Source organism: Spinacia oleracea, chromosome 2 (genome assembly GCF_020520425.1).
Source record: "Spinacia oleracea cultivar Varoflay chromosome 2, BTI_SOV_V1, whole genome shotgun sequence".
Taxonomy (NCBI): domain Eukaryota; kingdom Viridiplantae; phylum Streptophyta; class Magnoliopsida; order Caryophyllales; family Amaranthaceae; genus Spinacia; species Spinacia oleracea.
Window position 1 is genome coordinate 2,538,233 of NC_079488.1, and position 72,089 is coordinate 2,610,321.

At 38.1% G+C, this 72,089-nt stretch overlaps 2 protein-coding genes across 4 annotated transcripts; both read left to right on the forward strand.

Annotated features, from left to right (window-relative positions):
- The first annotated feature begins 24,965 nt into the window (after nt 1–24,965).
- LOC110778828 (uncharacterized) lies at nt 24,966–32,788 on the forward strand. Of its 2 annotated transcripts, none has more exons than XM_056836381.1 (6): nt 24,966–25,285; nt 25,363–25,433; nt 26,000–26,678; nt 29,038–29,130; nt 29,263–29,324; nt 32,527–32,788. In XM_056836381.1, the coding sequence occupies exons 1-6, from the start codon at nt 25,031–25,033 to the stop codon at nt 32,630–32,632; spliced, it is 1,266 nt and encodes a 421-aa protein (XP_056692359.1). In that variant the 5' UTR covers nt 24,966–25,030; the 3' UTR covers nt 32,633–32,788. The 2 variants fall into 2 exon arrangements, with proteins under 2 accessions (XP_056692359.1, XP_021839066.2); XM_021983374.2 differs by having other exon boundaries at nt 24,968–25,285; nt 25,369–25,433.
- Nucleotides 32,789–33,651: 863 nt separating this feature from the next.
- Nucleotides 33,652–40,043, forward strand: LOC110778829 (uncharacterized). 2 transcript variants are annotated; one of them, XR_008927428.1, is made up of 5 exons: nt 33,661–34,026; nt 36,057–37,162; nt 37,246–37,600; nt 38,847–38,908; nt 39,732–40,043. XR_008927428.1 is itself a non-coding variant. In XM_021983375.2 (4 exons), exon 2 carries the CDS (start codon nt 36,155–36,157, stop codon nt 36,989–36,991), a length of 837 nt encoding a protein of 278 aa, XP_021839067.2. In that variant the 5' UTR covers nt 33,652–34,026; nt 36,057–36,154; the 3' UTR covers nt 36,992–37,600; nt 38,847–38,908; nt 39,732–40,043. The 2 variants fall into 2 exon arrangements, 1 of the variants encoding a protein (XP_021839067.2); XM_021983375.2 differs by having other exon boundaries at nt 33,652–34,026; nt 36,057–37,600.
- Nucleotides 40,044–72,089: the final 32,046 nt, after the last annotated feature.

A 72,089-nucleotide genomic window follows, 5' to 3' on the forward strand; every position in this document is an offset into this window, starting at 1 on the left:
GGACGTGGGCCTGGCTTCGCGCTGAGCCTTAGTCTAGCAAGCTCGTCCGATGCTAATTCGTACGACGCGCTTCCGATTAATTTCTTGATTCCGGAATTCATTTCCGATACGAACAATATTTAACATTTCCGATTCCGGAATTAATTTCCGTTTCGAACAAATATTTAATAATCTCATTTCCGGATTTTCCGATTCCGATAATATTTCCATTTCCGATAATATTTTCCGATACGTACCATGTTTCCGTTTCCGGCAACATCTACGACTTGTATATATTTCCGTTTCCGGCAATATCATCGTTTCCGGAGTATTCATTATTTGCCTTTCACGATCTCAGCTCCCACTGGAACCAAGATCTGTCGATTCCGAATATCCATTGATGGAGTATTTAATGCCATTAAATACTTGATCAGTTTACGTACTATTTGTGTGACCCTACGGGTTCAGTCAAGAGTAAGCTGTGGATTAATATCATTAATCCACTTGAACTGAAGCGGCCTCTAGCTAGGCATACAGTTCACTTGATCTTACTGAATTATTAACTTGTATAATTAATATTGAACCGGCATTTATTAGACTTACCATTAAATGCATACTTGGACCAAGGGCATTATTTCCTTCATTTTTCACATGTTTATGTTATTTTCTAATTTTTACAACATACTAATTGCAAGAAAATGTAATTTTGTTACCACTATTAAAAATGCTTTCGAATAATTACTACATCTTTAATTTGTCCAATTTCTACATATAATAGAACATGTTTTTTCATTCATTAGTCAACATATTTACGTACAAGACATCAATTAGCTATTAGGTATGATTTACAAATACTAACAACCCATAAAGATAAAGAACACAATTCTGAAAACATGATACTACGTACAACACACCACATCCAAATAAAATAAACTATTTCTAGATAGTTAATAAAAAAAATGAGCCAAACTCGCATACCAAAAACGTGTAAACACTGCGTAAAAGAATATTTCATATATTATTTTATGTTTTAACTGGGGTATCGTCCGGGATAAACACTAGCTTATTAATAAAAATGTCATATGACTTGAACAAAAGAAATTCAAATCTAATAAATGCGGAGTACATTTAAATCGAATCAAATAAATGTTTACTTTATCAAAACTACGGTCGTTGATTTACGTAGGACAAATAATAAAGAAAAAAAAAATGAATTTTGTTAGAAACCACCTTTTAAAATAGATATTTTGCGAGAAACCACCTTTTAAAACAAATCTTGCGAGAAGAAACCCGATTTACAAAATATTTTGCGAGAGACCACCTTTAGCCAGATTTCTTTGATTTCCTCTTTTGTAAGGTAATTTGTTGGTTTGGAATTGCATCATATCGTTGTTTTTGGAAATCAGATGAAATAGAAGAAAATAATGGTTCATCTTTTTTTTTCTTTTTTTTATGAAATTTTGGTAATGAATGGTTAACGAATTTTGTGTCTCGGTGTTGGTAATACCTCGTATTTTTATAATATTTATAAATATATTTTATTATATTTATAAAGCATTTTACGATTTATTAGCATTTAAATAATATTTAAATGTATTTAATGTATTTTAATTAATTAGAATATTTATTATTTTAATTAATTACGAAACGAATTTAATTCTTGAGTCAGGAAATTAAATGAGTTGCAAATGATTTTTTAAAAGCTTAGGGTTTTAAATAAAAGTCCAATTCGTTTTATTAGACGAGCCCAATCAAAAGTATTTAATTCAAGTCCTAAGCTAGCCCAATTCATTTAATTCCTAAGCCCAACTTAAATATCCTAAGCCTAGCCCATCAAGGGATTAGGGAGCCTATAAATAGGACTCCCCATCATTAAATAAACCCCTAAAATTTCATAAAGTCCCTTTTTGATTTCTTACCCAACACTCCTCTCCTCTCTTTGCTCGGCACACCGCACGCACGCACACAGCCCCGTGCTCGTGTTGCTGTGCTCTCGTGCTGCTCGGCCTCACGCCCAGCGCTGCACTCTCTCGCTCATGCCCTCGCGCGCAGCGCCCACACCTCCCTCACTCTCTCGCTCGTGCCTCGCGCGCAGCGCCCTCACTTCCCTCGCTCTCTCGCTCGTGCCCGCGCGCACAGCGCCCAGCCACACTCTCGCCTTCTCTCGCTCTCTCCTCGCGCACAGCGCACGCCCCTGCTGCCCTCGTCCTCGCGCACAGCGCTCCCCTGCTGCCCTCGTCCTCGCGCACAGCGTGCCCCGTGCCTCGTCCCTTCGCTGCTGCGCGCACACACACGATTGCGTGTGTGTGTGTGTGTGTGTGTTGTTGTTCGTGTTCGTTTTCCAATCTCTTTTCGCCCAATCACCCTAATTCGTGATTGTTCCGTGCTATAGGCGGATTGGTATAATTCTCTTCTTCCTTACCTATTCTATTTAAATTCCGTATTTTAAATTATTATATTAATATTGTTTTGAGTAATTAAAATGTTGGGAACCGGTTATGAATACCGTGGTTTGAGGATTTGTGTGTTGTGATTCATTAGGTTTGTTTTAATTATTAAAGAATGAATTTTCAGATTTGTTTATTTAATAAAGCATGGATTTTTATGATATTAAACTAGTGTTATTGGGATTTTCAAGTTAGGGTTTTAACCTAGACCTAATGAGTCAATTGATTAGCATAATTAGGTGATGATTTTAATTATGATAATCAATTATATTTTCAGATTTGAATAAGGCTTTAAAGTGTCGATTTTTATTGATTTTAAAGGCAGAAAAAGTATGTTTTTGTACTAGGGATTGATTTTACAAATTGAGACGACTTTATTATTGAAAAACGATTAAATTCTAAAGTCTAAAGGAAGTTTTAATTTTTATAAAGTTGCTGGAAATTTAATGAACATGGAAATAATTTAAGTTTCATTATTTTGATGATAGGAGGTGATTTCTAGTTGAGTGCTCGTTATTGCAAAGTGGCCCCTACGCTTAGGTATTCAAGGTACGTACAAGTCTAGGGCGACCACACCTTTTTGTCAATGACATTACTGTTAGGTTATGATACATATGATATTACATAAATCATGCGGAAACAACCATTAACCCAGGATTACATATTATTTACACATAATCATATAGCATAATTTAGATGCATACTCTTTGTTGCGTGCCCTCCCTAGCTGCGCCCGAACCGAACAAGAACAAGTCTTTAGGACTCCAAGTGTCGTCCCTCCGTAGATAGTCCACAGCACGTCCGGATCCGCTTTAAGATTGACCAACTAGAATCGCCCTTAAGGTACTAGAATTTTCGGCACTTTTGAGCAAGATGTGTGGCTGAATTTTTTTCTCAAAAACTCACTTTGAATACTTTTAAAACTCGTTATAAATTGTGAACCCAGGCCACATATTTATAGGGGTATGGAAAGGGAATTGGAATCCTATTCAGATACAAATTAATTAAACCTAGAATTCTACAAGAACTCTTATTTAATTAATTTATCAAATAGAATTAGGAATTTAATCATTAACCGAACTCTGCACGTTTTAGGAAACGTGCACGAACACAAACACTTACACACGCACACACGGCAGCCACGATGGGCCGCCCATGCGTGCGCACGAGCAGCAGCCCACGCAGCGCCCGCGCGCGCTGCGCGCGCTGTGCGCGCTGCCACGGCCTGCTGGGCCTGGCCTTGCGCTGGGCCTGGCGTGGCTCTTTGTGCGTCGCGCTTGGCTTGCTGGGCGATGGCCTGGCTTCGTGCTGGGCCTCGTCCGGCAGGCCTCGTCCGATGCTTATTCGTACGATACGCTTCCGAATAAATTTCCGATTCCGGAATTCATTTCCGATACGAACAATATTTAACATTTCCGATTCCGGAATTAATTTCCGTTTCGAACAAATATTAATATTTCCGTTTCCGGAATTATTTTCCGATTCCGGTAATATTTCCGATTCTGACAATATTTCCGTTTCCGGCAATATTTCCGATTCTGGTAATATTTCCATTTCCGATAATATTTTCCGATACGTACCATGTTTCCGTTTCCGGCAACATCTACGACTTGGATAATATTTATATTTCCGATACGATCCATATTTCCGTTTCCGGTAATATCATCATTTCCGGAGTATTCATTTCTTGCCTGTGACGATCTCAGCTCCCACTGAAACCAAGATCCGTCGGTTCCGAATATCCATAGATAGAGTATTTAATGCCATTAAATACTTGATCCGTTTACGTACTATTAGTGTGACCCTACGGGTTCAGTCAAGAGTAAGCTGCGGATTAATATCATTAATTCCACTTGAACTGAAGCGGCCTCTAGCTAGGCATTCAGCTCACTTGATCTCACTGAATTATTAACTTGTTAATTAATACTGAACCGCATTTATTAGACTTAACATAGAATGCATACTTGGACCAAGGGCATTATTTCCTTCAGTCTCCCACTTGTCCTTAGGGACAAGTGTGCATTTCCTAATTCCTTTGTCGCTCGATGCTTGCTCTTGAACATAAGGTAAGAGTTGTCATCCTTATTATTTCCAGAGGTGTTCCTCGGTTTCAGAGTTCAACTGATCAAATAAACAGATAATCATAGCCTATGATTCATCCGAGCACGGCCATGCATTTCACAGTTTCTAGCTCTCCGAGTGGCCTTGTACAACTTTTAAGCATCTCATCCCGATTTATGGGAGGACAATCCCAATCTTGCGATCTTGAGATTAGACTTCGTTTGATAGGTGATTACCTGAGCGTTGCCTTTATAGCCTCCTTTTACGGTGCGACGGTTGGTCAACGTCAAAGCAACCAGTTCTCAAACAAGTAATCTCAAATCACTCAGGTATTGAGGATTTAGTGTCTAATAATTTAATGAAATTTACTTATGACAGATTTTCATCTCTTACAGTAAAGTTTCATAGGTCTTGTCCGATACTAGTCTTCCCAAAGTAAGTATCTATGCAAATGATTATGACATTGCCATGTCCACATAGTTCAAGAAACAGAACTACTAGTCATCTTGCATTCTAATCGTCTAACGTTTTCTATGCGTCCAATTTTATAGAAAACTCCGATTAGGGACCATTTTCAACCTTTGACATTCAAGTTCACTTGATAGACATTTCTTAGTCACAGGACTGGTCCTGACAGTCTATCTTGAATATATCGTCAAATTGAAGGGACTCATCATTTAATAAACCACAAATTAAATGGAAAAATGAATTCTTTTCATTTATTGTGAATGATTAACCAATAATGTTTTACAAAGATTTAAACTCTAAAACTTTAAAACATTAAACAGAGACATCAAAGCCATTCTCCAATATGCTTGATTCCCATAGCTGCAGTGTGCGAGTTGTGCTTCGCTTGCGGCAGAGGTTTAGTTAATGGATCTGATATGTTGTCATCAGTTCCAATTTTGCTTATCTCGACTTCTTTTCTTTCAACGAACTCTCGTAGAAGGTGAAATCTACGAAGTACATGCTTGACTCTCTGGTGGTGTCTAGGCTCTTTTGCCTGTGCAATAGCTCCGTTATTATCACAATACAGGGCTATTGGTCCTTTAATGGAGGGGACCACACCAAGTTCACCTATGAACTTCCTTAGCCATATAGCTTCCTTTGCTGCTTCATGTGCAGCAATGTACTCCGCTTCAGTTGTAGAATCCGCAATGGTGATTTGCTTAGCACTTTTCCAGCTTACTGCTCCTCCGTTGAGGCGGAAGACAAACCCAGACTGTGATCTGAAATCATCCTTGTCGGTTTGGAAACTTGCGTCCGTATAGCCTTTAACAATTAATTCATCATCTCCACCATAGACCAGGAAGTCATCTTTGTGCCTTTTCAGGTACTTCAGAATGTTCTTGGCAGCAGTCCAATGCGCCTCTCCTGGGTCTGACTGGTATCTGCTCGTAGCACTGAGTGCGTACGCAACATCCGGGCGTGTACATATCATAGCATACATTATTGAACCAATCAATGATGCATATGGAATCCCATTCATTCGTCTACGCTCATCAAGTGTTTTTGGGCACTGAGTCTTGCTTAGAGTCATTCCATGAGACATGGGTAGGTAGCCTCGCTTGGAGTCCGCTATCTTGAACCTATCAAGCACCTTATTGATATAAGTGCTTTGACTAAGTCCAATCATCTTTTTAGATCTATCTCTGTAAATCTTGATGCCCAATATGTACTGTGCTTCTCCTAGATCCTTCATCGAAAAACATTTCCCAAGCCAAATCTTGACAGAGTTCAACATAGGAATGTCATTTCCGATAAGCAATATGTCGTCGACATATAATACTAGGAAAGCAATTTTGCTCCCACTGACCTTCTTGTATACACAAGATTCGTCTGCGTTCTTGATGAAACCAAAGTCACTGACTGCTTCATCAAAACGTATATTCCAGCTCCTGGATGCCTGCTTCAATCCGTAGATTGACTTCTTTAGCTTGCATACCTTTTTAGCATTCTTTGGATCCTCAAAACCTTCAGGCTGTGTCATAAACACAGTTTCTGTTAAAACGTCGTTTAAGAAAGCAGTTTTGACATCCATCTGCCATATTTCGTAATCGTAATATGCAGCGATTGCTAACATTATTCGAATAGACTTTAGCATTGCAACTGGTGAAAAGGTTTCATCGTAATCCACACCGTGGACTTGCCTGTAACCTTTTGCAACCAATCTAGCTTTGAAAACTTCAAGTTTCCCATCCTTGTCCTTTTTCAGTTTGAAAACCCATTTGCTTCCAATGGCTTGGTAGCCATCTGGCAAATCGACCAAATCCCATACTTGGTTTTCAGACATGGAGTCTAATTCAGATTGCATGGCTTCTTGCCACTGCTTGGAGCTAGGGCTCGTCATAGCTTGTTTGTAAGTCGCAGGTTCATCACTTTCAAGTAATAGAACGTCATAGCTCTCGTTCGTCAAAATACCTAAGTACCTTTCCGGTTGAGATCTGTATCTTTGCGATCTACGCGGGGTAACATTTCTAGATTGACCATGATTCTCACCAGATTCTTCTAAAGATCTCTGAGTTTCATCCTGAATGTCATCTTGAGCATTCTCTAGAGTTTGTTGTTCGACTCGAATTTCTTTGAGGTCTACTTTTCTCCCACTTGTCATTTTGGAAATGTGATCTTTCTCCAAAAAGACACCATCTCGAGCAACAAACACTTTGTTCTCAGATGTATTGTAGAAGTAATACCCCTTTGTTTCCTTTGGATAGCCCACAAGGATACATTTGTCAGATTTTGGATGAAGTTTGTCTGAAATTAATCGTTTGACGTATACTTCACATCCCCAAATCTTAAGAAAAGACACATTTGGAGGCTTTCCAAACCATAATTCGTATGGAGTCTTTTCGACAGCTTTAGACGGAGCTCTATTTATAGTGAGTGCAGCTGTATTTAGTGCATGTCCCCAAAATTCTAATGGAAGTTCGGCTTGACCCATCATTGACCTGACCATGTCTAGCAAGGTTCTGTTCCTCCGTTCCGACACACCGTTCCATTGTGGTGTTCCAGGAGGAGTCAATTATGATAGAATTCCACATTCTTTCAGATGGTCATCAAATTCATAGCTCAGATATTCACCGCCTCTATCAGACCGCAGTGCTTTAATCTTCTTGCCTAATTGATTCTCTACTTCACTCTGAAATTCCTTGAATTTGTCAAAGGATTCAGACTTATGCTTCATTAGGTAGACATAACCATACCTACTGAAGTCATCAGTGAAAGTGATAAAGTAGCTGAAACCACCTCTAGCATTTGTACTCATTGGTCCACATACATCTGTATGGATTAAGCCCAATAGTTCATTTGCTCTTTCTCCAACTTTAGAGAAAGGTTGCTTTGTCATTTTGCCAAGTAAACATGATTCGCATTTACCATAATCCTCTAAGTCAAATGGTTCTAGAATTCCTTCCCTTTGAAGTCTTTCTAAGCGTTTCAAGTTTATATGGCCTAATCGACAATGCCACAGATAGGTGAGATCTGAATCATTCTTTTTGGCCTTTTTGGTATTTATGTTATATACTTGTTTGTCGTGATCTAATAAATAAAGTCCATTGACTAATCTAGCAGATCCATAAAACATCTCTTTAAAATAAAACGAACAACTATTGTCTTTTATTAAAAAAGAAAATCCCTTTGCATCTAAGCAAGAAACTGAAATGATGTTTTTAGTAAGACTTGGAACATGGAAACATTCTTCCAGTTCCAAAACTAGCCCGGAGGGCAACGACAAATAGTAAGTTCCTACAGCTAATGCAGCAATCCGTGCTCCATTTCCCACTCGTAGGTCGACTTCACCCTTGCTTAACTTTCTACTTCTTCTTAGTCCCTGTGGATAGGAACATAAGTGTGAGCCACAACCTGTATCTAATACCCAAGAAGTTGAATTAGCAAGTATACAGTCTATAACGAAAATACCTGAAGATGGAACGACTGTTCCGTTCTTCTGATCTTCCTTTAGCTTCAAGCAATCTCTTTTCCAATGCCCCTTCTTCTTGCAGTAGAAGCATTCGGATTCAGAAGTGGGTTGACTGACCTTCCTCTTTGCAGATTTGGCGCCAGTTTGCTTAGTTGGGCTGGCCTTGTTGCCACCTTTCTTAGCATTCCTCTTCTTTCCAGATTTCTTGAACTTGCCCCCACGCACCATAAGCACATCCTGCTTATCACTTTTGAGCGTCTTTTCAGCGGTCTTCAGCATACCGTGAAGCTCAGTGAGCGTTTTGTCCAGACTATTCATACTGTAGTTCAGTTTGAACTGATCATACCCGCTATGAAGAGAATGGAGGATGGTGTCTATAGCCATTTCCTGAGAAAATTGCTGATCCAGCCGACTCATATTCTCAATGAGTCCAATCATTTTGAGAACATGTGGACTTACGGGCTCGCCTTTCTTAAGTTTGGTCTCAAGAATTTGCCTATGAGTCTCGAATCTTTCGACTCGAGCCAGATCTTGGAACATGTTCTTCAACTCACTGATGATTGTGAAAGCATCTGAGTTGATGAACGTTTTCTGCAGATCCGCACTCATGGTGGCGAGCATTAGACATTTCACATCCTTGTTGGCATCAATCCAACGATTGAGGGCTGCCTGAGTGACCCCGTCGCCTGCAGCTTCGGGCATCGCCTCATCTAGGACATACTCCTTTTCTTCCTGCATAAGAACTATTTGCAAGTTCCTTTGCCAGTCAAGGAAGTTTTTCCCGTTCAACTTCTCCTTTTCGAGAATTGATCGAATGTTGAATGAATTGTTGTTTGCCATATTAAAACTACAATTGAAAAGAATAAACAAATAAATAACCATTCACAGTTTCTCTTAATAAACTTAAATTCTAGCATACATGCATAATTCAATGTTTATTAAGCATTTTATTCAAATTATGTGTTCCGGCAGGTGTGAATAAAATGATTCCAAGATCCTAAAATCATTGAAGAACTAAGCACAGTTTGTCGACTTAATCCTAGAACATCTTAGGTAAGCAAAAGCCTTTTGCTAATAGTCTAGAAACTATTCTTGGTTGATAGGTACGTCTAAGAACTTATTAGGTAAACCTATCGATTTTGCCACGACATAAAAGGACTCCTTACTTATATCGTTGAGTTTCACCAAAACTAACAAATACTCACAATTATTTGTGTACCTTGCCCCTTTAGGACCAATAAGTAACACCTCGCTGAGCGAAAACTATTACTAGATTGATGTAAAGGATATCCAAGCAAGTGTATATTTTGGCATGGCACCTTTTAACTCAATTTTTAAGTTTGGAACTTAAGGCTCTTACTATGTTGGTTAGATTTTAAGTGAACTAAAATCCTTAATCATGCAACATAATCAAGCTTTTGATCTCATGCATTTTAAGACATATTTAAAAGCAATAAATAACTTAAAACATGCATAAGATATTTGTGATCTAGTATGGCCCGACTTCATCTTGAAGCTTTAACTTCAAAGTCCGTCTTGAAAATCTCCGTGGGAGGCACCATTTTCTTCAAATAGGATAAGCTATAACTAATTACAACTATTTGATGGTACGCAGACCATATTTGAATTGAAAAATAACTTTGGTACTTCAGACCAATTACATTCAAATTAATGGTACGCAGACCATATTTTCTATCCTATTTGGGCCATACTAGTCACTTCATAACCTGCAAAACAGTACATATACAATATATACCATTCACCCATTCATTATCATGAATGGCCCACATAGCTGGTTAGTAAAACACATTATGCATCACGTAAACATTTGCAGCAATTAATCAAGGGCACCAATAATCTACCAATTATTCAGTCCTTATTAATTCTAATCAAGTTGTTTTAACCTTAAGGATTTGTAGACCTAATCAAGAGTTTATGACTAAAAGCGCTCCCACTTAAACCAATAAATTCATATGCTTTACTAATTTTAAACATAAAAATGTATTTCTAGTCTAACCGGAAACATACAAATTTAATTAAAATTTAAAGCTCATATAAATTTATAATTGAATCCAAAAAGTTTAATTTAATTTCAGTCGTTATTTAAATTAATTCATGATTTTAATTTTAGTAAAATAATTAGAATAAATAACATTTATTATAATTACAATATTCAAAATTAAAATCCAAGAAAATAATTTAAATTATTAATTTTAAAATTAATTAAAATTACGTGAACTGAAATTTTCAAATTAAACATTCAAAACGATCTAATCGTAACGCAAACACCCTACGCATTGCACGCCCATGGGCCGCTCGCACACAGCCATCGCTGGCCATGTGCGCGCAGCCCATGCGCTCGTCGCATAGCTGCTGCATTTCCATCGCAAGCCATCGCACGCTGCGCGCGCGCCAGCGCTCGTCGCACGCGAGCCATCGCTCGCAGTGCGCGCGAGCCATCGCTCGCTGTGCGCGCGAGCCATCGCTCGCTGTGCGCGCGACATCGCTCGCTGGGCGCGCGACATCGCTCGCTGTGCGTGCGAGCCATCGCTCGCTGGGCGCGCGACATCGCTCGCTGGTCGTGCGAGCCATCGCTCGCTGGGCGCGCGACATCGCTCGCTGTGCGCGCGAGCAACGCTGGGCGCAGCGCTCGTGGCACGCGAGCTTGCGCTCGCTGCGCGCGAGGCTGCGCGCTCTTGCGCGAGGCAGTGCGCGTTGTGGCGCAGCTCGCTTGCTGCCCACACGGGACTGCCTTGGCTCGCCCTTCGCCCATGCCCATTCGTCCATTGCTCGTGGCCCACGACACAAGGCAGGGCTGCTGCCTTGTGCACGTGCACCATGCCTTGCTCATTGCATTCGTGCCGCACGGGCGACGAGCTCCCTTGCTCGTCGTCGCATGCCCGCACTATACAACACCCCTTAAGGGTAACACGAAGCGTCCATTGCTTTGTGCGTGCAAGTTATATGAACGAATCGCATAAAAAATTTAAAATTTATAAAATTAATGACAAATTAATAAATATTATTAATTTCATAATTTTTAGGGCGAAAAAATCGAAAATTTATTATTCAATTGATTTCCGATTGTTATGGATTCAAGTCTAGGTCATAAAAATTTAAAATTTATCATAAATTTACAATTTTTATGGTGGTTTTTAATCATAGGTTTCTAATTAAATTATAATTAATTATGAAAATCAAATTAATTCTAAATTATTCTAATTTTCAACAAATTAATCATAATTACAAATTAGATTGCATAATTAACAAGGCTAGGCATTCAAACTTGTTAAACATATACAGTAGGTCAATCAAAAATTCAAGATTTATCAACAAGAATCGCAAATATTTAATTTAACATCTTAAATTTACGAAATTTTGCATTCGAAAAACTAAAACCTTCGAAAAGTCATAGTTAGGCTTCGAATTTGAGAATTCTGGGTTCGGCAGAAAAATACTATTTTTGTCCAAATTTTAGAATGCCTTTTACATGCGAAATTGACACAAAAATCACTCGATTTGGATGAGTAACAAAGAAACTGCCGAAAAACTGCGTACGTATAATTAAATAAACGCAATTTGCAATTAATTAACAATTACGAAAATTAATCACCCCTTTTAATTCTTGCAAATTTGTAATATTTAACCATGTTCATGCAATTTAGATTATGAAAATAATAAGGGGCTCTGATACCACTGTTAGGTTATGATACATATGATATTACATAAATCATGCGGAAACAACCATTAACCCAGGATTACATATTATTTACACATAATCATATAGCATAATTTAGATGCATACTCTTTGTTGCGTGCCCTCCCTAGCTGCGCCCGAACCGAACAAGAACAAGTCTTTAGGACTCCAAGTGTCGTCCCTCCGTAGATAGTCCACAGCACGTCCGGATCCGCCTTAAGATTGACCAACTAGAATCGCCCTTAAGGTACTAGAATTTTCGGCACTTTTGAGCAAGATGTGTGGCTGAATTTTTTTCTCAAAAACTCACTTTGAATACTTTTAAAACTCGTTATAAATTGTGAACCCAGGCCACATATTTATAGGGGTATGGAAAGGGAATTGGAATCCTATTCAGATACAAATTAATTAAACCTAGAATTCTACAAGAACTCTAATTTAATTAATTTATCAAATAGAATTAGGAATTTAATCATTAACCGAACTCTGCACGTTTTAGGAAACGTGCACGAACACAAACACTTACACACGCACACACGGCAGCCACGATGGGTCGCCCATGCGTGCGCACGAGCAGCAGCCCACGCAGCGCCCGCGCGCGCTGTGCGCGCTGCCACGGCCTGTTGGGCCTGGCCTTGCGCTGGGCCTGGCGTGGCTGTTTGTGCGGCGCGCTTGGCTTGCTGGGCGATGGCCTGGCTTCGTGCTGGGCCTCGTCCGGCAGGCCTCGTCCGATGCTTATTCGTACGATACGCTTCCGATTAAATTTCCGATTCCGGAATTCATTTCCGATGAGAACAATATTTAACATTTCCGATTCCGGAATTAATTTCCGTTTCGAACAAATATTAATATTTCCGTTTCCGGAATTATTTTCCGATTCCGGTAATATTTCCGATTCTGACAATATTTCCGTTTCCGGCAATATTTCCGATTCTGGTAATATTTCCATTTCCGATAATATTTTCCGATACGTACCATGTTTCCGTTTCCGGCAACATCTACGACTTGGATAATATTTATATTTCCGATACGATCCATATTTCCGTTTCCGGTAATATCATCGTTTCCGGAGTATTCATTTCTTGCCTGTGACGATCTCAGCTCCCACTGAAACCAAGATCCGTCGGTTCCGAATATCCATAGATAGAGTATTTAATGCCATTAAATACTTGATCCGTTTACGTACTATTTGTGTGACCCTACGGGTTCAGTCAAGAGTAAGCTGTGGATTAATATCATTAATTCCACTTGAACTGAAGCGGCCTCTAGCTAGGCATTCAGCTCACTTGATCTCACTGAATTATTAACTTGTTAATTAATACTGAACCGCATTTATTAGACTTAACATAGAATGCATACTTGGACCAAGGGCATTATTTCCTTCAGTTTACATGATTGTTGATGATGTGAATTACATTATGTGAAATCATGTTTATTTTGGTGAACGAGCATGTGTTTTGTGATGTTGGATTTATTGAATTAATTGTTGAACAAGCATGTTGAAATTATTATGAGTATGGATTTCATTGTCAATCATGTTGTTCAATATTTATGCATGTATGGTTAAATTCACATGCAAGGGATGGATTAATTATTTGTATGCTATTGTACGGGATGTCTAGCATACTTTGAGCCATTTATTTGTACCTCGTTGTACTATTTATTTTACCACATGTGAAGGGTTAGCTCACGTAAGCCACCGCACATGTAGGGTTCAGTTGGGAATATTATGTATGAATGAATTAAGATTTGTCGTGCAAGGGCACAACCCTCATGTTAATATGCATGATGTGGAGTCTCACTTTGGTGAGGAGGAACATGGTAGTAATACCACAAGTGTCTTGCTTGGTTGATCACAAATCTTAAAGCATTAAAATAAGATTGTTTTGGTTGTTTTATTAATTGTATGTATGCATGTTGTCGAGTCTTGAGTTCGCCTTTATTAAAATATTAATAAACGTAAAGTGCAACCGGAACAAGCTTCAAAACTCTTGGAACGTATATACCTTGAGTATGAACAATGGGGGGAGTCTTGCCGGAAAGCTCGTACTCCTACTAATGATACAAGACGTTGTTTCATTTATATTATGCGCAGGAATTCCGTCGGTATGGCCCGACACTCGGTATGGCCCGATTTTATTATTATTATATTTGGTGCTTGGTTGGCTCCCATCACCTTTTTCCCTTTGTGGATTATTCTTTTGGCCCGTTCGAAGCTTATTCTAATTAAATTGTGAGTCAAGAGTCGAGTCAAGAGTCGAGTCTTGTATCTCATGATTGTTTGATTTGTTATTATATGGCTTTTGTATGTTGATTAGTATTTAGTGAGTGATGCATGCTCAGTTTAATTACTCTATGCTTGTAAGTACTCAGCTTTTGCTGACTACGTGCTTTGTGTGTTTCCGGTCATGGCCTTTGCCTTAATGACCCTATGATGATCCATCATTTGCACTTGCATTGTTGGGGAGTAGAATAATATAGCAGGTTGGTAGATCAAGTACGATCGAAATCATGTGGCTTGGGATGATTGAGAGAGTTGCATGCTTTCGTACTTTTAAAACTATTTTATCTATACTTTAATTATGTTTTGGATTTGTTGAATTTTTAATACTTTGGTTTTTGGGCCATTATGGTTCCAATTTGTAGGAGGCCTCGATATTTTATTAATTATGGCTTTTAAAAGTTAGTTGACATTTAATTCCGCTGCGTAATTCTGGTAATAGCCTTAGCCGTTATCACGGTGGCGGTAATACTTTAGTAATTCCTTTATTTTAAGTTGGAAAATGGTTTTATAAAAGCAAGGAATTATTAGGGTGTTACAAAGTGGTATTTGCAGAGCTCTAGTTTGAGAGCTGCTTTGCATTAATTAATAGTGCAAAGTGGTAAATCCTTAAACTACGATTGCGGAACTTTAGGATTTTCGAAAATTACTTTTCCTAAAGTCAAAACGTATTATTTTGAGTACTCAATATTTTAAAGGTCAAATACCAATTATTTTGGGTCGTTTGAAATAAGTTGAAAAGTTCGGATTATTATTTAATTTAATTAATCTTTCCGAATCTATTTTTTTTTTATTCAAAAATTTCGAATTAAATTCGAATTTATTTCTTAATTTCGGAAATTAATTTATTTAATTAACCGAATTATTTTAATTATTTATTATTCTATTTATTTTATTCGAATATTTTTTTTCTTTCGAATTTATATTTTAAATTTTTCGGATTTCTTTTTTTTTTTTATCCGAAAATTATTCATTTATTTATTTAATTGATCGATAGTTTTTATTAATTTTCGATTTTAATTTAAATAATTTCAACTAAGTTAGGAGTTATTTCTTAATTAATTTCGAAAATTAATATTATTTTCAAGTGAGAAATGGGTAGACTAAGAAGGGCATATTAGTCTAAGAATGCATATTATGTGACAATGTGATTATTAAGTGCCATGTATATGTTTTAACCATGTTTTATCTTGCTTTATGTGATTAATTGCATCATATTTCATGTTGAGCATATATTTGTGCATTGAAATTGTATGGCTCCACGAACTATTTATTGTATCCTTTTGGGGTTGGAATTTCTATGGAAACGCGTTAGTAAGACTTTTGAGTTGTGAATTTTCAAGAATTAAGGATGCTACCTTCTAAGTTCACCAGTTTAGGATACTTAGAGAAGATGGATAATGAGACTCCTCGCACGTATGTTCAGAAGATCGTGTTTGCTTGTGACTATTTGGCTTCAACCAAGAATATGCCCCACCTTAGGCACAAAGATATGATGGCTAGTATGATTATACATTGTTTACCCCATAAGAACCCTTACATAGACCTCAAGAATAGGTTCAGTGACATGCATTATAGTGATGGTACCCCTAATAGGTACAAATATGGGACTAGTGATGGTAGGTGGAAGTATGATTCTGAGGTTCTTGCTACTATCCTAGAGGTTGCGGAAAATAGCTATGAGGATGGAAAGTATTCTGCGGGTCTAGGTATGGGCTATGGAGGAATAGAAAGTGATGGTGAGGATGATATGATCCATGATGAGCAAGCTAGTGATGTTGAGGAGGATAGTGATGATGATGTGGTAGAGATTGTGAATCCTAACCCTATAGTTCCTGAACCAACCATTGAGATATCCAGTGGATCTGAGGATGAGCTTGAAGAGAATAATGTGGTTGATAGTGAGCCACAACAAAATGATGAGGCTATGGATGAAGACTCGGATCCGGAAGAAGACTTTGATGATCCTAATGATCAAGACTTTACTCCAGAGCAATACAAGGAAAGAAATGATCGTCGTGATGACGTTAGTCTCTAGAGAAATGTAATCCTTAGTTTTATTTCTTTTGTTTCTTTCTTTTCGTTGAAGTAATAAAGTGGCAAAGCTACTATTTATGGTTTTAGTCTATTATAGTTGGAGAATAAATGTTATGGCATTAGTGGATGTAAGACTTATTCATTGGAGTTTTAATAAAAGAATAGAATTTCCTTTTCGTTATCCTTTAAGTTTAATTCTCAATTCTAAGTCGTGTGGGTATCGCAAAGGGATTATTTTTTATTTCTTCAATAAAATTTTTATGTGCAAGGTGGTTTAGTAGCAACCATCTAGATTTACTTGCATCGAATAGTGGGGTGAGAAGGCCCGAAAGTGGCGCCAACTCTTCCCCTAGGTAGCGCCTATAAGTGTGTGTTCTTGTTGTGAGTAGGTTCGTTGTAGAACCAGTACCTTAGTAATGTCGTGTCCAACCAATATTAAAGCTAGCCTTTTTATTTATTCAGGAGAAGGGATATGGCTAGCCAAGAGATTTCTGAAGTGGTTAGACAACTAGCTGAGGTAGTTCGTGACCTAGCTCAAACCAGAGCAAACCCAATGCATGATCCGGCTGGGGAAATGTTTAAGAAAATAGCTCAAAGCAAGCCTCCACTCTATAGCGGAGAGATTGAACCAAGTGTGTTGGAGAACTGGTTGAGAGAGTTTGATAAAATCATTGTAGCTGTGAATTGCCCCGAAAACCTTAGGGTGAATAGTGATGTGTACTACCTGAGAGGTGAAGCTGATCTGTGGTGGCAACGATGTGAAAATACCCTTAGAGCCACACCTAACTTTGGATGGGAAGCATTCAAAACTGCACTAAGGAACAAGTTTTACCCACCCTACCTGAAGAAGCAAAAGGCGCAAGAGTTCATTGAACTCAAAATGGGAGGTCTATCTGTGACGGAATACTATTCTAAGTTTATAGAGATGTCTAGGTTTGCACCTGAAGTGGTGGCAACGGAAGAGCTCAGGGCTCAAAGATTTGAGAATGGTTTGACCATGGACTTACAGCTGTTGTTGTCTGGAGAGACCTTTACCTCATTAGACACCCTATACGGAAAAGCTGCTCACCTATATGGGCTACAGCAAAGGAAGAATGGTAGTGCTGAAAAGAGAAAGGATGGTGGAAACTCAAACCAAGGCAATAACCGGAATAATCAGAACCGGAATGGGGGAAATGGAGGTGGAAATCAAAGGAACTACCAAAGTGGTAACAATGGCAATAGCAATGGCAATCACCAGAACCATGGAAAGCCTGGAGGGAACCAACAGCAGAATGGGAATCGAAACAACAATGGGAACACCAATGGAGGTGGCTATAACAAAGGAGTTGCCCAAGGAAAGTTGAATGTGATATCTAGGCAAGAAGCGGAGACTTCCTCTGACGTCATAGCGGGTACTTTTTCTATTAATTCCGTTTCAGTTAAAGTTCTATTTGATTCTGGTGCGACTTATTCTTTTATATCAGTAGATGCTTTGGGGAAATTAGGGTTGAAAGAGCCTGAATCGATTGAAGTACCTATAGTCATACCTACTGGTAGTATAGTGAAGTGTACCAAAATCCATAGAGATGTGCCTATGACCATAGCCAAGACCGTACTCTAATCTAACCTAATCGAATTCGAGTTAGGAGAGCTAGATATAATTCTAGGAATGGATTGGTTGGCCAAGTTCAAAGCCAAAATAGATTGTGAGAAGCAGAAGGTTCACTTGAGGTCTAGCCTAGGCAAAGTAGTGTCATATCGTCGTTTTGGTAAGCCTAAGAACATAGGAATCATCACGGCAATGGAACTCGTGAAGCTAGTCAGTAAAGGGAACCCAGCCTTCTTATGTAATGTGAGGAACCTAGAGCATGTGATCAAGGATCAGCCTGAGGATATTGCAGTAGTCAAGGAATTCCTTGATGTATTTCCAGAAGAGATCCCGGGGATGCCTCCTAATCGACCTATTGACTTTACCATAGATTTAGTGCTTGGAACTGCCCCTATTTCAAAAGCACCTTATAGAATGGCTCCAGCAGAAATGAATGAGTTAAAAGGCCAACTAGAGGATCTATTGGAAAAAGGCTATATTAGGCTAAGTGCATCGCCTTGGGGAGCACCAGTGTTGTTTGTGAAGAAAAAGGATGGAAGTATGAGGCTCTGTATAGACTACAGGGAGCTCAATAAGGTCACAATCAAGAACAAATATCCATTACCTAGGATAGAAGACCTATTTGACCAACTAAAAGGAGCAGGAATCTTTTCAAAGATCGATTTGCGTTCGGGTTATCATCAATTGAGGATCACTGACCACGACATACCAAAGACCGCATTCAGAACTAGATACGGAAATTATGAGTTCACTGTTATGCCTTTTGGGTTAACCAATGCCCCTGCAATATTTATGGACTTAATGAACCGTGTATTCCATGCCTATTTGGACAAATTCGTAGTGGTTTTCATAGATGACATCCTAGTGTATTCGAAGAGTGAAGAAGATCACGCGGAACACTTGAGATCGGTGTTGAGTACCTTGAGAGATAACCAGTTATATGCCAAATTCTCAAAGTGTGAGTTTTGGTTAGAAAGATTTGCATTTTTGGGACATTTTGTGTCAAAAGAAGGAGTGGCAGTCGACCCTGCTAAGATCAAAGCTGTCAGTGAATGGCCTACACCCAAGAGTGTGACTGACGTTCGTAGTTTTCTGGGATTAGCTGGCTATTATAGAAGATTTGTTCAAGACTTCTCTAGGATAGCCAAGCCCATGACTACCTTGATGAAGAAGGAAACCAAGTTTGAATGGAGTGACCAGTGTGAGGAAGCATTCCAAGCCTTAAAGACGCGATTGACAACCGCGCCAGTGTTAACCTTACCAGAGGAGAGTGGTGCATAGGATGTGTATAGTGATGCCTCTAAGAATGGTTTGGGGTGTGTATTGATGCAAAACGGGAAAGTTATTGCGTATGCGTCAAGGCAATTAAAGCCATATGAATCCAATTACCCTACCCATGATTTAGAGCTAGCGGCTATAGTGTTTGCATTGAAGATATGGAGACACTATCTGTATGGTGTGAAGTGTAGGATATTTACGGACCACAAGAGTTTGAAGTACATCTTCACACAGAAGGATTTGAATATGCGCCAACGAAGGTGGTTGGAGTTAATTAAGGACTATGATTTGGATATCCAGTACCATGAGGGAAAAGCCAATGTAGTTGCGGATGCCTTGAGTAGGAAATCAAGTCATAGTGTCAATGCGTTAGTAGTTGCTAACGAGCTGTGTAAGGACATGCAGCGTTTAAACCTCGAAATAGTAAGTGGTGAAAGCCTTGTGGGAATAATGAATGCCTTAACCATCCAACCGTCAATATTTGATGAGATTAGAGAGAACCAAGCTGGTGATGTAAAGTTGGAGCGAATCAAGGAAAAGATTTCGCAAGGCAAGGAGTTAGAATTTCGAATCCATGATGATGGAAGTTTGAGGTACAAAGGCAGGTGGTGTGTGCCTCAAAAGTGTGGAGAACTGAAAGAGAGATTGATGAAAGAAGGGCATAATACGCCATATTCTGTGCACCCAGGGGGTGACAAGTTGTATAAGGACTTGAAAAAGGTCTATTGGTGGCCAAGGATGAAAAACGAAGTGGCTGAATTTGTGGCTAGATGTTTGACTTGTCAGAAGGTAAAAATTGAGCATAGGAGACCTCAAGGGAAGGTCCAACCTTTAGAGATTCCAAGCTGGAAATGGGACTGTATTTCTATGGACTTTGTCACTTGTTTACCTAAGTCAAAGACTGGGAATGATACAATTTGGGTTGTGGTAGATAGGTTGACCAAGTCAGCAGTGTTTATACCAATGAAGGAAACCTGGAAAATGGAACAACTTGCTAAAGCCTACATTAAGAATGTTGTGAGGTTACATGGAGTTCCTAAGGATATCGTATCAGATAGAGATTCAAGGTTTCTTTCGAATTTCTGGAAAAGTGTGCAGAAGAGCTTTGATACGACATTGAAAATGAGTACAGCCTTCCACCCAGCCACGGATGGCCAAACTGAAAGGACTATCCAAACCCTGGAGGACATGCTTCGGGCATGCGTTATTGATTTCCAAGGAAGTTGGGAAGATAGCCTAGATTTGATTGAGTTTTCCTATAACAATAGCTATCATGCTAGCATTGGAATGGCACCATTTGAGGCTTTGTATGGACGAAAGTGTAGAAGTCAACTTTGTTGGAACGATATTAGTGAAACCGTAGTATTGGGACCTCAAATGATAGAGGACACCATGAACCAAATCCGAACCATCCAATCAAAGATTCAAGCGTCGTATGATCGCCAAAAGAGTTATGCAGACTTGAAACGTAGGGATGAAGAGTTCAACATAGGTGATAAAGTGTTGCTCAAAGTGTCACCAATGAAAGGTGTCATGAGATTTGGGAAGAAAGGGAAGTTAATCCCTAAGTACATAGGCCCATATGAGATCTTAGAAAGAATCGGAAAGGTAGCTTATAGACTAGCCTTGCCTATGGACTTGCATAGAGTGTATAATGTGTTCCACATATCTCAGTTAAGGAAATATATCCCGGATAAATCGCATGTGTTGCAACCGGAGACCATAGAATTAGACCAAAGTCTAACCTTTGAGGAAAGACCTGTTAAAATCCTTGATAGTAAAATGTGCGTAGTACGCGTACTAAAGATGTGAAAATTGTCAAAGTGTTGTGGTCTAATCAAGAATCTGAGGAAGCCACTTGGGAAGCGGAGGACGAAATGAGAAAGAAATATCCCGAGCTTTTTCCCGAGGTTAGTTGAGTTACGGGGTCGTAACTCGTGTCTTTTAAGGGGGGTAGAGTGCGGTAGAATTTCGCGCTTTTTACCTTGTTTTCCCCTATTTTATACTTAATTTAGTGCTTTCTATTGAATTTGCACTTATTATTGTCCTGTTTAATCATGTAAAGAGTACAGCAACTTAAAACTTTTGTAAATGAACGTATTAAAAAGTCTCAGAAAGTCTCAAGTTGAGTTGAATTTTGGATTTCCGAACCCAAGTTTTGAGACGAAACTTCTTTTAAGGAGGGTAGACTGTAATACCTCGTATTTTTATAATATTTATAAATATATTTTATTATATTTATAAAGCATTTTACGAATTATTAGCATTTAAATAATATTTAAATGTATTTAATGTATTTTAATTAATTAGAATATTTATTATTTTAATTAATTACGAAACGAATTTAATTCTTGAGTCGGGAAATTAAATGAGTTGCAAATGATTTTTTAAAAGCTTCGGGTTTTAAATAAAAGTCCAATTCGTTTTATTAGACGAGCCCAATCAAAAGTATTTAATTCAAGTCCTAAGCTAGCCCAATTCATTTAATTCCTAAGCCCAACTTAAATATCCTAAGCCTAGCCCGTCAAGGGATTAGGGAGCCTATAAATAGGACTCCCCATCATTAAATAAACCCCTAAAATTTCATAAAGCCCCTTTTTGATTTCTTGCCCAACACTCCTCTCCTCTCTTTGCTCGGCACACCGCACGCACGCACACAACCCCGTACTCGTGCTGCTGTGCTCTCGTGCTGCTCGGCCCCACGCCCAGCGCTGCACTCTCTCGCTCGTGCCCTCGCGCGCAGCGCCCACACCTCCCTCACTCTCTCGCTCGTGCCTCGCGCGCAGCGCCCTCACTTCCCTTGCTCTCTCGCTCGTGCCCGCGCGCACAACGCCCAGCCACACTTTCGCGTTCTCTCGATCTCTCCTCGCGCACAGCGCGCGCCCCTGCTGCCCTCGTCCTCGCGCACAGTGCGCCCCTGCTGCCCTCGTCCTCGCGCACAGCGCGCCCCGTGCCTCGTCCCTTCGCTGCTGCTCGCACACACAAGATTGCGTGTGTGTGTGTGTTGTTGTTCGTGTTCGTTTTCCAATCTCTTTTCGCCCAATCACCCTAATTCGTGATTGTTCCGTGCTATAGGCCGGATTGGTATAATTCTCTTCTTCCTTACCAATTCTATTTAAATTCCGTATTTTAAATTATTATATTAATATTGTTTTGAGTAATTAAAATGCTGGGAACCGGTTATGAATACCGTGGTTTGAGGATTTGTGTGTTGTGATTCATTAGGTTTGTTTTAATTATTAAAGAATGAATTTTCAGATTTGTTTATTTAATAAAGCATGGATTTTTATGATATTAAACTAGTGTTATTGGGATTTTCAAGTTAGGGTTTTAACCTAGACCTAATGAGTCAATTGGTTAGCATAATTAGGTGATGATTTTAATTATGATAATCAATTATATTTTCTGATTTGAATAAGGCTTTAAAGTTTCGATTTTTATTGATTTTAAAGGCGGAAAAAGTATGTTTTTGTACTAGGGATTGATTTTACAAATTGAGACGACTTTATTATTGAAAAACGATTGAATTCTAAAGTCTAAAGGAAGTTTTAATTTTTATAAAGTTGCTGGAAATTTAATGAACATGGAAATAATTTAAGTTTCATTATTTTGATGATAGGAGGTGATTTCTAGTTGAGTGCTCGTTATTGCAAAGTGGCCCCTACGCTTAGGTATTCAAGGTACGTACAAGTTTAGGGCGACCACAACTTTTTGTCAATGACATTACATGATTGTTGATGATGTGAATTACATTATGTGAAATCATGTTTATTTTGGTGAACGAGCATGTGTTTTGTGATGTTGGATTTATTGAATTAATTGTTGAACAAGCATGTTGAAATTATTATGAGTATGGATTTCATTGTCAATCATGTTGTTCAATATTTATGCATGTATGGTTAAATTCACATGCAAGGGATTGATTAATTATTTGTATGCTATTGTACAGGATGTCTAGCATACTTTGAGCCATTTATTTGTACCTCATTGTACTATTTATTTTACCACATGTGAAGGGTTAGCTCACGTAAGCCACCGCACATGTAGGGTTCAGTTGGGAATATTATGTATGAATGAATTAAGATTTGTCGTGCAAGGGCACAACCCTCATGTTAATATGCATGATGTGGAGTCTCACTTTGGTGAGGAGGAACATGGTAGTAATATCACAAGTGTCTTGCTTGGTTGATCACAAATCTTAAAGCATTAAAATAAGATTGTTTTGGTTGTTTTATTAATTGTATGTATGCATGTTGTCGAGTCTTGAGTTCGCCTTTATTAAAATATTAATAAACGTAAAGTGCAACCGGAACAAGCTTCAAAACTCTTGGAACGTATATACCTTGAGTATGAACAATGGGGGGAGTCTTGCCGGAAAGCTCGTACTCCTACTAATGATACAAGACGTTGTTTCATTTATATTATGCGCAGGAATTCCGTCGGTATGGCCCGACACTCGGTATGACCCGATTTTATTATTATTATATTTGGTGCTTGGTTGGCTCCCATCACCTTTTTCCCTTTGTGGATTATTCTTTTGGCCCGTTCGAAGCTTATTCCAATTAAATTGTGAGTCAAGAGTCGAATCAAGAGTCGAGTCTTGTATCTCATGATTGTTTGATTTGTTATTATATAGCTTTTGTATGTTGATTAGTATTTAGTGAGTGATGCATGCTCAGTTTAATTACTCTATGCTTGTAAGTACTCAGCTTTTGCTGACTACGTGCTTTGTGTGTTTCCGGTCATGGCCTTTGCCTTAATGACCCTATGATGATCCATCATTTGCACTTGCATTGTTGGGGAGTAGAATAATATAGCAGGTTGGTAGATCAAGTACGATCGAAATCATGTGGCTTGGGATGATTGAGAGAGTTGCATGCTTTCGTACTTTTAAAACTATTTTATGTATACTTTAATTATGTTTTGGATTTGTTGAATTTTTAATACTTTGGTTTTTGGGCCATTATGGTTCCAATTTGTAGGAGGCCTCGATATTTTATTAATTATGGTTTTTAAAAGTTAGTTGACATTTAATTCCGCTGCGTAATTCTGGTAATAGCCTTAGCCGTTATCACGGTGGCGGTAATACTTTAGTAATTCCTTTATTTTAAGTTGGAAAATGGTTTTATAAAAGCAAGGAATTATTAGGGTGTTACAGTGTTGGTTAGGTATACGATAGAGCTCGACTAGTGAAGTGATTTTAATTTGGGAAGTTAGCAGTAGTTAAAGAAGGAGAAGACGAGTTAATAATTTCATGGAAAAGAGATTTTATTACTGAAGCAAAGGAAGATGGGATCAGTAGGGGAGATGGGAGGGTTAAATGACAAGTAAATGTTAGTCGTTGTAGAAGCTAATGAAAAGGAGAAGATGGGTTACATAAGGCCATAAGGGAAATAATTAAAATGGAAGGAAAATAGGTGGATATTATAAAGAAAAGGAAAGGAAGTGGGTCACGAGAGTCCCACGTAGGGTTGTCCACGCCAGATTATCGAGTTAACCATCGAAATCCGGCTAAAGGTGGTCTCTCGCAAAATATTTTATAAATCAGGTTTCTTCTCGCAACATTTTTAAAAAAGCTGGTTTTACTCAAAATCTCTAATTTAAAAGGTGATTTTGACAAAATTTCCAAAAAAAAAAAAAAAAAAAAAAAAAGAAGAAAAAAAAGAAGAAAACTCCCTCCCTAAAACCCTAACTACTAGAACCTTCGAAACCCGTTTCTCTCTCCTCGAGCAGAGCCTACATGCAAAATTGCGAGCAAAGGAGCACAGGAGAAGCCGCAACCGCCATTTCTACTCTCTTCACTTTCTTCAAACCTCGTCAAGTTATACTCAATTCATTGTCAAGTATGAAGCTCGACAACAAAAATGGCGACAAAACCCTAATTTCTCTCACTGGTCAGCAAAGGAAACTGCTTCTCCAATCAATTTGTCAATTCCTTGAACAAAGTGGCTTCTCCAAATCTCTTAAGAATTTTTACAAAGAGGCAGAAATCGAGGTTCGCTCATTTATATTTGTTTTTTGGTTTAATTTGTTTAATTTGCTCCCCTAATTTACGAATTTATTGACTGTAAGTTGCAGAAAGAGAGTTGGAAGGATTGTTTATTGAATTTGGAAGAGATGTGTTACCAATTTTTGAAGTTGAGGTAGGTCGAACCGTCGAAAGTTAATACTAATCAATGTCAATTACTTCAATTTTTTCTTAAGAGTTGCTGCTCATTTCATGTACTGTATTAAGGTTTATGATTGTTTAATGTGATCCTAATTGCTAATGCTGGAATGGACTCAATGTGCCAAAGATTGCTCATTTTCATGATTGTTAAATGCTTATGTTATTGTAGGTTTGCTTGTGAGTTTCATTCAATTTCACAATGTAATAATTTGAAGAGAATGCTTGCTTTTTTTTATATTTCAAGTCATGGGACATGGTTTTTGCTGCTAAATTTATGTGCCAATTGGTGCGGCTTTGTGTAAAGGTGTCAAGATTAATCATTGTTCATCTTTGGGTATTGATAGCTATTGGAGTTGGGATATTATATTATTGTTGGCGAATGGCGATGTTTGATGTTTATTTATGTTAAGTGGTTGGATTGATCATGCTTGGGTAACTGTTAGGGTCTGTGGCGCCTTGTCTTGTTTATGCATCGTTTAATTAGTTTACTTAGGTCAAGAATCTCTGTTCTAATGCTACTTGTGTCTCTGTCGCGGGTAGGGATGACGCTAAAATTAGTGATTCTGCGGCTTGTGCTGCCAAAGAAATAGCTACTGCCCAGAAGGATGGAAGTATAAATGGTGTTGCATCTGAGGAGCAGGAAAATAACCCTGTTGATGATGTTAATATAAAACATAAGAAAAAAAAAAGCAAAAGTGCTAGTGATTCATCTGCTCAAATTGCTGAGGAAATTGACCCAAAACCCTCAAAAGTCCCTGAAGACGTTTCTTTGATTGTGCCAAGTGAACCTGAAAAGAAATCCAAGAAGAAGAAGCGCAAGGGTGAATCTCAGGAAGAAAACAAAGAGGAACTGCCAGCAGAAGAAACATCAGAAAAACCCGATGTTTCAAAGGAAGAGAAGAAAGAGAAGTCCAAAAGTAAGAAAAAGAAAGAAGATACTTTGAAACCCAATGATTCACCTGTAGAAATTACGGAGGTTGTTAGTGAGAAAAAAATTTCGAAGAAAAGAAAGAAGTCCTCATCTGATGAAAATGAGACCGAATGTGTTGAAAAGGCAGCACTTGATGACTTCAAGCGTAGGAAGACAGAAAATTTAGATGAATCAAATGGAACCATTCTCCCTAAAACACCTAATGGATCTGCCAATGGAGTCTTGGAAAATGGTGATAGCAAGGAGTCGCAGAAGAAGGATAAAACAAAGCAGCTCAATGGTTCTGAGGTATGTATGCGGCAACATAGTGCTTGCTTTGGTATTGATTAATTGGTCTTAAGTCTTATGTGATACAAGTGTCCGATATACAAGAGGTTGACTGCTTGAGCTGTGGAGACTTGCCAACTTGATGTATACTCTGATGTATACTCAGAGAAGCAAGCTAGCATATTCCCAGAAATCCTAATGTTTACAGAGTTTGATGAGTTAAAAGTACAATATGATCTGTATGTTATGTGGAAAAGCATATGGATTACAATGCATCCATGTCTTTATAACATTTCTCAAATTCCAAACACCAGTTAGAACGATGTTTATGGGAATTATATGGTAAACTACCACTCCACAAAATAACCAAATTCACCTTGACATGAGACTTAAAACTCTCGGTATAGCCTGCTTCCTCACTCTTTTTTCCTATCAGAGAAAATACTTTCAAAGAAATCTTTGCCTAGAATAAGTACTGCACGTATAAACTACAATGAGGGAAAGGCTAGTATGAGGGACGGTCTTAATGTTGTCAGGCTTTGAGTTGAGTAGTGTGGGGGGAAACTTGCTTTTGTGATTTGGTGGAGGATTCCGATGCACTTGGCTATGAGCAGAGAGCACAGTGTGGCCTCAATTTAGGTTATTTTTGTCTATTCATGGTTGGTTGGCTGGCATAATTTTCAAATTTGATTCAAACAATAGCATAAGTCTGGTGTCAGATTGCTTCCAATTGGTGTGCAGTTATCACCTGTTTCTCAGGGTCCCACACCCTTAGAACATCAACTTTTCATTATGTTTCGAGTGACATGGTCTTTGAATTGTGAAGTTAGTGAATGGCTGGAATCCCTTCTTTTATGGGAAAGCTAAAGTTTATTATGGGTAACAGTGGGTATGGAACTTAGTGGAGTTTGGTTCAGAAAAGAGATATTTTTCTTAGGGATTATTTAGTGTGGTGCACTATTGCACTGGAGACTTGAGAGTTGAGACACCCCTAAAATGGGTAATGTTTGGTAGAATTATGTGCTTGCAAAGGAAATGCTTGCATGGCAAGGTAATAGACTAATAGCAGGGACTACATTTAGACCTGGTTATTGGACAGGGTAGTCCAATGGATATAGGGTTAGGGTCAAGTTAATATGGTTTTTATTGGGCAGGGCTCTTATTGGACAGGGCCTTTATTGGACAGGGTCATTATAGGGTCAAACTTAGTAATGATACAAAAAATTACGCGTATAGCTTCGTATTTACTTGTACTTGCACATGGCTCTTTCATTTTTCATTTTTCATTGCTCGTTTATTGACCCGCCCATTAATGACCCGCTATTGACCCGCGACCCGCTTTTGACCCGCCCATTATCGACCCGCTAAAAATGACCCTTTCAATACCCGACCCTCTTTTAACCCGCACCGACCCTGACCCGCCCCGCCCGATAACCAGGTCTAACTACATTATTATTCCATCTTCCTCACGGTAGAGGAACTGAAAGATAATTTAACTTTTACTCCCTTTTCATGGTTCATTGATTTATGTATATGTTATGTTGTTTTATTTTGAGACTTCACTTGTTAACTATGAAGTTAAGTTTTTGTCTATATAAGTTGGTAGTGGTGATCAGCGAGGTTTGATAGACATAGTTAACAAAACACAACCGACGGTTAGGCAAAGGTTGGTCTGATGGTAGGAGTTGTAGGTTGTAGATTCTTCTTTTATTTTATTTTTATTTGAACATGTTTTATCTCATGTGACGCCTAAAGTGGAAGGTGGATTGTTGATAGTTTGAACGAGCCACATAAGTGTTTAATCCATGAGACAATGCCCTTATTCCTCCACTTTCTTTTCATATACTGTAGTGCTTAAATGCACAACAAACTAGAATTGGGTGTGGAGCAAGATATTTTTTACTGCTTGCTGGAATGAGTTGAAGTTGCTGAAAATAGTTCATGATTTTTCCTCTCCAAAAGATTTTTACCATTTAGGAGTTGCAGGCTGCTTGGTGTTTTTTATTTGAATTACCTTTGACCAGGGCTGTATTTGGTCTTAAAGGAACCCCCCTCCCCCAATGTTTTTCTACATATATCGTGAATGTCGTCTCCTGTAGCTTGTACAGCAAAGTGTGTAACTTCGTCTTTATCTGACCTTAATAGTGTTAAATGTTTTGTAGTGTTGTGTTTATCTGACCTTTATAAGCTACGTCTGAACTATTATAGTTACATAGGTGATATTTGTAGTGTTGTGTTTCTGCCTGCTTTTGATACCTGATCGATTTTATCTCTTGATCTATGCACAAAAGAAATGGGGTTATGTGTTGGTGTAATCCTACTCCCCATCAAATGTTGTATGATTGAACCTGAAACTGATTATCAAAGTTTGTTGTTTCAGACAAGAACTTCTGCTAATGCATTCCGGAGGGTCAAAGAGGAGGAAGTGGAATTTGTAGATGAAAGGCTTCAAGATAATTCTTATTGGGCAAAGGTCTCGTGATTCGGAGTTATTCTTTTACATTTATTTCTTTATCCTATATTTAGAGTGGGAACTTTTTAGAGGAGTTAATGATCCTTACAAAATATTTGTAGTGTCTTAACACCGTCCTTATGTTGTCTACAGGATGGTGCAGATAGTGGCTATGGAGCTAAAGCACAGGAAGTTTTGGGGCAGGTTAGAGGAAGGTAAATGTCTCTAACTCTCTACTGTATGCTTCATTTCTTTTTACTTGGAAATGCTTGATCTTCCTTGTTGGCTCGTATCATCAGGGAATATAGGCGTTAATGTGTTGTGCGCCATAGTTAAACTGCTATAAAAAGTATAGTGAGTGATAGTTAATAGAGCCACTTCTTTTCCCCATCATCTCCCAACTCTTTGTTGGTTCATCTGTTCTTTTGCGTTATGAAAGGGTTGATTTGTGAATGCTGTTGTTTTGCTTTCAACCCGAGTCATTGAATATCAACTTATAAAGTAACAATCCCCTCAAAAAAACCTTATAAAGTTACAAGTCAAGAAAGGGGAAGTTATTTCAATTTAGTACTGCTCTCAGAATGAAGTCAGATTGTTTTTCTGTTTCTTTCTTTCTTCCTATCCTGGACTCTCCTCTTATTCCTTGTATTTCAATGGTTTTCTCTGTGTGTTAATGAATGATCTTACTCATTGGCTGGAGATCTATTAACAGTTTGTAACTTTGTTTTTTTTTTGGTGAGAAAGAGGGGCAAAGAACCCCTAAATAAATACAAAGCTAGTCAAACTAAAAAGTAGAAAAACACTACAAAGAAACGAAAGAACAGAAAGCATAAAAACAAAGAAAAGTATACCAGCAGTAATACTAATCAGGTAGCTAGTGCAGGCACTTTCCGAGCAATAGCTAAGCCACCCAGGTCCTCCAATAAAACGGTTTGAAGACCCTCCGCCTCAAAGATGACCATCTTCTGCTCCAAGTCCACCCCGTGATTAGCAAGCCAGTCTGCCGCACGATTCGCTTCACGATAATTATGATGAACTCCGCCTCAAAGATGACCATCTTCTGCTCCAAGTTCACCCCGTGATTAGCAAACCAGTCCACTTAATCAAAGACTTTCACTTTCGGATAATATGAAAACCCGGTGAAGTAGGAATAGTAGTATTAGTGAGGAGTTGTACTACTATTTCTGAATCCACCGTAAGTTGCACTTGTTTATTGCCTCCATTTCAAGCTAATGCTAGACCATGAAGAACACCCAGTAGCTCTGCCTTCGTGCTAGAACAAGCACCGCACGTAGCAACAAATACCTCAAACAACTCTCCTCTATGTCCTCTTATCAATCCTCCACAGCCCGCCTTCCCCGGGTTTCCCTTGGAGGCACCATCAGTATTAAGTCTCACCGAACCTTCTCTTGGACACATCCATGTGATGAAGATTTCTTCTCTACCCCTCATTACGCTTACCCATCAATAAATCATCTTTCATCATTGCTTTCTTGATTGATTCCACCCGAGCAATAAGGAAACTGAGTTGATCTTGGAATGTGGAATGTCAAATTCGACCAAAACAACGATTATTACGCCATTTCCAAATCCACCATAGAGTAGTAGCGAAGACAACAGCCCAATCCTCGTTCCATGTATGATTATCCTCCCTCAAATTAATTTCCGGCCATTGTAAAAAAGGAGTATCAAGTAATTCTTGGTCATTGATCCATGGGAAATTCCTCCATACCATGACTGCAGCAGGACAAGCTCTAAGCACATGCTCAGTATTTTCTCTTCCACAGCTCCCCAGGTACGACATCTAGGATCATTAGTAATCGTTCTCAAAAAACGATTTGAATTGGTCATTAGTCTATCTAGAAACACCAACCAAATAAAGAATCTAATCCTTTGAGGGATAGGAAGTTTCCATATTTTACTCCAACAAGGGTGTAATCTTAGGTTTCACCTTTAATCAATTGAAGAGTCGATTTTATCGAGAAGCCACCAGAGGGTTCACCATTAAAACCCTTGTTGGGAGTAATCAATCGCCTCCGGGTCATCTTGTAACTTGAATGAAGCAATGAGTTGTAAAATATTGGGAGGAAGGTACTCAGCAAAGAACTCCAATTTCCAACCTTCATTGATATCCCAAGCATCACTAACTAAAATATCTTGTACTTAGAGGTGGAGGGGCAGTCACAAGTGAGAGAAGTGGCTTGGTCGTGGCCCAAGGCTGCTTCCAAAACAAAGTTCCAGCTCCTTTTCCTACTGCCATGCCAATTCCTTGCTTTAGAATGTTCAGATTGTCTGTGATTCCTCTTCAAGCATTGGAGGAATCACTCTTGGCTTTAAACATATTAACATCATAACGTCCGTCACAATATTTACTACGCAAAACCCTTGACCAAAGAGCATCTGGTTTTGCTAGTAATCTCTATCCAAGTTTAGTGAGAAAGTATGCATTTGCTTGTCTCATAGACCTCAATCCTAAACCTCCAGAATGTTTTGGTTTAGTGACAGTTCCCAAGACACAAGATGCACCCTCCGTTGCTCTTCCGACCCACCCCATAGTAAACAGTGAGAAATACAGTCAATTTCATTGCAAGTCGTCCTTAGCAATTTTGCTGTTTGCATAGCATAATAAGGCATTGAAACTGATGCAAGATTGGATTAAGGTAGCCCATCCTGCCATTGAGATCATTTTAGATTTCCATCCCGCTAATTATCCATTAATCCGGTCCACCATAAATTGATACTCCTTAGAAGTACGCCTGTTGGTACGCCTAAATACAAACCAAGGTCAACGGTTTCCTCTATGTGTTGAGGATATTGCATACCCCACCTTTAATATCTTCAGAAGTGTTTTTAGAGAAAAGGACTTTTGATTTTGAATAACTCACTTTGCTTCCTGAGGCATCGCAAAACTGACCAAGACAAGCTGAAATAATTTGGGCCTGATCTTCAGAAGCCTTGGCAAACAGAATAAGGTCATCTGCAAAGGCCAAGTTTGAAATAATAGGGCCATTACGGTTGGCCCTAACTGGTTTCCATATCCCCAAACTAATGGCATTCTCAATGAGATGGGCTAACTACATATGACATAAAAATACGGGGATATCGTCACCCTGTCTAACGCCCCTAGACGGGTTACTTCAATTTAGTACTGCTCTCAGAATAAAGTCAGATTGTATTTTCTATTTCTTTCTTTCTTTCTATCCTGGACTCACTCTTATTCCTTGTATTAAATGGTGTTCTCTCACTCTCTGTGTGTTAATGAATGAACTTACTGATTGGCTGGAGTTCTGTTTATCAGTTTTATCTTCAATATCTGCTGAATTAGGGTTTAGGGTCTTACTCCGTTATGATTTAGGAATTCGGAAAACTACAATTATGTTTTGTACCATTTGTAATAATTTCTTGTGTTCTTGATAGGGATTTTCGCCATGAGAAAACCAAGAAAAAACGTGGAAGCTACAGAGGAGGACAAATCGATCTGGACTCTCATTCAATCAAGTTCAATTATGATGATGAAGAATGACTTGTTGCTTAAATGTTCCTGCATGTGGAACTAGCATCTAAAAAAATTTTGGTCTAATATTTTCTTACATTTTTTTGTACAACCCTTTTGGATTATTGTTGATTGTAATTGACATGATATCGTTGGCATACGGAGTACTTGTATTTCTTTCCTGCATCTTCAAAGTTCAAATATTTAGCTTCCAGCAATTTATTGGAGAAAGCAATATGAATTCAACCATAAGTTCAAATATGTGCGTGATTTCACGTGCCCTTACTGAAAATGTAACACTTGACACCCGTTTGGCTGTGATAAAATACTTCGTCTCTCTGACTGTCTCGTTTTACTTGCCCTATTTGACTAGTTTTGTGAGAGTTTTTGGGTTAAATAGAGCAAGTAAAATGAGGCAGACATAGTCAAGTTGATTATCAACTCTCAATTTTGTAATGCTAGATTTGATTATACTGCTTGATTTTGACCGGTTTATTCTCAATTTTGTGATGTCATATTAACGAGTCGAGTTCTTGGAACAACGTACACCTTATTGGATTAGGACGCTGGTATTATGAAAATAACGACGAAAATAAAGAGATCATTAGAATTAAGCTATACTGTACATCGGAGATGGTGCACGATAAATACTGTAGACCTGGTTATCGGGCGGGGCGGGTCAGGGTCAGTGCGGGTCAAAAGAGGGTCGGGTATTAAAAGGGTCATTTTTAGCGGGTCGATAATGGGCGGGTCAAAAGCGGATCGCGGGTCAATAGAGGGTCATTAGTGGGCGGGTCAATAAACGAGCAATGAAAAATGAAAAACAGAGCCATGTGCCTTACCAGTAAATACGAAGTTATACACGTAATTTTTTGTATCATTACTATTTTAATTTTCAAAATAATTATAGTATAAGTTTTACCCTATAATGATCCTGTCCAATAAAGGCCCTGTCCAATAAGAGCCCTGCCCAATAAAAGCCCTATTAACTTGACCCTAACCCTATATTCATTGGACTACCTGTCCAATAACCAGGTCTACTGTACAACGGAGAAGTTCAACTCTTGTCATTTTTCCAGTGAGCAGGCAAAAGTTGAATCAGAACAGGCAATTGCCATACCGGCCCAACCAGTTTATTGAAATCAATCTCTCTCATCTCACTACTTTCACGAGCCACCGGAAGCCGGCGAGAAGCAACTTTCACGGCGAGAAGCGGCGCCAGTGCAGACGAATTGATCTCCTCCTTGCCAGTTTAGGGTTTTTGAATTGGGGAATTTTGGAAACTAGGGTTCATGAATTGGGGATATTGGAGTTGACTAATTAGACACGGGACACGAAGCACCGTCGGTACCACCACTGTTACCTGGTCAACGGAGACGGTGGCGGCGGTGTGGCAGCGGAAGTCCACCACCAGGAACATGAGCGTGAGTTTTTTTTAATAGTTTTTTCAATTTAAATTGACATTCAAGTTAAAATGGTTGAAATTGTATTTGAATTAAAATCAGCCAAATAATATGTAAACACTGTCTTTTGTTTTGACTGCATTGGTTGTTAATCGTTCTAATGTTAATTGGGTTTCATTATTTTTAAAGTTTTATCATTGTTTTCTTGGCATCTTTTGCAAATTAGGTGTTAAATTTGATTCGATTTTGTATGTTTTGATGTTCCCATTTGTTTATTTGTGATTATGTTGAGTAGAGGAAGGAGAGTATGGAGATCATAGTATCATGCTGTGTTGGTTGGGTGAAAATTTGGAAATGTAACTTAATAAAAAGAGTTGATAATTTAAATCTTTGACATTCTTCATATGAGCCCAAAGGTAGCAGCTTTTTAGGCAATTAACAAACCCCATAATCCCAAATGAATATTGTTGTTAAGCCCTTTGAATTAGACTGAGAGTATGAGACAGATGATTTCATGGAGAAATTCCAGCTTTCTTTCGTGGTTTGATCATAGTTCTAAGTAGGTTTCAATTGAACTATCTTTAATCCCAATGAATGTTGTTGTTAAGCCCTTTGAATTAGACTGAGAGTATGAGACATATGATTTCCCGGAGAAATTCCAGCTTTCTTTCGTGGTTTGATCATAATTCTAAGTAGGTTTCAATTGAATTTTCTTTCTATGAGCTTAGCAACATTATTTACCATCTTTTGGTAGGTTTCAATTAAATAATCTTTCTATGAGCTTAGCAACATTATTTACCATCTTTTGGTGGGAGAAATATAGTTTGTGGATTGTATTTTTCTTTGATGGTGCCATGGTGGATTGAAATTAGACTATGTTTCTTTTCATTAACTTTTTAGGTTGAAATCACTCCAAGGAACAATACCGAAACATGAAATCTCGTTACTCGCAGTACAGTAGTTTTAAGTATCTGATTATTTGTTGTAATTTGAACTCTTTTTTTCAACTTGCATGTTTTATTCTAAGTATGTGGTCCGAGTTGATAGTACCCTACCATTGCCAAATCAAATTCCCGGGTCCGCCACTGAGTGCTACTGTGCTAGTATTCATTAGAAATGTCTCTATGCAAATGTGTTCGTTAACTACAAAACTTGAGCACTAAACATATTACTGCTAATCACTATGCTTTCCGTTCTCAAGGTCTCTGTCTTGTTCTTGCACTACAAATCTTAGACAGCAAGCACTAAGACGCTACCACTGTGGTTTTCGTATGGGGTTTCTTGGATGCTACAATCACACTTGTCAATGTTGTTCTTTTTATTGGGTTTCTAATACGCGGTGCAATAGTGTGTAGGTTTTAGTTTTGTATCTTTGAGCTTAGCTTCTATGTCCAACATTATCAATAAAGGATGTATGCGCCATGAGGAGATGTTACATGGGTAGGGAAAGGTATTGAGAGGATAGAAGGTGATTCAGGTACTACCGAGTATTTAATTTATGATTGGTAACTTCCTTTTTGTCCTGTGCACTTTATGCACTTGAATCCAGAAGCTTTGTTGACCTCTCAACTTCTAATTTTCTACCTAGCATGGCCGTAACTCATAAGCCCCTTGCGCGGTTGCAGTTTTTTTTTTTAATTTTTTTTCTGTGATTATGGCTCTAATCAGTGACTTGTCGATCTGTCTTTGAAGAATATGATTGAACTTTGTATTTTGTCTGTTGGTATTTAATGGTTTAAGGTTTTATACTCTTATTTCTTTAAAGTTTTACTGTGAATTACATTGTCTTTTCTTTCCCCTTTGTTTTTCTTGTGGATTTCTAGGGAGCCTTTTAATAACGAGGGCTAACTGTTTCTTAGTTGAGTTTGATCATATCTATCTCACCAAGTTTGTCAAGTGTCTAGTGCCTGCTAGACAATATGGTGCAATTAAATAGACACAGTGCGATGTTCTTCCATGCCTGTCTCGTGTTATTATTTTAATTGCTACCTCTACCTTGCACTTCATTCATGGTTTTTCATTGATTTTTGCTTTCTGTTGCTATTATGCAGGTTGTGGCTGATTTTTATTTATAAATCTCATCAAGATCAATATCAGGACCAGTACGTAGTGACATCTACACCAATATCAGCAGCAGCAAAAGGATCCAATGGAGTCGTGGTGGGAGTCTGTATCAAAAGCTCGCTCCCGAATCCAAACCCTTCTTTCTTTCCTCCCTCCGTTATTGTCAACCAGCGATTCTCTATCCTCCCTAGTGGACTCTGATCAACCCGCCCGCTCTCTTCTAGACTCATATGAAGCCTACTCTGCCATGTCATCTGCTCTCTCCGGTTCTGGAGATGACCCTCTTTGCCAATGGCTCTACGACACCTTCCTCCAGTCTTCTGATCACTCTGAATTAGACTTCCGCCTTGTGGTGGTGTCATTGGTACCTCTAATTGCTGGCCTCTATCTCTCCCGCATCCACACCTTTTCCACTACCTCCCCTGCCGCCCATGGGTCCCCGTCCCTTGCTGGGTTTGAAGCTGTTCTCTTGGCTTTGTACTCTTCCGAGGTTAAATCTCGTGCCGGCAAACCCCTCCTTGTCTCCATACCTTCTCCTGCTTACCTCTCTCACCATCCTTCCCTCTATCACACCCTAACTCCTCAACCTCACCCGTCTCCTTCTCATAATAGTAATTACTTCTCTAGATCATCCTCTTCTTCTTCTCCTTCTGGTGTGTCTGGGAATGGGATTGAGATTGGAGTTGGGGTTATCTCACCTCCTCTAGAACGCCAAATAGGGATCCAATCCACAAAGCGTGCTTCCATTGTTGGGGTAGCCTTCCATTGCTTTTTCAAACACATCTCACAAATGCCTCTTTGGTCTAAGGTAGATCTATGCCGTTTTGCTGCTTTGTGGGCTGGCAATGATTGTCCCTGTGCTCATTCTCTTGACTTCCACTGTAATACTCCTACTACAACTGCTAATCGACTAGATGACTGATGACAATGACGATAATGTCTCTATCAGTGAGGAGCTTATTGTTTCCTCTACCATTAGCAGCAGCACAACTAGTAGGTCTAGTACCATTGGAGGTATCATTGCTGAAAATCCACACCCTCACCAAAACGGAGCAGCAGGAAGTGAAATCATCCTTTCGGACGTTATTTCGAGGTTCGATATCAACGGCAAGAATACCACTCACTCCCAAATGTCTTATTTTTTCTAATTCTTCTGGGGGACATGAACATGGGCAGGAACAAGGAGAAGGAGTGAGGATTTTGCTGCCTTGGGAGCTGTTGCAGCCTTTGCTGAGGATACTGAGTAACTGCCTGTTGGCTCCTGCTTCTATGAATAACCAGGAAGTTAAGGACGCTGCTTCTGTTGCAGTGCGGCGTCTTTATGCCAGGGCTTCTCATGATCTGGCTCCTCAGGCTATACTGGCTACACGAAGCCTTGTTCAGCTTGATAACCGTGCTCGGGCCACTGCTAAGGCTGCTGCTTTGACCACTTGTTCTTCCAATGTTAACACCCCGGAATCTAGTAAGCCTGAGGTCTTCTTGGTCTCCAAGTGATGAAGATTCCCATGACACACTCCTCTCTTTGTTTTAGGTAATTTATTTGTATGCACTACTTAATACGGTTTTGCAGAAAGCTAATTGATTTTACTACTGGTTAATGCTTTTACATATATGGGAAACATGAGTACTCGTATTTCTACTGGTTAATGATTTGGTGGAGGATCTCGATGCACTTGGGCCCTTGGCTATGAGCAGAGAATATAGTGTGGCCTCAATTTAGGTTGTTTTTGTCCATTCATGGTTGGTTGGCATAATTCTCAAATTTGATTTAATCAATAGCATGAGTCTGGTGTGAGATTGCTTCCAATCCGTGTGTAGTTATCATAGATAAAAATGCGGTATCGGTCACGGTCGCGGAGTCTCGGTAGCGGAAATGATGCGTTAGTCGCGGACCGTGTCGCGGTTGTCGCGTAGGAATTTGAAATTTGAAAAAGAATCCCCATGTCAGCCCCACTCACTTCCTACCCTAGTCCCCCTCCCTTAAACCGTACACGTGACATAATTAAATGATTACTTTTGTCTACCTTCTCTCTTCTCTCTTGTTTTAGCTCTGAAAATGGAGTTCTCTACTCTATTTCAGTGGAGTTTCTCCATTTCTTTCCTTTTTGCCGAAAACATGGGGAATTCGGCTGAAAACCGAGTAGATGTGAGGCTAATAACGTTTAATGCGGACAAAATTCGTTCGGATCGGTTGAACCGGCCGAGATATCGCCGTTTTTAAAAACACCTTGACAACTCGGGATATCTCGTATCGCCAGCCTCCAAAACCTAGTTAACTCGGGCGATACGAGTTAACTCGGGCCAGTTTTTACACCATGGTAGTTATCACATGTTTCTTAGGGTCTCACACTCTTTTTTAGATCATGAACTTTGCAATATGTTTCGAGTGAGGGTCTTTGAATTGTGAAGTTAGTGAATGGCTAAAGTTTATTATGGGTAACAGTGGGTGTGGAACTTAGTGGAGTTTGGCTCAGAAAAGAGAGATTTTTCTTAGGGATTATTGAGTTGGTGAACTACTGCACTGGAAAATGGGAAGGTAACATCAGTGACTACATTATTATTCCATCTTTCTCACGGAAGAACACTGAAAGATAATTGAACTTTTACTCTCTTTTCATGGTTAATTGATTTATGTATATGTTACGTTGTTTTACTTTGAGAATTATTCTTTCACTTTTTTTCTTTATCCTCTATTTAGAACGGGAACTTCTTAGAGGAGTTAATGATCCTTACAAAATATTTGTAGTGTCTTAACACCGTCCTTATGTTGTCTACAGGATGGTGCAGATAGTGGCTATGGAGCTAAAGCACAGGAAGTTTTGGGGCAGGTTAGAGGAAGGTAAATGTCTCTACTGTATGCTTCATTTCTTTTTACTTGGAAATGTTCGATCTGCCTTGTTGGCTCGTATCATCAGGGAAATTTAGGCATTGAACTGCTATAGAAAGTATAGTGATTAGTGAATGATAGTTAAGGACCCGTTTGGTATCTTTTTTTGTTTTCAGTTTTCTCTTTTTCACAAAAGTAAAAATCAACATATGAAAACCACAAAAAGTAGTTTTCTGTTTTTTGTTGTCAGATTTCTAAATCAACGTGGTCACTATAAGTATGCTTATTTTTTAAGTTAATGATTCAATCTAAATCATAAGACATACAAAACCAAAACTGAAAACTGACACCGACACCGAACAAGCCCTAAGATAGCCACTTCTTCCCCATCATCTCCCAACTCTTTGTTGTTTCATCTACCTTTTTGCGTTACGAAAGGATTGATTTGTGAGTACCCTTGTTTTGCTTTCAACCCAAATCATTGAGTATCAACTTATGAAGTTACAAGTAAGGTAAGGGCGGGTTATTTCAATTTAGTACTGCTCTTAGAATGAAGACACGAATTGTTTTTTCTGTTTCTTTCTTTCTTTTCTATCATGGAACGCTCTCCTCTTATTCCTTGAATCCTTGTACTACAATGGCGTTCGCTGTGTGTTAATGAATGATCTTACTCATTTTCTGGAGTTCTGTTAAAAGTTTGCAACTTTGTTAATCAGTTTTATCTTTAATATCTTCTGAATTAGGGTTTAGGGTTTTACTCCGTTATGATTTAGGAATTCGGAAAACTACAATTATGTTGTACCATTTTTAATGGTTACTTTTGTGTTCTTGATAGGGATTTTCGCCATGAGAAAACCAAGAAAAAACGCGGAAGCTACAGAGGAGGACAAATCGATCTGGACTCTCATTCAATCAAGTTCAATTATGATGATGAAGAATGACTTTTTGCTTAAATGTTCCTGAAAATGTGGAACTAGCATCAAATTTTGGTCTAATGTTTTCTTACATTTTTTTTGTACAACCATTTTGGATTATTGATGATTGTAATTGACATGATATTGTTGGCATACGGAGTACTTGTATTTCTTTCCTGCATCTTCAAAGTTCAAATATTTATTCATTTATATTATTTTACTAGTCTTGCACTCTTTTATTGACTCATATTCAACTGACTTGTCGATTACTAAACTAAATTGATCTAATATAATAAGTTATAATCTTTTATAAGTTATAACCAACGAACTAATCGAAAAACTAGGTTGTTTTAACTAAATTGACTCAATTCATTAACAATTGAACTTGTTTGTACCATTTCGTTGTTGAACATTTTAATCTAGTTGATGTTTAAACCAATAGGAATATCTGAAAAACTTGTATTTACAAAATTTACAAATTCATTATTATCGATTATTAATTACTACGTTGATAGTTATTAATTCATCAATAAATGTTTCATGAATACGAAGTGATAAAATCTATTAGTCATTAGTTCATCGTTATCTATGATAAAACTAAATAATATACTATATACTCACTAACTTTACTGGTCTTAAATTTTTAACACTTTTAAAATTTAGTTCCCGCCCTTGTCTCCTAATTAATACATCCATATTATAATATAAACATATTGAAAATTGAGATTTTAGTAATAACCCGGTATTGTTAATAATTTGTATCCGACTTGACCTGACTCGACATGAACCCGACTCGATATGATATGAACCTGTTACAACCCGGCTAAACTCGTTTACAACCCCACCTGACCCGACTATAATCTGATCAGATCTGACATAACCCGACCCGACATGAATTCAACCCGACACAACCCGACCCACTCTGACCCGACTCGATTATTCCCCGATCCGATATTAACCCGAACCGACATGAACACAACCTGGACCCGTGTCAACCAACCCGAACCCGAATTGCACCGTTAAATTTTCAACTCCACCCGATCCAACCCAATAGCTAAATGAAATTGTTTCAACCCGCACTGATGATGTTAGGTTATGATTCATATGACAAAACATAAATCATGCGGAAAAACCATAAAGCCAGGAAAGCATATTATTTACACATAATCATTTAGCATAGTTTAGATGCATACACTTTGTTGCGTGCCCTCCCTAGCTGCGCCCGAACCGAACAAGAACAAGTCTTTAGGAATCCAAGTGTCGTCCCTCCGTAGATAGTCCACAGCACGTCCGGATCCGCCTTAAGCTTGACCAACTAGAATCGCCCTTAAGGTTGCTTAGGAATTTCGGCTATTAAGGTGCAAGTGTATGACTGATTTTTCTTCAAAATCTTACCTTTAGAATACTTCAATTGTATCTAAAAATTATGACCCTAGGCACCTATTTATAGAGGTATGGAAAAGGAACTGGAATCCTACTAGGATACGAATTAATTAAACAAGAATCCTAGTAGAACTCTTATTTAATTAATTTATCCTTTTAGGATTAGGAATTTAATCATATATCGAATCCTGATAGCTTTAGGATTCATATATGAACACAAACACACACGCACGCACAGCAGCCCACGAGGGGCGCCATGCGCGCGCTCGCAGCCCGCGAGCACTCGCAGCCCATTGCCACGAGGTCCACACGCTGCCGCAGCCTTGACGCGCGCTGGGCCTGCCTTGCGGTGGGCCTGGCACAACCTTGGCTGGTGCGTTGTGGCGCGCTGGCTTGCTGGGCGATGGCCCGGCTTCGTGTTGGGCCTTCGTCTGGCAGGCCTCGTCCGATGCTAATTCGTACGATACGCTTCCGATTAAATTCCCGATTCCGGAATTTATTTCCGATACGAACAATATTTAATATTTCCGATTCCGGAATTAATTTCCGTTTCGAACAAATATTTAATATTTCCGTTTCCGGAATTATTTTCCGATTTCGATAATATTTCCGATTCTGACAATATTTCCGTTTCCGGCAATATTTCCGATTCCGGCAATATTTCCATTTCCATTAATATTTTCCGATACGTACCATGTTTCCGTTTCCGGAAACATTTACGACTTGGATAATATTTATATTTTCCGATACGATCCATATTTCCGTTTCCGGTAATATCATCGTTTCCGGAATATTCATTTCTTGCTTGTGACGATCTCAGCTCCCACTGAAACCAAGATCCGTCGATTCCGAATATCCATAGATGGAGTATTTAATGCCATTAAATACTTGATCCGTTTACGTACTATTTGTGTGACCCTACGGGTTCAGTCAAGAGTAAGCTGTGGATTAATATCATTAATTCCACTTGAACTGAAGCGGCCTCTAGCTAGGCATTCATCTCACTTGATCTCACTGAATTATTAACTTGTTAATTAATACTGAACCGCATTTATTAGACTTAATATTATATGCATACTTGGACCAAGGGCATTATTTCCTTCAGTCTCCCACTTGTCCTTAGGGACAAGTGTGCATTTACCTAATTCCTTTGTCGCTCGATGCTTGCTCTTGAACATAAGGTAAGAGTTGTCATCCTTATTATGACCAGAGGTGTTTCTCGGTTTCAGAGTTCAACTGATCAAATAAACAGATAATCATAGCCTATGATTCATCCGAGCACGGCCATGCATTTTACAGTTTCTAGCTCTCCGAGTGGCCTTGTACAACTTTTAAGCATCTCATCCCGATTTATGGGAGGACAATCCCAATCTTGCGATCTTGAGATTTAGACTTCGTTTGATAGGTGATTACCTGAGCGTTGCCTTTATAGCCTCCTTTTACGGTGCGACGGTTGGTCAACGTCAAAGCAACCAGTTCTCAAACAAGTAATCTCAAATCACTCAGGTATTGAGGATTTAGTGTCTAATAATTTTAATGAAATTTACTTATGACAGATTTTCATCTCTTACAGTAAAGTTTCATAGGTCTGTCCGATACTAGTCTTCCCAAAGTAAGTATCTATGCAAATGATTATGACATTGCCATGTCCACATAGTTCAAGAAACAGAACTACTAGTCATCTTGCATTCTAGTCGTCTAACGTTTTCTATGCGTCCAATTTTTATAGAAAACTCCGACTAGGGACCATTTTCAACTTTTGACATTCAAGTTCACTTGATAGACATTTCTTAGTCACAGGACTGGTCCTGACAGTCTATCTTGAATATATCGTCAAATTGAAGGGACTCATCATTTAATAAACCACAAATTAAATGGAAAAATGAATTCTATTCATTTATTGTGAATGATTAACCAATAATGTTTTACAAAGAATTAAACTCTAAAACTTTAAAACATTAAATAAGGACATCAAAGCCATTCTCCAATATGCTTGATTGCCTGTGCTACAATGTGAGTGTTGCTTCTCACTTGTTGCATAGGTTTAGTTATCATGCTTTGCCAATCTTAATATCCCTTTCATCGAATGTTTTTCGAGATAAGATTATAAGATCTTTTGAGTTTGTTTATTATGTGATCTAGTCTTTCTTACTACAATAGTGGTTCTACGCATTTTGCAATGAAGAACCATCAAGTCAGCAGACATGTGATCCACCCAAGTTCAGTGAAGAACTTTTTAATGTAAACAACTCAGTTTTATTGCTTCTTAGGCAATAAGTACTTTTACTTCAACTGTTTAGGTTGCTAGTGATGCTTTGTTTGGATTTACTTATCCAAGCAGTTCACAGATATGTGGAAGACTTTCCAGCTGTATCTTAGAACATAGAAATTAATATTTAATTTCCCATGCAACAACTCATGGTCTTCAATCCATGTTGCCATTTTCAAAACACGATGCTCTATAGCTCGTCCTTTGTTAATGGTTAACTCCAAAGGAATCTTGCTTGATCCTTTGCCAGTGTTTACGCGTTTAGCATCAATATTTAGCATATCTTTATTTCCTTGAATCAAGAACTATTCCTATGTACCTTTTCAAGTACCATAAGTTTTTCTTGATCTCAATCTAGTTGACCTTTACTTAGATCAATAGAGACTGGTATATGTTCGTCATGCCTAAAGCCATACGATACGTTTTTGGCGATCCTCATATTATATCATACATGATAAATTCTTTTGCAGAATAATTCCCAATTGAATTCTATTCATGTAACTTTAGCTCATCTAGTTTCAGTAGATACTAATTCCAGCTAAATTCTTTGACATATAATATAGGTTAAGAATCTCATTTAGACTCTTTGATGTTTAACTTAGTAAATACTTATACATAGTTCAAACATCCTTTACTTAGATTTATTCATATGGGTCGAATATCTCCAATGGAGTCTTTCGTGTTTGATTTAGTAAATGCCATTACTTAATCCAAAACAATATCATAAGATCTTTGTAAATAGATCTTAATACCCAGTATGTACTAGGTTTCGCCTTGGTCCATCATTGATGAATAATTTCAAACCTAAGTCATTAGCATTTGAATGTTATTTCACAATAGAGAGATATGTGTGTGATACACATAGGACCAATTAAGTTTTTATGTACTCCCACTAAATTTCTTATATATCTATAAGAATCATGTACATTTTATGAAACCAAAATACTTATTAGCTTCACTAAAATATAATTCCAATTCCCAATTGCTTGCTTAAATCTGTACTTAGATTTCATAAGCCAGCTTTCCTTTTCAAGCATTATTTGGATCCACAAATCCTATGACATGCCATGCACATAGTTTCTTCGAACATTTGACTGAGGAAGATGTTTTGTCATCCAATTGCCATATGTACCAATATGCAATCATTGCTTGAATTATAGACTTAAGCATTACGATTTTGCATGAGGTTTCAACACAATCCACACCGTGAATTTGCTTGTAACCTTTAGCAACTAATCTAGCTTTGTGTGTGAACACAATTTCATGTTTGATGGTTTTTATCCTTAAAACAAACTTGCAACCAATAGGTGTGAAACTATTCTTGCAAATCAACAAAATTTCAATTTTGTCATCAAAACATTGAGAGTATGTTTTATGGCCTCTAACCATTTAAAACATTTGAGTCTATATATGGCCTCTAACCATTTTAGGGAATCTGGGTTTCGTAATAGCTTTCTTACAGGTCACAAACTCATTAATCTACATGATAATAGTTTGACTGCAAGTTGTAGGTTTCTTCAATATCTAATAGAAGAATCGCATAGCTTCAGTGACCTGATCTCCATGTTTCTTCACTATCTAATAGACGAATCTCATAGTTTCAGTGACTTGAACTCTATGCCTACTTGGGTATAGAACATCAAACAATAGAATATCAGTAGCCACTTGAAAGTCCTTTGAATATTCTGTTTTCCTTGAAGCACTTGTAAAGTCTTCTAAGAGATGTCTATTCTTTAAAATCCACTTCTAAAGTCCTTAAAGAATACGTGTTTGGATTTCTTAAAGAACTTCGAAAAGCCTCCGGAATGTCCGTTTATGTTTGTTGTTCGCCTCGAAGACTTTCGAGGTCTATTTTCTCCCACTTGTCATTTTGGAAACGAATCTCCAAAAGGACATTATTTCGAGCAAACAAACATTATGTTCTCAAAAATTTGTGGTAGAAACAATACCCTTGTGTCTCATTTGAATAAATCACAATGAAACATATATCTATTCTTGGGCCTTAGTTTGTTGAATAACAAACACTAAGCTCCCACTGAGTTTAGGAACTCTGTAGATATATTATGAAAAGATATTCTGAAATTACTTTTCAATAGCTTTGACGAATTTGGTTTAGTTTGGTGGTAGTTGAGCATTTTGTTTTAGAAATTATAGGAAAAGTCTTTATGATCCATCATTGATCGAATCAAGTACTAATCGACTTCGATCATTCCAACTTAGATATGCCATATTTTATGGAGCTAGATTGTGAATTTTTACTACACACAATCATTGATGATCATTCTTGACTTAAGTAATCATCAACATGATCTAACCTACATCTTTATGATTTCTTGCCAAGTGGGATTTATACTTCTTTGAACTAGCCAAATAGATTCAAACTTATATCACATTGAGTAATAAACCTATATTCACTCAAATCTATGTGAAATAATAAAGTCATAAAACCTTTCTTTAGCTTTGAACTCTATCGTCTAGGCGTTCTAACAATAGTTCATATCTTTTGTTACTTTCAACAAGTAAGACTAGCTTGTCTTGAATTGATCTAGAAATCAATCAACTTTCAAAAGTCCATCAAAATAGAGCTTATGAATGTTAACTTGTTGAGATGGTCTAAGCAACAATGCCAAAGTTTAGTGGAACTCAAATCAAGGGTTTGATTTGAACCTAGTAAAGTTTTTATTGTTAAAGAGTTGTTTGTTTTAATCAAGCATATTGACTCAACCCGTAAATGACCATTTCATTCAAACAAACAAACAAACATTGTTTTTGTTCTTCTGAATGTGAGTCTTTCTGTGTTTGAAAACAGAAATTTAGGTATGCTGATTGTGGAACAAAATAGCCATTAAGTTCCAGCCTTTGAAAGGACTTAAAACAAACTAGATGACCCTACAACTAATGTAGAATTTCCATGCTTCATTTCCCACTTGTAGGTCATTAGTGTATCCTAGCTTCCATTGTTTGAGTTATTACCGAAGTAAGAACCTCAAGCGGTATATGATACCAAGGAAGTTTGATTGCTAGGTCACTTCTCTTTAAACATAAACTTATAGGTAGAAACGGAATCGTAAATTCCTTTCATTTGTTCCTTTATTTTCCTATTTCTTGTACCCTTTCTTATAGTCTTAAGAATTGTATTCTTTAGTGTTGACTTTTATATTTTGTTTAGACATGTCCAATGTCACTCCAACAAAGTTCTTACCATTTATGTTGAATATTCTGTTTCAACTAGATGATCTTACCAGAAGCTTCTAAAGTTTTCTAAGCATCGATCTATTCGAATGTCTAGGGTCTAGACTCATTCGAGAATTAAATGGAAAAAGATTTTAGGTTGTTAACCATTGGTAAAGCTGAGTGTTTTAAACTCAATGCTTTATGATCTCAAAACTACAGTGTATTTTGAATTCACAAGCACCAATTGGTTTGCCATTCGATTTTGATATTCGAAAACAACCATAAAGTCGATATAAGAAACCTACATTTTAAATTGCTCACTTTCTCTCATTTCCGTGAATCGTTCTTGGATTCACTACCAATCGAGGAAATTTACTGTTACCTTTCTAAAAGGATTTATTGCAGTGCAAGATATTTAATTATAAACAATAATTAAAACATACATTGAAGCATGCAAAGTCTAAACATTTATCATGAGTTAGAACTTGAAAATTAAAGCAATCATGCAATTTGAACAAGTTATTAGCATTTTATTCGGATTTATTGTTCCGGCAGGTGTGAATAAAATGATTCCAAGACCCTAAAATCATTGAAGAATTAAGCACATTATGTATTTTGACTCAATTCTAAAATATTTTAGGTAAGCAAAAGCCTTTTGCTAATAGTCTATAAACTACTCTTGGTTGATAGGTACGTCTAAGAACTTATTAGGTAAACCTATCGATTTTGCCACGACATAAAAGGACTCCTTACTTATATCGTTGAGTTTCACAAAACTAACATGTACTCACAATTATTTGTGTACCTTACCCCTTTAGTATCGATAAGTAACACCTCGCTATGGCGGAAAACTATTACTAAGATCGATGAAAAAAGGATATCCAAGTAAGTGTTATTTTGGCATGGCACCTTTTAACTCAATTTTTAAGTTTGGAACTTAAGGCTCTTACTATGTTGGTTAGATTTTAAGTGAACTAAAATCCTTAATCATGCAACATAATCAAGCCACAATCTCATGCATATTTAAGACATATTTAAAAGCAATAAATAACTTAAAGAATGCATAAGATAATTGTGATCTAGTATGGCCCGACTTCATCTTGAAGCTTCAACTTCAAAGTCCGTCTTGAAAATCTCCGTGGGAGGCGCCATTTTCTTTAAATAGGATAAGCTATAATTAAACTAATTACAACTATTTGATGGTACGCATGTTAGGTTATGATACATATGACAATTCATAAATCATGCGGAAAAACCATAAACCCAGGAAAACATATTATTTACACATAATCATTTAGCATAGATTAGATGCATACTCTTTGTTGCGTGCCTTCCCTAGCTGCGCCCGAACCGAACAAGAACAAGTCTTTAGGACTCCAAGTGTCGTCCCTCCGTAGATAGTCCACAGCACGTCCGGATCCGCCTTAAGATTGACCAACTAGAATCGCCCTTAAGGTACTATTATTTTCGGCACTTTATAGGCAAATGTGTGACTGAATTTTTCTCTCAAAAACTCACTTTGAATACTTTGAAACTTGTGTTATAAATTGTGAGCCCTAGCCTCATATTTATAGCGGTATGGAAAGGGAATCGAAAACCTATTCAGATACAAATTAATTAAACCTAGAATCCTACAAGAACTCTAATTTAATTAATTTATCAAATAGAATTAGGAATTTAATCATTAACCGAACTCTGCATGTTTTAGGAAACGTGCACGAACACAAACACTTGCACACACACGCACGGCAGCCACGATGGGCCCCATGCGTGCGCGCGAGCAGCAGCCCACTCAGCGCCCGCGCGCGCTGCGCGCTGCGCGTGCTGTGCGCGCTGCGCGCTGCGCGCTGCGCGCAGCCTGCTGGGCCTGGCCTTGCGCTGGGCCTGGCGTGGCTGTTTGTGCGGCGCGCTTGGCTTGCTGGGCGATGGCCTGGCTTCGTGCTGGGCCTCGTCCGATGCTTATTCGTACGATGCGCTTCCGATTAAATTTTTCCGATTCCGGAATTCATTTCCGATACGAACAATATTTAATATTTCCGATTCCGGAATTAATTTCCGTTTCGAACAAATATTTAATATTTCCGTTTCCGGAATTATTTTCCGATTCCGGTAATATTTCCGATTCTGACAATATTTCCGTTTCCGGCAATATTTCCGATTCTGGCAATATTTCCATTTCCGATAATATTTTCCGACACGTACCATGTTTCCGTTTCCGGCAACATCTACGACTTGGATAATATTTATATTTCCGATACGATCCATATTTCCGTTTCCGGCAATATCATCGTTTCCGGAGTATTCATTCCTTGCCTGTGACGATCTTAGCTCCCACTGAAACCAAGATCCGTCGGTTCCGAATATTCATAGATGGAGTATTTAATGCTATTAAATACTTGATCCGTTTACGTACTATTTGTGTGACCCTACGGGTTCAGTCAAGAGTAAGCTGTGGATTAATATCATTAATTCCACTTGAACTGAAGCGGCCTCTAGCTAGGCATTCAGCTCACTTGATCTCACTGAATTATTAACTTGTTAATTAATACTGAACCGCATTTATTAGACTTAACATAGAATGCATACTTGGACCAAGGGCATTATTTCCTTCAGTCTCCCACTTGTCCTTAGGGACAAGTGTGCATTTCCTAATTCCTTTGTCGCTCGATGCTTGCTCTTGAACATAAGGTAAGAGTTGTCATCCTTATTATGTCCAGAGGTGTTCCTCGGTTTCAGAGTTCAACTGATCAAATAAACAGATAATCATAGCCTATGATTCATCCAAGCACGGCCATGCATTTCACAGTTTCTAGCTCTCCGAGTGGCCTTGTACAACTTTTAAGCATCTCATCCCGATTTATGGGAGGACAATCCCAATCTTGCGATCTTGAGATTAGACTTCGTTTGATAGGTGATTACCTGAGCGTTGCCTTTATAGCCTCCTTTTACGGTGCGACGGTTGGTCAACGTCAAAGCAACCAGTTCTCAAACAAGTAATCTCAAATCACTCAGGTATTGAGGATTTAGTGTCTAATAATTTAATGAAATTTACTTATGACAGACTTTCATCTCTTACAGTAAAGTTTCATAGGTCTCGTCCGATACTAGTCTTCCCAAAGTAAGTATCTATGCAAATGATTATGACATTGCCATGTCCACATAGTTCAAGAAACAGAACTACTAGTCATCTTGCATTCTAATCGTCTAACGTTTTCTATGCGTCCAATTTTATAGAAAACTCCGATTAGGGACCATTTTCAACCTTTGACATTCAAGTTCACTTGATAGACATTTCTTAGTCACAGGACTGGTCCTGACAGTCTATCTTGAATATATCGTCAAATTGAAGGGACTCATCATTTAATAAACCACAAATTAAATGGAAAAATGAATTCTTTTCATCTATTGTGAATGATTAACCAATAATGTTTTACAAAAATTTAAACTCTAAAACTTTAAAACATTAAACAGAGACATCAAAGCCATTCTCCAATATGCTTGATTCCCATAGCTGCAGTGTGCGAGTTGTGCTTCGCCTGCGGCAGAGGTTTAGTTAATGGATCTGATATGTTGTCATCAGTTCCAATTTTGCTTATCTCGACTTCTTTTCTTTCAACGAACTCTCGTAGAAGGTGAAATCTACGAAGTACATGCTTGACTCTCTGGTGGTGTCTAGGCTCTTTTGCCTGTGCAATAGCTCCGTTATTATCACAATACAGGGCTATTGGTCCTTTAATGGAGGGGACTACACCAAGTTCTCCTATGAACTTCCTTAGCCATATAGCTTCCTTTGCTGCTTCATGTGCAGCAATGTACTCCGCTTCAGTTGTAGAATCCGCAATGGTGCTTTGCTTAGCACTTTTCCAGCTTACTGCTCCTCCGTTGAGGCAGAAGACAAACCCAGACTGTGATCTGAAATCATCTTTGTCGGTTTGGAAACTTGCGTCCGTATAGCCTTTAACAATTAATTCATCATCTCCACCATAGACCAGGAAGTCATCTTTGTGCCTTTTCAGGTACTTCAGAATGTTCTTGGCAGCAGTCCAATGCGCCTCTCCTGGGTCTGACTGGTATCTGCTCGTAGCACTGAGTGCGTACGCAACATCCGGGCGTGTACATATCATAGCATACATTATTGAACCAATCAATGATGCATATGGAATCCCATTCATTCGTCTACGCTCATCAAGTTTTTTTGGGCACTGAGTCTTGCTTAGAGTCATTCCATGAGACATGGGTAGGTAGCCTCGCTTGGAGTCCGCCATCTTGAACCTATCAAGCACCTTATTGATATAAGTGCTTTGACTAAGTCCAATCATCTTTTTAGATCTATCTCTGTAAATCTTGATGCCCAATATGTACTGTGCTTCTCCTAGATCCTTCATCGAAAAACATTTCCCAAGCCAAATCTTGACAGAGTTCAACATAGGAATGTCATTTCCGATAAGCAATATGTCGTCGACATATAATACTAGGAAAGAAATCTTGCTCCCACTGACCTTCTTGTATACACAAGATTCGTCCGCGTTCTTGATGAAACCAAAGTCACTGACTGCTTCATCAAAACGTATATTCCAGCTCCTGGATGCCTGCTTCAATCCGTAGATTGACTTCTTTAGCTTGCATACCTTTTTAGCATTCTTTGGATCCTCAAAACCTTCAGGCTGTGTCATAAACACAGTTTCTGTTAAAACGCCGTTTAAGAAAACAGTTTTGACATCCATCTGCCATATTTCGTAATCGTAATATGCAGCGATTGCTAACATTATTCGAATAGACTTTAGCATTGCAACTGGTGAAAAGGTTTCATCGTAATCCACACCGTGGACTTGCCTGTAACCTTTTGCAACCAATCTAGCTTTGAAAACTTCAAGTTTCCCATCCTTGTCCTTTTTCAGTTTGAAAACCCATTTGCTTCCAATGGCTTGGTAGCCATCTGGCAAATCGACCAAATCCCATACTTGGTTTTCAGACATGGAGTCTAATTCAGATTGCATGGCTTCTTGCCATTGCTTGGAGCTAGGGCTCGTCATAGCTTGCTTGTAAGTCGCAGGTTCATCACTTTCAAGTAATAGAACGTCATAGCTCTCGTTCGTCAAAATACCTAAGTACCTTTCCGGTTGAGATCTATATCTTTGCGATCTACGCGGGGTAACATTTCTAGATTGACCATGATTCTCACCAGATTCTTCTAAAGATCTCTGAGTTTCATCCTGAATGTCATCTTGAGCATTCTCTAGAGTTTGTTGTTCGACTCGAATTTCTTCGAGGTCTACTTTTCTCCCACTTGTCATTTTGGAAATGTGATCCTTCTCCAAAAAGACACCATCTCGAGCAACAAACACTTTGTTCTCAGATGTATTGTAGAAGTAATACCCCTTTGTTTCCTTTGGATAGCCCACAAGGATACATTTGTCAGATTTTGGATGAAGTTTGTCTGAAATTAATCGTTTGACGTATACTTCACATCCCCAAATCTTAAGAAAAGACACATTTGGAGGCTTTCCAAACCATAATTCGTATGGAGTCTTTTCGACAGCTTTAGACGGAGCTCTATTTATAGTGAGTGCAGCTGTATTTAGTGCATGTCCCCAAAATTCTAATGGAAGTTCGGCCTGACCCATCATTGACCTGACCATGTCTAGCAAGGTTCTGTTCCTCCGTTCTGACACACCGTTCCATTGTGGTGTTCCAGGAGGAGTCAATTCTGATAGAATTCCACATTCTTTCAGATGGTCATCAAATTCATAGCTCAGATATTCACCGCCTCTATCAGACCGCAGTGCCTTGATCTTCTTGCCTAATTGATTCTCTACTTCACTCTGAAATTCCTTGAATTTGTCAAAGGATTCAGACTTATGCTTCATTAGGTAGACATAACCATACCTACTGAAGTCATCAGTGAAAGTGATAAAGTAGCTGAAACCACCTCTAGCATTTGTACTCATTGGTCCACATACATCTGTATGGATTAAACCCAATAGTTCATTTGCTCTTTCTCCAACTTTAGAGAAAGGTTGCTTCGTCATTTTGCCAAGTAAACACGATTCGCATTTACCATAATCCTCTAAGTCAAATGGTTCTAGAATTCCTTCCCTTTGAAGTCTTTCTAAGCGTTTCAAGTTTATATGGCCTAATCGACAATGCCACAGATAGGTGAGATCTGAATCATCCTTTTTGGCCTTTTTGGTATTTATGTTATATACTTGTTTGTCGTGATCTAATAAATAAAGTCCATTGACTAATCTAGCAGATCCATAAAACATCTCTTTAAAATAAAACGAACACCTATTGTCTTTTATTATAAAGGAAAATCCCTTAGCATCTAAGCAAGAAACTGAAATGATGTTTTTAGTAAGACTTGGAACATGGAAACATTCTTCCAGTTCCAAAACTAGCCCGGAGGGCAACGACAAATAGTAAGTTCCTACAGCTAATGCAGCAATCCGTGCTCCATTTCCCACTCGTAGGTCGACTTCACCCTTGCTTAACTTTCTACTTCTTCTTAGTCCCTGTGGATTGGAACATAAGTGTGAGCCACAACCTGTATCTAATACCCAAGAAGTTGAATTAGCAAGTATACAGTCTATAACGAAAATACCTGAAGATGGAACGACTGTTCCGTTCTTCTGATCTTCCTTTAGCTTTGGACATTCTCTTTTGTAATGGCCTATTCCATCACAATAAAGACAGCTTGATGTGGACTTGTCCTGCTTTGATTTAGCATTGCCCTTGGACTTTCCACCTTTCTTGAATGGTCTCTTTCTAGCCTTGAGTAAATCTTTGGCTTCACAGTCCAGTACTATTTCAGCCTTTCTGACAAGGTGAATAAATTCTGCAACTGTTTCTTCTCTTGGTTCACTTAGGTATAGTTGCTTGAAGCGACCAAACCCACTGTGTAGTGAATTGAGCAAGACAGAGACTGCCATCCTTTCGCTTATTGGTGTTCCTAGTAGACTTAGGCGATCAAAATATGAACACATAAGATCCACATGGAACCTCAGTGGGACGCCTACCCTTTGTTTAGTGCGAAGGAGCTGAACATGTGTTTCTTGGACCTCCATCCTATAACACCTGTTGGGAGAACTAACCTTTAGACCAGACATTGATTCAATCAACTCATGGACGTTCAGGTCCCTGTCCTCCGTACTTCCACGACAGATATCCCTCGGATTCTTGATGAGCGTAAAAGGTTCATAGGCTACAAACCTTCTAGCCCAATCATCAGGGATATTGTTCAGCATGAGACTCATAACCTTTTTGAGATCCGCATCCCAGGCGTAAAATCTCTCAGGGGTCATGTCTCTGGCATAGTAGCTTGGCATGGGATGTGACAGTACATACTCAAGTCCATTGAGTTTGACTATTTCAACTAGCTTAGCTTCCCATTCAAGAAAATTTGTCAGGTTCAGCTTGACCATAAGCTCAGAACCCATGATGATGTTTTGATTGTTGTTTGCCATATTAAAAACTACAATTGAAAAGAATAAACAAATAAATAACCATTCACAGTTTCTCTTAATAAACTTAAATTCTAGCATACATGCATAATTCAATGTTTATTAAGCATTTTATTCAATTTATGTGTTCCGGCAGGTGTGAATAAAATGATTCCAAGATCCTAAAATCATTGAAGAACTAAGCACAGTTTGTCGACTTAATCCTAGAACATCTTAGGTAAGCAAAAGCCTTTTGCTAATAGTCTAGAAACTATTCTTGGTTGATAGGTACGTCTAAGAACTTATTAGGTAAACCTATCGAATTTGCCACGACATAAAAGGACTCCTTACTTATATCGTTGAGTTTCACCAAAACTAACATGTACTCACAATTATTTGTGTACCTTGCCCCTTTAGGACCAATAAGTAACACCTCGCTGAGCGAAAACTATTACTAGATTGATGTAAAGGATATCCAAGCAAGTGTATATTTTGGCATGGCACCTTTTAACTCAATTTTTAAGTTTGGAACTTAAGGCTCTTACTATGTTGGTTAGATTTTAAGTGAACTAAAATCCTTAATCATGCAACATAATCAAGCTTTTGATCTCATGCATTTTAAGACATATTTAAAGCAATAAATAACTTAAAACATGCATAAGATATTTGTGATCTAGTATGGCCCGACTTCATCTTGAAGCTTTGACTTCAAAGTCCGTCTTGAAAATCTCCGTGGGAGGCACCATTTTCTTCAAATAGGATAAGCTATAACTAATTACAACTATTTGATGGTTCGCAGACCATATTTGAATTGAAAAATAACTTTGGTACTTTAGACCAATTACATTCAAATTAATGGTACGCATACCATATTTTCTATCCTATTTGGGCCATACTAGTCACTTCATAACCTGCAAAACAGTACATATACAATATATACCATTCACCCATTCATTATCATGAATGGCCCACATAGCTGGTTAGTAAAACACATTATGCATCACGTAAACATTTGCAGCAATTAATCAAGGGCACCAATAATCTACCAATTATTCAGTCCTTATTAATTCTAATCAAGTTGTTTTAACCTTAAGGATTTGTAGACCTAATCAAGAGTTTATGACTAAAAAGCGCTCCCACTTAAACCAATAAATTCATATGCTTTACCAATTTTTAAACATAAAAATGTATTTCTAGTCTAACCGGAAACATACAAATTTAATTAAAATTTAAAGCTCATATAAATTTATAATTGAATCCAAAAAGTTTAATTTAATTTCAGTCGCATTTAAATTAATTCATGATTTTAATTTTAGTAAAATAATTAGAATAAATAACATTTATTATAATTATAATATTCAAAATTAAAATCCAAGAAAATAATTTAAATTATTAATTTTAAAATTAATTAAAATTACGTGAACTGAAATTTTCAAATTAAACATTCAAAACGATCTAATCGTAACGCAAACACCCTACGCGTTGCACGCCCATGGGCCGCACGCACACAGCCATTGCTGGCCATGTGCGCGCAGCCCATGCGCTCGTCGCATAGCTGCTGCATCCCTATCGCAAGCCTCCGCACGCATTGGTGCTCGCTGCGCGCGCCAGCGCTCATCGCACGCGGGCTATCGCTCGCAGTGCGCGCGCGACATCGCTCGCTGGGCGCGCGAGCCATCGCTCGCTGGGCGCGCGACATCGCTCGCTGGGCGGGCGACATCGCTCGCTGTGCGCGCGAGCAATGCTAGGCGCAGCGCTCGTGGCACGCGAGCTTGCGCTCGCTGCGCGAGAGGCTGCGCGCTCTTGTGCGTGGCAGCGCGCGTTGTGGCGCAGCTCGCTTGCTGCCCACACGCGACTGCCTTGGCTCGCCCTACGCCCATGCCCATTCGTCCATTGGTCGTGGCACACGACACAAGGCAGGGCTGCTGCCTTGTGCTCGTGCACTACGCCCTTGCTCATTGCATTCGTGCCGCACGGGCGACGAGCTCCCTTGCTCGTCGTCGCATGCCCGCATTATACAACACCCCTTAAGGGTAACACGAAGCGTCCATTGCTTCGTGCGTGCAAGTTATATGAACGAATCGCATAAAAATTTAAAATTTATATTTAAAATTAATGACAAATTAATAAATAATATTAATTTCATAATTTTAGGGCGAAAAATCAAAAATTTATTATCCAATTGATTTCCGATTGTTATGGATTCAAGTCTAGGTCATAAAAATTTAAAATTTATCGTAAATTTACAATTTTTATGGTGGTTTTTAATCATAGGTTTCTAATTAAATTACAATTAATTATGAAAATCAAATTAATTCTAAATTATTCTAATTTTCAACAAATTAATCATAATTACAAATTAGATTGCATAATTAACAAGACTAGGCATTCAAACTTGTTAAACATATGCAGTAGGTCAATCAAAAATTCAAGATTTATCAACAAGAATCGCAAATATTTAATTTAACATCTTAAATTTACGAAATTTTGCATTCGAAAAACTAAAACCTTCGAAAAGTCATAGTTAGGCTTCGAATTTGAGAATTCTGGGTTCGGCAGAAAAATAATATTTTTTGTCAAAATTTTAGAATGCCTTTTACATGCGGAATTGACACAAAAATCACTCAATTCGGATGAGTAACGAAGAAACTGCCGAAAAACTGCGTACGTATAATTAAATAAACGCAATTTGCAATTAATTAACAATTACGAAAATTAATCACCCCTTTTAATTCTTGCAAATTTGTAATATTTAACCATGTTCATGCAATTTAGATTATGAAAATAATAAGGGGCTCGTGATACCACTGTTAGGTTATGATACATATGACAATTCATAAATCATGCGGAAAAACCATAAACCCAGGAAAACATATTATTTACACATAATCATTTAGCATAGATTAGATGCATACTCTTTGTTGCGTGCCTTCCCTAGCTGCGCCCGAACCGAACAAGAACAAGTCTTTAGGACTCCAAGTGTCGTCCCTCCGTAGATAGTCCACAGCACGTCCGGATCCGCCTTAAGATTGACCAACTAGAATCGCCCTTAAGGTACTATTATTTTCGGCACTTTATAGGCAAATGTGTGACTGAATTTTTCTCTCAAAAACTCACTTTGAATACTTTGAAACTTGTGTTATAAATTGTGAGCCCTAGCCTCATATTTATAGCGGTATGGAAAGGGAATCGAAAACCTATTCAGATACAAATTAATTAAACCTAGAATCCTACAAGAACTCTAATTTAATTAATTTATCAAATAGAATTAGGAATTTAATCATTAACCGAACTCTGCATGTTTTAGGAAACGTGCACGAACACAAACACTTGCACACACACGCACGGCAGCCACGATGGGCCCCATGCGTGCGCGCGAGCAGCAGCCCACTCAGCGCCCGCGCGCGCTGCGCGCTGCGCGCAGCCTGCTGGGCCTGGCCTTGCGCTGGGCCTGGCGTGGCTGTTTGTGCGGCGCGCTTGGCTTGCTGGGCGATGGCCTGGCTTCGTGCTGGGCCTCGTCCGGCAGGCCTCGTCCGATGCTTATTCGTACGATGCGCTTCCGATTAAATTTTTCCGATTCCGGAATTCATTTCCGATACGAACAATATTTAATATTTCCGATTCCGGAATTAATTTCCGTTTCGAACAAATATTTAATATTTCCGTTTCCGGAATTATTTTCCGATTCCGGTAATATTTCTGATTCTGACAATATTTCCGTTTCCGGCAATATTTCCGATTCTGGCAATATTTCCATTTCCGATAATATTTTCCGACACGTACCATGTTTCCGTTTCCGGCAACATCTACGACTTGGATAATATTTATATTTCCGATACGATCCATATTTCCGTTTCCGGCAATATCATCGTTTCCGGAGTATTCATTCCTTGCCTGTGACGATCTTAGCTCCCACTGAAACCAAGATCCGTCGGTTCCGAATATTCATAGATGGAGTATTTAATGCTATTAAATACTTGATCCGTTTACGTACTATTTGTGTGACCCTACGGGTTCAGTCAAGAGTAAGCTGTGGATTAATATCATTAATTCCACTTGAACTGAAGCGGCCTCTAGCTAGGCATTCAGCTCACTTGATCTCACTGAATTATTAACTTGTTAATTAATACTGAACCGCATTTATTAGACTTAACATAGAATGCATACTTGGACCAAGGGCATTATTTCCTTCAACGCAGACCATATTTTAATTGAAAAACAAATTTGGTGCTTTAGACCAATTACATTCAAATTAATGGTACGCAGACCATATTTTCTATCCTATTTGGGCCATACTAGTCACTTCATAACCTGCAAAACAGTACATATACAATATATACCATTCACCCATTCATTATCATGAATGGCCCACATAGCTGGTTAGTAAAACACGTTATGCATCACATAAATATTTGCAGCAATTAATTAAGGGCACCAATAATCTACCAATTATTCAGTCCTTTTTAATTCTAATCAAGTTGTTTAACCTTAAAGGATTTGTAGACCTAATCAAGAGTTTATGACTAAAAATGCTCCCACTTAAACCAATAAATTCATATGCTTTACTAATTTTAAACATAAAAATGTATTTCTAGTCTAACCGGAAACATACAAATTTAATTAAAATTTAAAGCTCATATAAATTTATAATTTAATCCACTTATTTAATTTATTTTCAGTCGAACTTAAATTAATTCAAGGTTTTTAATTTTAGTAAAATAATTAGAATAAATTAAAATTTATAATAATTATAATATTCAAAATTAAGATCCAAGAAAACAATTTAAATTATTAATTTTAAAATTAATAAAAATTATATGAACTGAAAATCTCGAATTAAAATTTAAAACTCGACAATCGTAACATGACGAGCACTTGGGCTTGCGCCCAAGCCTCGTCGTGTGCACGACTTATCGCTGGCCCATGGCTCATCGCAGCAGCATCCACACGCAAACGCAGCAAGCCAAGCCACGCTTGCGCGCAACCTGCTAGCCGGCATGCATCGCAGCAGCCACGAAGGGAGTGCTCGCTCGCTCGCGCGCAAGCAAGCCCTCGAGGCCACGCGTGTTGGTGCGCGGAGCAGCGATCGCTGGGCGACCAACTATAGCCCTCGCGCGCGCGCGCGCCTCTGCTCGTGCCATGCCTTCTCCCTTCGCCCATCGTCACAGCATACATCACACACGCACAGGCTCCATTGCATCGTGCGTGCGCCATGCGCTATGTTGCTCGCTGCATTCGTACCGCACGGGCGACGAGCTCCCTTGCTCGTCGTCGCGTGCCCGCACTACACAACACCCCTTAAGGGTAACACGTAGCTTCCATTGCTTTGTGCGTGCAACATTAATGAGCGTTTTCATAAAAATTTTAAATTTTTAATTCAAAATTAATGATAAATTAATAAAACATATTAATTTCATAATTTTAGGGCGAAAAATCAAAAATTTATTAATCAATTAATTTCTGATTAACATGGATTCAAATCTAGGTCATAAAAATTAAAACTTTAACATAAATTAACAATTTTTATGGTGGATTTTAATCATGGATACCTAATTAAATTATTAATTAATTATGAAAATCAAATTAATTCTAAATTATTCGAATTTCAACAAATTAATCATAATTACAAATTAGGTTGTATAATTAACAAGGCTAGGCATTCAACTTGTTAAATATATACTGTAGGTCAATAAAAAATTCAAGATTTATCAACAAGAATCGCAAATATTTAATTTAACATCTTAAATTTACAACTTTTGCGTTCGAAAAACTAAAACCTTCGAAAAGTCATAGTTAGGCTTCGAATTTGGGAATTCTGGGTTCGGCCGAAAAATACTACTTTTGTCAAAAATTTAGAATGCCTTTTACATGCGGAATTGACACAAAAATCACTCGATTTGGATGAGTAACGAAGAAACTGCCGAAAAACTGCGTACATATAATTAAATAAACGCAATTTGCAATTAATTAACAATTACGAAAATTAATCACCCCTTTTAATTCTTTGCAAATTTGTAAAATTTAACCATGTTTATGCAATTTAGATTATGAAAATAATAAGAGGCTCTTGATACCACTGTTAGGTTATGATTCATATGACAAAACATAAATCATGCGGAAAAACCATAAAGCCAGGAAAGCATATTATTTACACATAATCATTTAGCATAGTTTAGATGCATACACTTTGTTGCGTGCCCTCCCTAGCTGCGCCCGAACCGAACAAGAACAAGTCTTTAGGACTCCAAGTGTTGTCCCTCCGTAGATAGTCCACAGCACGTCCGGATCCGCCTTAAGCTTGACCAACTAGAATCGCCCTTAAGGTTGCTTAGGAATTTCGGCTATTTAGGTGCAAGTGTATGGCTAATTTTTCTTCAAAATCTTACCTTTAGAATACTTCAATTGTATCTATAAATTATGACCCTAGGCACCTATTTATAGAGGTATGGAAAAGGAACTAGAATCCTACTAGGATACGAATTAATTAAACTAGAATCCTAGTAGAACTCTTATTTAATTAATTTATCCTTTTAGGATTAGGAATTTAATCATATATCGAATCCTGATAGCTTTAGGATTCATATATGAACACAAACACACACGCACGCACAGCAGCCCACGAGGGGCGCCATGCGCGCGCGCGCAGCCCGCGAGCACTCGCAGCCCATTGCCACGAGGCCCACACGCTGCCGCAGCCTTGGCGCGCGCTGGGCCTGCCTTGCGGTGGGCCTGGCGCAGCCTTGGCTGGTGCGTTGTGGCGCGCTGGCTTGCTGGGCGATGGCCCGGCTTCGTGTTGGGCCTTCGTCTAGCAGGCCTCGTCAGATGCTAATTCGTACGATACGCTTCCGATTAAATTCCCGATTCCGGAATTTATTTCCGATACGAACAATATTTAATATTTCCGATTCCGGAATTAATTTCCGTTTCGAACAAATATTTAATATTTCCGTTTCCGGAATTATTTTCCGATTCCGATAATATTTCCGATTCTGACAATATTTCCGTTTCCGGCAATATTTCCGATTCCGGCAATATTTCCATTTCCATTAATATTTTACGTACCATGTTTCCGTTTCCGGCAACATTTACGACTTGGATAATATTTATATTTTCCGATACGATCCATATTTCCGTTTCCGGTAATATCATCGTTTCCGGAGTATTCATTTCTTGCTTGTGACGATCTTAGCTCCCACTGAAACCAAGATCCGTCGATTCCGAATATCCATAGATGGAGTATTTAATGCCATTAAATACTTGATCCATTTACGTACTATTTGTGTGACCCTACGGGTTCAGTCCAGAGTAAGCTGTGGATTAATATCATTAATTCCACTTGAACTGAAGCGGCCTCTAGCTATGCATTCAGCTCACTTGATCTCACTGAATTATTAACTTGTTAATTAATACTGAACCGCATTTATTAGACTTAATATTATATGCATACTTGGACCAAGGGCATTATTTCCTACAGATGAACTTGACCCAAACCCGATCTATTTGTCCCAATTAACACCTCTATGTCACATAGATGAAGAAGTCAAAATACATACGGAGTACTTGTGTTCAAAAGTTCGGAACATAACATGTCTCAAAATCAATTGTTTCCTTCTTAGGAGAACACATACATCCTTTCTGGACTACTCCATATGAGGTACAATGTATCGAGCAAGGAGTGTCCTAATGGTAAAATTTTGACTTATAATTTTGACGGACCGTTTTGTAGCTGGTAATAAATTGCAAAAATTAAAGTACATGTTATTTAATAAGAAAACTAGTGTGTATCCCGGGCGTTGTCCCGGGTTTTGACTTTTATTCGGGTTTTTTTTTTTTTTTTTTTTAATTATGTGCACGTAGAGATGGTGTCATCATCAAATTACGGTGGTGACATAAGATTAGTGGCCGATCAACAACCTCCCAGATCTAAAACCCCACATCCAAAAATCTAAACAAAGTCAGATTCTTTTCTTCAAAGTAATAACTGTACATTTATAAATTAAATAATCATTCCCTTTTTTGCACTCACTTTTATTCAATGTATTGTTTATTGTAAAAAGAATATATTTGCTTATATAGAAATATATTACATAAGTTGTAGTTGGTTAAGATGATTAGAAGTGTAATTTTTAACAAAGAGGACTTGTGTTCGATCCCTGTTAGATGTTTTTTTGTTGTAATGAAATGTCATGATGCTAATTAGTGGTGACGTGGCGTAATAAGCAGAGGTCTACGTGACACGTATACGTTCTTCAAAACGCCTTTTAATATATTAGTATAGATAGCATATGATGTCCATAGTAATAAAACTTTGTCAAAACTTGATGTTGTTCTTCGTAAATTTGCATTCCCACTTAATATAAAAGTTAATGAAAATTTATAAAGAAAAATATAATTTTCAATGAACTAGCATTACCATGGAAATGAATGTTTATTTTCCTTGCAAATTTATGGTATCAAAATCTACTATGAGTTTTTTGGAGGTAAGAATTTTCCTTATAATCGACATCACTTCTAATGAGTCTGGCCTGCAAAGATGCTAAAGATACTTATATGAGATATTGTTCAAGAGGATTCTTCATCTTAATAGGGTTGTCAAAAGCTACCCGATTCAACCGTTTTTTTTACAAAAAAGTGATCTCAAAAAAATAATTCACACGTTCAATCCACATACGCACAACAACTCCGCACACTACATTCCAATTATACTCAAATCGATTATCCCGATCCATAACCAACCAATGACCCGATTTAACCGCCTATTCTTACCTTCATGAAATAAAAGGGTACAATGTACAATTGTCAAACCAAAAAATGTTCATTGTACATGATTAACAACAGCATGTGCTACATGCCAATTGGATTCACTACCAAGGGCCCACTAAATAGTGGGGACTTATAGACAAGCTATAGTGAGGCAGCTTTTAAATTATCTTTATTTTTAGAGGTGCAGGTAATGAAACGACGCGTATTGAATTCCTCCCAACTATTTGGCAAGGCTTCAACGCTGCGTATTAGTGATTTTGGGATGAAAGATCGTCACATGGTTTCTGACGCTGACACATTGGGTGTAACATATCTGTAATGTCGACACGTGTATTTTCTGACACTTGGGGAAAATTACCTAGAAGCGATACCCAAAGAGATAAAAGAGCCCATCATTTCATTTGCTTTGTATAAAAGTGGGGATAATGGTTTGCTCAATTTTGGCCCAACAAATAAGGGCCCCATGTTTTAACAGATCTGATCTGATTTTTCTATTTTATAGTCTGATGTAATATGAGCTTTTATTTTATTTTTAGTGATCGAGTTTGGTTTAACCTGGTCTAGTTTTCTAGTCTGATCTAATAAACAATAAGAATAAGGTGAAAAGATCAAAAACTTCTGTTAAACATTGTTGGTTGACTTTAGATACTTCATAATGTATAGGTTGATTTTCAACACATTCCTACGAAGAGGGGCTTGTGAAAGAATATATCGTTTAATCAAGATTACAATCATAAAATACAGATTTGGATTAATGACGGAAATTAACAACCCAGTTAGTGAAAATGGTCATAATGTTTTGCTAGGAATCGATGATATGTGAACGAACTAATATTGGACTGTTTCTAATAGTGTGTCCTATAAAGTCATAATTGAGTACTAGGTGATCAATATAACCCGAAGGTCCATGGGCCTGGTGTTAAATAGGCATATGGATTAGTTAAGATTTACTAGATTTTCTAGTTTTAGTAGGATTAGTCATCGAATTGTTATGAACATTACAATTATAAACGATGACCATATGATTAAACGCAAGTTGAATAAATCATAAACCATAATAAAACAGTCCAAACCCCTTAAAGTAACTAAAATTTACTAGAATTTCTAGTTCTATTAGTCATCAAGTTGTTACAAATATTGTGGTGACCATATAATTAAACGCAAATTAAATAAATCATAAACCCTAAAACGATACTCCAAACTCGTTCCTTTCTTGTGAAAGTAAAAGAGATTTTCATCTTCTCTATGTATTCTAACCGACAACGCAAGAAAATCTTGACCCGTGCTCGTATACAACAACAAATTTTGCTCCGCAAGTTACAAGTATTTCTTGACACCAATGCTATAGTTTTTTTTTTGTTTTTTTTACGCATAACACAACCGGTTCACCGAAGCCTAGCTCCGACAACATCCAGATTCGACCCGGGTCACACACCTTTGTTATGATGGATGAGTCACCCAACAAGAAATAGCGAGAATCAAACCCGTAACATCCCTTAAGCGGCATCAAGCTGCTTACCACTTAAGCCAACTCTATGTTGCCACTTGACACCAATGCTATAGTTAAGTCCTAGTTATGTTAACCACTGCAATTATGCCCACCAAAAAAAAAACTCACCAAAATTCGATACCAAAGGCTCCCGTTTCATATCAACACTTTTGGGTACAAAAAGAACCTTTCAAGTCATGTAGGATGCTCTTTTGTAACCCTTATTTTTGACACTATTGAGCATCTTGAGCAATGAAGATAATCTTCAGATAATTAGATACTAGACCAACGCTTTCATATCACTTATAACCAAATAAAGTTTCGTACCAACGCACCCTATTCATTGAACTTATTTGGATTCTAATAATCCATATTATCACTAAAATGATTAATTGAACTTATTTGGATTCTTACAATCCATATATCACTAAAATAATTAATCGAATAACAATACTAGATGACTCATAATCTAACAGCAAGTCAATCTTGTAATAATACGATAAAAATTCATATTAAAAATTAACAATATAATGTGTACTTCCTCCGTTGTGGAACAGTTGCACCGCTTTGACTTTCACGTTTGCTAACATCTCAATCCAGTACCTTTTATTTTCCAAGAGGAGCAATATAACCCTGCAATAGCTCGAGGTTTCGATTCTTAGCTCCATGTATATTCCAAAGAATATTTTTTCAAAAATAAAATCCAATTAAATCAAATAAGAGGATGAAGATGCAGGAGTTTGAAAGGCCATTACAAACACAATGATCATTATAAAAGGTAACCAAAATAAAAATAATACAACTTAGACTGTTTTTCTCAGGATCTTTGCAATTAAAAAAGAAATCATGTAAAATAAACAAACCTAAACTGGTTATTAATACCTCACAGATAGCTTGACTTTACCGATGAGATCTTGACCTAGTGATGAAGAATGAAGTTTATGTACGATAATTAAGTCTCAGGTACGAATCTCCCTGCGCCCGTTTGTATCTGTACCGTAATCGTGGCTCATTCACACCAAAAAAAACAAAACCGACAGCTTGACTGTTGCGTAAATTAGAACCCACAGGTGTAGTGATATATGCGTTTTATATAGAGTTTTTACCCCCGTCCCTTAGTACTTTTTGATCTCAAATGAGCTCTTCGGAGCGATTTTAGTACTAATGTGCTCCTTGTAGTGTGTTTGTAGTTTCAGGTTCATCATTGTAGGAATTAGCATATTTTTGTGCATTTCCTACTCATTTGAATCAATACAAGAGATTATATACTTTCGAGAGCGCAAACATTGAGTTGGAAGAATTTGCATGCAAAGCGAATAGTGAAAGAAGTAGAAAACTGAATGTCGTCCACTCTTTTGATCATAACTCGAGTTATACAACTCCAAATGCAGCGATTCAAATTGGGTTGGAGTCTAGACTTCAAGAGCTTTCCAACGAGTGGTCACTCGCCTAATTCCAACTTATAACGAAGGAAATATGGTGTTTTTAAGATAGAGGATCGTGCAGTTTCAAGTGTCGCCCGATCGGGCCACGCCAACCTCCAGCGTATTTCGCGAGATTTTATTTCCGATTTTGGGCTCTATTTTGGGCAAACTATAAATACTAGCCCCTTATATTTTTAGTGACATCTTTTTTTCTAGTTTTCTAATTACTTAGTCTATTTTAGTTCTCTCTATTTTCTCCAAACACTTAGTTTTAATTTTAATCAAAGATTCAAGCTTTATTATTCCATTGTTCTTCAAGTCGGTATTGTTTCTTGCTTTAATTTATCTTATTGCTTGATCATGTTTTCCATTATGCTAATTGCTTTGTTATTTATTATCATGAGTGAGTAGTTTAATTTCTAGGGTTTAGGGGATCCATGAATGCATGATTGGGATTATATGTGGGCTTGATTATTGATTGATTGATTATAATTTCTATAGCTTATTATTATTGCTCGTCAATTCTGTTCGGCCGGACTATTTTGATTTGAGTTTGATTAACCTTGGATTATGCGCCGAGAGGTATAAATCTGATGTTTTTGGTCTGTGGCTATTAGATAGGAATTATTTCTAGTACGTAGCGAGAGCCCGCTAGTTGTTCTATCCTAAGGAATTCATAAGATTCGAGAGATGCATGTTTTCCTAGTTATGATTGTTAATTGATTGTCATTGTTCGTTGTCCAATCCCGGTCTGCATTTATGGTGAACTGCTGCCCTAGATTCCTTTAATATTGTTATTTTCCGATTTGATTATTTGCTTTAGTTTAATATACAAACCAATCCAACTCTTTGTTACCAGTAGTCTAGATTAGTTAATTAATAGTAGAAAGAACATTGTTTCCCTGTGGATACGATCCCTGCTTCCCTTACTATATTTTTAGTTGGTGAACGTTAGGTTTATCTTTGATAGGAGTGCGATTTAGCCTGTCAAATTTTGGCGTCGTTGCCGGGGAAACGGTTTAATTTTCTGCTATTAATTTTATGATCTAGATTATTTTCTTGAGTCTCATAGAACTTCCAGTTCTTTTAGACCATGTATATGTTTTATTTTCTTTAGTTTATTTTATTTTATTTTTTATTTTTATTTTTTACTATTTTTCCCCTAAAAAAATGGATTATTATTCTTTCCCTCAATTTGTAAATGAGCCTTTTTGGGTGTATTTCGATAGGCTAAATGATTTTATTGGTTACCAAAATCTTAATCTTTGGGATTCTTGTGGTTTTGCTTATGGTGGTTTAAATGAGTATACAAGGAATGTGATAGAAAGTAGATTTAATGGTGATTTTCGAGCCTTGTCTTTGGATGATATGTGGAATTACTATATGTGGTTTGCAAGGGATTCGTATGAGCGTGAAATGGTCATTCATGTTCCATGTGCTAATCCAAATTATGAGCATAATCTACATGTTTCTACCCCCTCTCCCTTGAATACTTGTTATAATGAGGTGCATTCTAATCTTTATGACAATCATGCATATTTGAATGGCTTATCTAACCCTTGCATGGATATCAATGTTTTGTCTCATGATTCCACTGTTGCTTCTCCCGTGTATTATTGTGAACCCATGCCCAATCCTGTTCAACCCGAATCAGAAAACAGAGATAGCTTCTTAGAGGAATTAAGAAGATTAAACTCCGAGATTGAGATTCAGTGTACTAGATCTCAAGAGACTACTAAGGACATTATTAAAGCTAGTAAGGCTACTCTTGAGAGATTTAGAAAAGTTCAAGAAATTATTGAAAATAATGATTCGAGTTGTGTTGGGGATGGGGGTCAACTGAGTGAACCCATAGGCAACCATGAGTGGGAGGAACTTATAACAGAGGTTGAGGATGAGTTGGAGGATGATGATGTGACTGTTGGATCAATGGATGAAGGATTTGTTGAAACTGAAAAGTCATATGTTATAGAGCAAGTCCATGAGGAAGTTGAAGTTGATAAAATCCTTGTTGTTGTGCCAACCCCTACCCCTCATATTCCAAGTCCAGGAAGGGTTAATCTTAGCCCCGTTTACACCGTCTCACTCCCCTTCTCTTTCCTCATAAAACCTTTGCTTGAGGATCTTCCTCCTCCCCACGAAAATCAAAAGCCCAATGACCCAATAGAGTCAGTTCCTCTTTGTGAATCTTTTGCAGGTACTTACAATACTTACAAAGAAGAGGTGGATGCTTTGCAGAGAGCTCTATATGGTGAAGAGCCTGTCCACCATGAATTCCAAAACACAGAGAGAGCTATTTCATTGATCATTGAGGTTGAAGAATCAATAGTCCGCGAAAACAACTTCCATAAGGAGAGTATGCCTACTTTCCCTTTTCCTTCATTTTATTATTCTTCTTTTATTATTGTTTTTTCTTTTTGTTCTTCTTCCTTTAGGCATCCTACTCTTTACTGGCATAGAGCTCATTCGGACTTTATGCAAATGTTGTTGTTGATTATCGTGCATGTCTTATTGCACGAAAGATGTGCGAGTGCGCATGACAAGCTTCTGCGCTCGTTGGTTGGTTATTTATTAATCAATCGCTTTGAGGGAGGCACATAAGAGTTGGAGCCGGAGGGGTTCAATGAAGATTGCGACCCTCGATCTCCACTCCTTCAAGCACTGAGGACATTGCTAAGTTTGGCTTGGGGGAGGTATGTGTTATTGCTTTCTAGAGTAGTTTATCGCTTTTGAAAAAAAACAAAAAAACAAAAATACGTCCCGATGAATACAAAACCATGCTTCCCTGTGCCCCTTGATTGAAAACTGTTTTGATTCTTGGTTTTTGATGACGAGCATTGTTGATTTGTTAACCATGATTTGAGATTCGATTACTTTGATGCCTTGACATGAGTCAACACTGACTAACTATTTGTGGACTTGGTGCTTGGCTAGTTGATTTGGTTAGGATGTGTGATAGCTTCCTGGTGTGTCATTGATTTTGAGTATTGATTTGCGACTGTTAGTAGCGTTTTATGACTCACATACATGCACATTGTGAAGGACGAAAGCATTTTTCTGTTTAGGTATACATGCACATTGTGAAGGACGAAAGCATTTTTCTTCTTCCTTTAGGCATCCTACTCTTTACTGGCATAGAGCTCATTCGGACTTTATGCAAATGTTGTTGTTGATTATCGTGCATGTCTTATTGCACGAAAGATGTGCGAGTGCGCATGACAAGCTTCTGCGCTCGTTGGTTGGTTATTTATTAATCAATCGCTTTGAGGGAGGCACATAAGAGTTGGAGCCGGAGGGGTTCAATGAAGATTGCGACCCTCGATCTCCACTCCTTCAAGCACTGAGGACATTGCTAAGTTTGGCTTGGGGGAGGTATGTGTTATTGCTTTCTAGAGTAGTTTATCGCTTTTGAAAAAAAACAAAAAAACAAAAATACGTCCCGATGAATACAAAACCATGCTTCCCTGTGCCCCTTGATTGAAAACTGTTTTGATTCTTGGTTTTTGATGACGAGCATTGTTGATTTGTTAACCATGATTTGAGATTCGATTACTTTGATGCCTTGACATGAGTCAACACTGACTAACTATTTGTGGACTTGGTGCTTGGCTAGTTGATTTGGTTAGGATGTGTGATAGCTTCCTGGTGTGTCATTGATTTTGAGTATTGATTTGCGACTGTTAGTAGCGTTTTATGACTCACATACATGCACATTGTGAAGGACGAAAGCATTTTTCTGTTTAGGTAGCCTTCAGATGAATTTAGATACATTTCTTCCCTCTTTTTCTTCCCATGTTGTTGCTTGTGCCCTTTTATTCGGTGACTAGCCACATTACAAGCCTGTTAAAACCCCATTGGTTACTGTTCCCAAGCCTAGCTTGGGGGAGCTAATAGTAGTGAGGTGAGGGAGTTGTAGTGTGCTACATTTTGAGCACAAAGTGATTGTTGAAAAGGGAGTTCGTCTTATCGTGTTTGTTGTTGAAAATAAGTTGAAAATAAAAAGAAAAGATGAAAGAACAAAACAAATGTGAAGGTTTCTAAAAGAAAAGAAAAAAAAAGGGAGAGAGTTTGAAAAAAAAAAAAAGAGAAAAAATCTATTACTCTCAGAAAAGGTTCAAAGTGTTGTTTCAATCAAGTTTTGCAATTTCGTATCCTTATGAGTGATTGTTTTTTTGAAATTGTGAAAAAGGCAAGAAAGTATGGTGTTGGTGTTCGTTGTTTCATCATGTGTTGAGCGGGAGAGTTGTGTTCATTATTTTGTTTGATCGTGGTTGTATTTAGGATTCATGCTCCCCAAAGCCAAGGCTTTAAGCTCACATTTTACCCAAATTTACCGCACCCCTACCTAAGCCTATCATTACAAGATTTGAAGACCTTCCGACCTTTGTGCATAGAGTCATATTAATGTGAAAGTAGTTGTTTATCAATGCAAGTTATGACATGACATATTCCGAGTCGACTATTAGGTTGAGTGCATGTTCTTTTAAACACACGAGTGTTGTGAGTTTGGGAGGGCATTGTTCACATACATATTGGGAGGAGAGCGAACGGGTACATCTTTTACCCGCCACATAAATGAGTGAAGAGTGTGTGAGCACTAGTCTTGAATTCCATTGTGCACTTGTGGTTTGCTCTGCGTGACGATTGTTAGGGAGGATTTGTGGTCGAATGGCTTTAATTGGTTGGCATTGATGCATGCTTGTTGAATTTTACTTTGAATCGTATCCATTGTTTTAAGATGTGTTTGGGGTGAAGTTGATTTATGTATTCATCGATGATTTCCTTGCTTAGGGACAAGCAAGGATCTAGCTTGGGGGAGTTTGATATATGCGTTTTATATAGAGTTTTTACCCCCGTCCCTTAGTACTTTTTGATCTCAAATGAGCTCTTCGGAGCGATTTTAGTACTAATGTGCTCCTTGTAGTGTGTTTGTAGTTTCAGGTTCATCATTGTAGGAATTAGCATATTTTTGTGCATTTCCTACTCATTTGAATCAATACAAGAGATTATATACTTTCGAGAGCGCAAACATTGAGTTGGAAGAATTTGCATGCAAAGCGAATAGTGAAAGAAGTAGAAAACTGAATGTCGTCCACTCTTTTGATCATAACTCGAGTTATACAACTCCAAATGCAGCGATTCAAATTGGGTTGGAGTCTAGACTTCAAGAGCTTTCCAACGAGTGGTCACTCGCCTAATTCCAACTTATAACGAAGGAGATATGGTGTTTTTAAGATAGAGGATCGTGCAGTTTCAACACGCGCCCGATCGGGCGGGCTTCGCCCGATCCGGATCGGGCGGTCATTCTGGGCGCTGTTCTGGGCATTTTGCAACCGCCCGATCGGGCGGAATTTCGCCCGATCGGGCCGACTATCGAGCACATCGCCCGATCGGGCGAAGTGTCGCCCGATCGGGCCACGCCAACCTCCAGCGTATTTCGCGAGATTTTATTTCCGATTTTGGGCTCTATTTTGGGCAAACTATAAATACTAGCCCCTTATATTTTTAGTGACATCTTTTTTTCTAGTTTTCTAATTACTTAGTCTATTTTAGTTCTCTCTATTTTCTCCAAACACTTAGTTTTAATTTTAATCAAAGATTCAAGCTTTATTATTCCATTGTTCTTCAAGTCGGTATTGTTTCTTGCTTTAATTTATCTTATTGCTTGATCATGTTTTCCATTATGCTAATTGCTTTGTTATTTATTATCATGAGTGAGTAGTTTAATTTCTAGGGTTTAGGGGATCCATGAATGCATGATTGGGATTATATGTGGGCTTGATTATTGATTGATTGATTATAATTTCTATAGCTTATTATTATTGCTCGTCAATTCTGTTCGGCCGGACTATTTTGATTTGAGTTTGATTAACCTTGGATTATGCGCCGAGAGGTATAAATCTGATGTTTTTGGTCTGTGGCTATTAGATAGGAATTATTTCTAGTACGTAGCGAGAGCCCGCTAGTTGTTCTATCCTAAGGAATTCATAAGATTCGAGAGATGCATGTTTTCCTAGTTATGATTGTTAATTGATTGTCATTGTTCGTTGTCCAATCCCGGTCTGCATTTATGGTGAACTGCTGCCCTAGATTCCTTTAATATTGTTATTTTCCGATTTGATTATTTGCTTTAGTTTAATATACAAACCAATCCAACTCTTTGTTACCAGTAGTCTAGATTAGTTAATTAATAGTAGAAAGAACATTGTTTCCCTGTGGATACGATCCCTGCTTCCCTTACTATATTTTTAGTTGGTGAACGTTAGGTTTATCTTTGATAGGAGTGCGATTTAGCCTGTCATGTAGCCAACATGATGAATGCTGAATGCATGAGCACG

Bases quoted from the DNA above. Each gene is read 5' to 3' on its own strand.
- LOC110778829 (XM_021983375.2), top strand. From the start codon at position 36,155: ATGGAGTCGTGGTGGGAGTCTGTATCAAAAGCTCGCTCCCGAATCCAA.
- LOC110778828 (XM_056836381.1), top strand. From the start codon at position 25,031: ATGCAAAATTGCGAGCAAAGGAGCACAGGAGAAGCCGCAACCGCCATT. The intron at 26,679-29,037 runs GTATGTATGCGG...TTGTTGTTTCAG, and splicing joins AGCAGCTCAATGGTTCTGAG to ACAAGAACTTCTGCTAATGC. The intron at 29,131-29,262 runs GTCTCGTGATTC...TGTTGTCTACAG, and splicing joins ATAATTCTTATTGGGCAAAG to GATGGTGCAGATAGTGGCTA.